General features: G+C 41.1%; 1 protein-coding gene and 1 long non-coding RNA gene across 8 annotated transcripts; both read left to right on the top strand.

Annotated features, from left to right (window-relative positions):
* The first annotated feature begins 19,141 nt into the window (after nucleotides 1–19,141).
* Nucleotides 19,142–23,850, top strand: LOC144990021 (uncharacterized). Its single transcript, XR_013653953.1, has 6 exons — nucleotides 19,142–19,345; nucleotides 20,064–20,254; nucleotides 20,330–20,433; nucleotides 20,609–20,694; nucleotides 21,089–23,499; nucleotides 23,581–23,850. It is a non-coding gene; the product is annotated as an uncharacterized LOC144990021 (long non-coding RNA).
* A 968-nt stretch (nucleotides 23,851–24,818) lies between these two features.
* Nucleotides 24,819–39,077, top strand: LOC144989550 (uncharacterized). Of its 7 annotated transcripts, none has more exons than XM_078942309.1 (14): nucleotides 24,819–25,097; nucleotides 27,568–27,667; nucleotides 27,802–27,905; nucleotides 27,975–28,250; nucleotides 28,359–28,452; nucleotides 28,532–28,599; nucleotides 28,706–28,924; nucleotides 29,113–29,178; nucleotides 29,257–29,379; nucleotides 29,470–29,535; nucleotides 29,639–29,719; nucleotides 29,815–29,880; nucleotides 30,096–30,129; nucleotides 38,602–39,077. In XM_078942309.1, exons 2-14 carry the CDS (start codon nucleotides 27,568–27,570, stop codon nucleotides 38,871–38,873), a joined length of 1,569 nt encoding a protein of 522 aa, XP_078798435.1. In that variant the 5' UTR covers nucleotides 24,819–25,097; the 3' UTR covers nucleotides 38,874–39,077. The 7 variants fall into 7 exon arrangements, with proteins under 7 accessions (XP_078798435.1, XP_078798451.1, XP_078798442.1 ...); XM_078942325.1 differs by having other exon boundaries at nucleotides 38,549–38,761; XM_078942316.1 differs by having other exon boundaries at nucleotides 30,096–30,147; nucleotides 38,549–38,744.
* Nucleotides 39,078–72,089: the final 33,012 nt, after the last annotated feature.

The following is a 72,089-nucleotide window of genomic DNA, read 5'->3' as shown; positions in this document are numbered from 1 at the left end:
TGTTTTGGTTTCGTAACTGTATTCCGAAATATTTTTTTTTGGCCCCATAAGCGATTTTCGGCCCATTCATTTTTTTTACGGGAACGCTCGCTGTGATGTCATCGACTTCGGGGGGGTGACGTTCTCTTTGTCGAAAATTAATTTTCAATTTATCCCAGATGTGTGCCAATTTTGGTGAGTTTTCGGGTATGTGGCGGGGGTCAAATTTGAGCTCAACGGATCCGTAAGAAAGAAGAAACGTAATAAAAAAAATAATAATAATGAAACAAAGCAGAAACAATATAGAAGTTTTTGCAGTCAGGTGGCCTATGTATTTCAATGCGGCCTGTCTTTTACTATAGGCTGGGCATGTCTTTTTGGCTTTAAACCTGTCTTTTGAGGGCTTTTTGGGGCTTTTTTGTGTTTTTGTCGTCATTTTTGCGACTACAATTTTGACGTTTGTGCGGGTGTGTTGTGCGTGTGTGTGTATATTTTTGTTGCGTTACACAATTGTCATGTCGTTGTGTGCTTTGGGTGACTTTTGACCCAATTTTTTGGCGTTTTGACGCGTTTTTTTGACGTTTTGGACTTTTTGAGTGTTCGACCCTCGTAGCAGTTACAATATGGTCCTTGCACTCTGTGAGTGCTGCGGGCCATAATAATTAAAGCCGCAAGCGGCGTTGTATGGCCCGCAGACGCAACCCGCCTTCCACGCCCAACTCTACGCACCACCGCTGCCCTCACAGCCCGCAAATTAAAAGCTAGTCAAGGCTGGATTTGCTAATTATGCTAACAATGCTAACTATGCTAAAGTGGCTAAAAGTGCTAGCATTGCGATCAGCATCATCAACTGACTCAGAAAAACACATTACCTAAAATGCTAATTATGCTAACTACGCTAGCTATGCTAATGTGGCTAAAAGTGCTAGCATAGCAATCAGCATCATCAACTGACTGAGAAAAACACATTATCTAAAATGCTAATTATGCTAACTATGCTAGCTATGCTAATGTGGCTGAAAGTGCTAGCATTGTCATCAGCATCATCAATTGACTCAGAAAATACATTACCTAAAATGCTAATTATGCTAACTATGCTAGCTATGCTAATGTGGCTAAAAGTGCTAGCATAGCAATCATTATCATCAATTGACTCAGAAAAACACATTAGCTAAAATGCTAATTATGCTAACTATGCTAGTTATGCTAACATAGCTAAAAGTGCTAGCATAGCGATCTGCATCATCAACTGACTCAGAAAAACACATTCCTCCATTGGTGAGAGCTATGTGTCATAAGTTGATAAAAAACCCACTTTTTCCAAAATGGCGGCTTTTCTGTTGATTTTATCTCCATAGCAACCATTTTATGTTTTGGTCCCCTCGGGAGGACGAACAGAATGACGTCAGTTTCGGACAAATCGGTAAAAGTAAACTTTTTGTCGTCCTTAGCAACAGTGGTTTTATGCTAACCACGCCCACATTCCTTATATGTCCATATCCAGTGTTTTTAAATGTAATCTGTTTCAGGCATGAATGCATGCATTCAATTTTCACTGTATTGTATTGAAATGCATGAGAGTTATTACAGTGCGCCACTTTGCTAGCTTGCCATGCACACGCCGTTCAAAATCTACAACTTCTAATTCCAGCATTCTTTCCACAGTAGCTTGCCATTGATGCCCAAAAAGTTTCGAGACGATTGATGAAAATTCCAACGACAAGTTTACGTTTGAATCCGGTGGTAAAGGTGTTTTTTATAGAAAATTCAAGATGGCCGCCTTTTCCCGAGGTCAAAGGTCGACGAAACTCCAAAGGTGATTGTACACTTACGCTAGGGACATGCGAGTCAAATTTCGTCAAAATCGCTCGAAAAAAAGTTAATTTTTCCATATTGTGTAAAATCGCGAAAAACGCAAAATGGCAGATTTTGGCACAAAATGGCCGCCAAACCTTAGGTCGTGTCGCCATCACGTAATGATTTTAAAACCTTGTTTGGATATACCCGACAAAGTTATCTGGGTTTCGTTAGCCGATTCTTAAAAATAAAATCCGAATTTTTTTTTTTTTGCCGAGTCAGCACTTTTTTTTGCGATCGTTTTTTGTTTACCACGGCCACATTCCTTTATCGATTTTGTCGTGCGTGACATCGTTTTGTTCAGTGTGGGCCAGGGTATCGCATATTTCAGTTTCAGGCTATTCCGATAAAATATGTGCGAGCTAGCTAAAATGGCGACGGTTGCGAATTCGCCACGCGCACGGGTTTCAAATTCTACAACTTCTAATTCCAACATTTTGTCCACAATAGCTTGCCATTGATGCCCGAGAAGTTTCAAAAAGATCGATAAAAATCCCTAGGACGAGTTTTCGTTTGTATCCGTTACTAAAGGTGCTTTTTTATGAAAATTCAAGATGGCCGCCCTTTGCCAAGGTCAAAGGTCAACGAAACTTCTTTCCTTATTGTAGAATCAAGGTTTTGGCATGTGTGTGCAATTTCGTGAAAATCGCTTAAACGAAAGTCTTGTTTTCCCATATTGTCAAAAAACACGAAAATCGCCATTTCTCTGAGTTCGCCACAAAATGGCCGCCAAGCCGTAGGTCGTGTGGCCATCCCATAATGATTTCATAACTTCTATGGGATATCTCCAACACGCGTGTTTTGGTTTTGTAACTATATTTCGAAATATTTTTTTTTGGCCCCATAAGCGATTTTCGGCCCATTCATTTTTTTGACGGGAACGCTCGCCGTGATGTCATCATTGTGGGGGGGGTGATGTTCTCTTTGCCGAAAATTCATTTTCAATTTATCCTAGGTTTGTGCCAATTTTGGTGAGTTTTCGGGTATGTGGCGGGGGTCAAATTTTGGCTCAAAGTGGAAGAAAGAAAGTAGAAGAAAAATAATAATAATTAAAGCCGCAAGCGGCGTTGTATGGCCCGCAGACGCAACCCGCCTTCCACGCCCAACTCTAAGCACCACCGCCTCCCTCACCGCCCTCACTGCCCAGTTTTGATAAAGGCTAGTCAAAACGGCATTTGCTAATTATGCTAACTATGCTAGCTATGCTAATGTGGCTAAAAGTGCTAGCATAGGGATAAGCATCATTAACTGACTCAGAAAAACACATTTCCTAAAATGCTAATTATGCTAACTATGCTAGCTATGCTAATGTGGCTAAAAGTGCCAGCATAGCGATCAGCATCATCAACTGACTCAGAAAAACACATTACCTAAAATGCTAATTATGCTAACTATGCTAGTTATGCTAACATAGCTAAAAGTGCTAGCATAGCGATCAGCATCATCAACTGACTCAGAAAAACACATTACCTAAAATGCTAATTATGCTAACTATGCTAGCTATGCTAATGTGGCTAAAAGTGCTAGCATAGCGATCAGCATCATCAACTGACTCAAAAAAACACATTTCCTAAAATGCTAATTATGCTAACTATGCTAGCTATGCTAATGTGGCTAAAATTGCTAGCATAGCGATCGGCATCATCAACTGACTCAGAAAAACACATTCCTCCATTGGTGAGAGCTATATGTCATAAGTTGATAAAAAAACCCACTTTTTCCAAAATGGCGGCTTTTCTGTTGATTTTATCTCCATAGCAACCATTTTATGTTTTGGTCCCCATGGGAGGACGAACAGATTGACGTCAGTTTCGGACAAATTGGTAAAAGTAAACTTTTTGTTGTCCTTAGCAACAGTGGTTTTATGCTAAAAACGCCCACATTCCTTATATGTCCATAACCAGTGTTTTTCAATGTATTCTGATTCAGGCATTAATGCATGCATTCAATTTTCACTGTATTGTATTGAAATGCATGGGAGTTATAACAGTGCGCCACTTTGCTAGCTTGCCACGCACACGCCGTTCAAAATCTACAACTTCTAATTCCAACATTTTTTCCACAGTAGCTTGCCATTGATGCCCAAAAGGTTTTGTGACGATCGATGAAAATTCCAACGACAAGTTTATGTTTGAATCCAGTGGTAAAGTTGTTTTTTATAGAAAATTCAAGATGGCCGCCTTTTCCCGAGGTCAAAGGTCGACGAAACTCCAGAGGTGATTGTAGACTTATGCTAGGGACATGCGCGTCAAATTTAATGAAAATCGCTCGAAAAAAAGTTCATTTTTCCATATTGTGTAAAAACGCGAAAAACGCAAAATGGCAGATTTTGGCACAAAATGGCCGCCAAACCGTAGGTCGTGTCGCCATCACATAATGATTTCAAAACTTTCTTTGGATATACCCGACAAAGTTATCTGGGTTTCGTTAGCCGATTCTTAAAAAGAAAATCCGAAAAAAACTTTTTTGCCGAGTCAGCACTTTTTTTTGCGATCGTTTTTTGTTTACCACGGCCACATTCCTTTATCGATTTTGTCGTATGTGACATCGTTTTGTTCAGTGTGGGCTAGGGTATCGCATATTTCAGTTTCAGGCTATTCCGATAAAATATGTGCAAGCTAGCTAAAATGGCGACGGTTGCGAATTCGCCACGCGCACGCGTTTCAAATTCTACAACTTCTAATTCCAACATTTTGTCCACAGTAGCTTGCCATTGATGCCCGAGAAGTTTCAAAAAGATCGATAAAAATCCCTAGGACGAGTTTTCGTTTGTATCTGTTACTAAAGGTGCTTTTTTTTGAAAATCCAAGATGGCCGCCCCTTGCCAAGGTCAAAGGTCAACGAAACTTCTTTGGTAGTTGTAGAATCGTGTTTTTGGCATGTGTATGCAATTTCGTGAAAATCGCTTGAACAAAAGTGTCGTTTTCCCATATTGTGAAAAAACACGAAAATCGCCATTTCTCTGAGTTCGCCACAAAATGGCCGCCAAGCCGTATGTCGTGTGGCCATCCCACAATGATTTCATAACTTCTTTAGGATATCTCCAACACGCGTGTTTTGGTTTCGTAACTGTATTTCAAAATATTTTTTTTTGGCCCCATAAGCGATTTTCGGCCCATTCATTTTTTTTACGGGAACGCTCGCCGTGATGTCATCATCGTGGGGGGGGGTGACGTTCTCTTTGCCGAAAATTCATTTTCAATTTATCCCAGGTGTGTGCCAATTTTGGTGAGTTTTCGGGTATGTGGCGGGGGTCAAATTTAAGCTCAAAGACGCCGTTAGAGGACAAGAAGAATAATAATAATTAAAGCCGCAAGCGGCGTTGTATGGCCCGCAGACGCAACCCGCCTCCACGCCCTACTTTACGCACCACCGCTGACCTCACCGCCCTCACAGCCCGCAAATTAAAAGCTAATCAAGGCTGGATTTGCTAATTATGCTAACAATGCTAACTATGCTAATGTGGCTAAAAGTGCTAGCATTGCGATCAGCATCATCAACTGACTCAGAAAAACACATTATCTAAAATGCTAATTATGCTAACTATGCTAGCTACGCTAATGTGGCTTAAAGTGCTAGCATAGCGATCAGCATCATCAACTGACTCAGAAAAACACATTACCTAAAATGCTAATTATGCTAACTATGCTAACTATGCTAATGTGGCTAAAAGTGCTAGCATAGCAATCAGCATCTTCAACTGACTCAGAAAAACACATTACCTAAAATGCTAATTATGCTAACTATGCTAGCTATGCTAACATAGCTAAAAGTGCTAGCATAGCGATCAGCATCATCAACTGACTCAGAAAAACACATTACCTAAAATGCTAATTATGCTAACTATGCTAACTATGCTAATGTGGCTAAAAGTGCTAGCATTGTCATCAGCATCATCAATTGACTCAGAAAATACATTACCTAAAATGCTAATTATGCAAACTATGCTAGCTATGCTAACATAGCTAAAAGTGCTAGCATAGCGATCAGCATCATCAACTGACTCAAAAAAACACATTTCCTAAAATGCTAATTATGCTAACTATGCTAGCTATGTTAATGTGGCTAAAATTGCTAGCATAGCGATCAGCATCATCAACTGACTCAGAAAAACACATTCCTCCATTGGTGAGAGCTACATGTCATAAGTTGATAAAAAACCCACTTTTTCCAAAATGGCGGCTTTTCTGTTGATTTTATCTCCATAGCGACTATTTTATGTTTTGGTCCCCTCGGGAGGATGAACAGATTGACGTCAGTTTCTGACAAATCGGTAAAAGTAAACTTTTTGTCGTCCTTAGCAACAGTGGTTTTATGCTAACCACGCCCACATTCCTTATATGTCCATGTCCAGTCTTTTTCAATGTATTCTGTTTCAGGCATGAATGCATGCATTCAATTTTCACTGTATTGTATTGAAATGCATGGGAGTTATAACAGTGCGCCACTTTGCTAGCTTGCCACGCACACGCCGCTCAAAATCTACAACTTCTAATTCCAACATTTTTTCCACAGTAGCTTGCCATTGATGCCCAAAAAGTTTCGAGACAATCGATGAAAATTCCAACGACAAGTTTACGTTTGAATCTGGTGGTAAAGGTTTTTTTTATAGAAAATTCAAGATGGCCGCCTTTTCCCGAGGTCAAAGGTCGACGAAACTCCAAAGGTGATTGTAGACTTACGCTAGGGACATGCGAGTCAAATTTCGTGAAAATCGCTCGAAAAAAAGTTCATTTTTCCATATTGTGTAAAAACGCGAAAAACGCAAAATGGTAGATTTTGGCACAAAATGGCCGCCAAACCGTAGGTCGTGTCGCCATCACGTAATGATTTCAAAACTTTCTTTGGATATACCCGACAAAGTTGTCTGAGTTTCGTTAGCCGATTCTTAAAAATAAAATCCGAAAAAATTTTTTTTTGCCGAGTCAGCACTTTTTTTTGCGATGGTTTTTTGTTTACCACGGCCACATTCCTTTATGGATTTTGTCGTATGTGACATCGTTTTGTTCAGTGTGGGCCAGGGTATCGCATATTTCAGTTTCAGGCTATTCCGACAAAATATGTGCGAGCTAGCTAAAATGGCGACGGTTGCGAATTCGCCACGGGCACGCGTTTCAAATTCTACAACTTCTAATTCCAACATTTTGTCCACAGTAGCTTGCCATTGATGCCCGAGAAGTTTCAAGAAGATTGATAAAAATCCCTAGGACGAGTTTTCGTTTGTATCCGTTACTAAAGGTGCTTTTTTTTGAAAATTCAAGATGGCCGCCCCTTCCCAAGGTCAAAGGTCAACAAAAATTCTTTGGTAGTTGTAGAATCGTGTTTGTGGCATGTGTATGAAATTTCGTGAAAATCGCTCAAACAAAAGTATCGTTTTCCCATATTGTCAAAAAACACGAAAATCGCCATTTCTCTGTGTTCGCCACAAAATGGCCGCCAAGCCGTAGGTCGTGTGGCCATCCCATAATGATTTCATAACTTCTTTGGGATATCTCCAACACACGTGTTTTGGTTTCGTAACTGTATTTCGAAATATTTTTTTTTGGCCCCATAAGCGATTTTCGGCCCATTCATTTTTTTTACGGGATCGCTCGCCGTGATGTCATCGACTTCGGGGGGGTGGCGTTCTCTTTGCCAAAAATTCATTTTCAATTTATCCCAGGTGTGTGCCAATTTTGGTGAGTTTTCGGGTATGTGGCGGGGGTCAAAATTAAGCTCAAAGACGCCGTTATAGGACAAGAATAATAATAATAATAATAATAATTAAAGCCGCAAGCGGCGTTGTATGGCCCGCAGACGCAACCCGCCTCCACGCCCAACTCTACGCACCACCGCTGACCTCACCGCCCTCACAGCCCGCAAATTAAAAGCTAGTCAAGGCTGGATTTGCTAATTATGCTAACAATGCTAACTATGCTAATGTGGCTAAAAGTGCTAGCATTGCGATCAGCATCATCAACTGACTCAGAAAAACACATTATCTAAAATGCTAATTATGCTAACTATGCTAGCTACGCTAATGTGGCTAAAAGTGCTAGCATAGCGATCAGCATCATCAACTGACTCAGAAAAACACATTACCTAAAATGCTAATTATGCTAACTATGCTAGCTATGCTAATGTGGCTAAAAGTGCTAGCATAGCGATCAGCATCATCAACTGACTCAGAAAAACACATTACCTAAAATGCTAATTATGCTAACTATGCTAGCTATGCTAATGTGGCTAAAAGTGCTAGCATAGCGATCAGCATCATCAACTGACTCAGAAAAACACATTACCTAAAATGCTAATTATGCTAACTATGCTAGCTATGCTAATGTGGCTAAAATTGCTAGCATAGCGATAAGCATCATTTACTGACTCAGAAAAACATATTCCTCCATTGGTGAAAGCTATATGTCATAAGTTGATAAAAAAACGACTTTTTCCAAAATGGCGGCTTTTCTGTTTATTTTATCTCCATAGCAACCATTTTATGTTTTGGTCCACTTCAGAAGACGAACAGATTGACGTCAATTTCGGATAAATCGGTAAAAGTAAACTTTTTGTCGTCCTTAGCAACAGTGGTTTTATGCTAACCACGCCCACATTCCTTATATGTCCATGTCCAGTCTTTTTCAATGTATTCTGTTTCAGGCATGAATGCATGCATTCAATTTTCACTGTATTGTATTGAAATGCATGGGAGTTATAACAGTGCGCCACTTTGCTAGCTTGCCACGCACACGCCGCTCAAAATCTACAACTTCTACTTCCAACATTTTTTCCACAGTAGCTTGCCATTGATGCCCAAAAAGTTTCGAGACAATCGATGAAAATTCCAACGACAAGTTTACGTTTGAATCTGGTGGTAAAGGTGTTTTTTATAGAAAATTCAAGATGGCCGCCTTTTCCCGAGGTCAAAGGTCGACGAAACTCCAAAGGTGATTGTAGACTTACGCTAGGGACATGCGAGTCAAATTTCGTGAAAATCGCTCAAAAAAAAGTTCATTTTTCCATATTGTGTAAAAACGCGAAAAACGCAAAATGGCAGATTTTGGCAAAAAATGGCCGCCAAACCGTAGGTCAAGTCGCCATCACGTAATGATTTCAAAACTTTCTTTGGATATACCCGACAAAGTTATCTGAGTTTCATTAGCCGATTCTTAAAAATAAAATCCAAAAAAAATTTTTTTTGCCGAGTCAGCACTTTTTTTTGCGACGGTTTTTTGTTTACCACGGCCACATTCCTTTATGGATTTTGTCGTATGTGACATCGTTTTGTTCAGTGTGGGACAGGGTATCGCATATTTCAGTTTCAGGCTATTCCGACAAAATATGTGCGAGCTAGCTAAAATGGCGATGGTTGCGAATTCTTCACGGGCACGCGTTTCAAATTCTACAACTTCTAATTCCAACATTTTGTCCACAGTAGCTTGCCATTGATGCCCGAGAAGTTTCAAAAAGATCGATAAAAATCCCTAGGACGAGTTTTCGTTTGTATCCGTCAATAAAGGTGCTTTTTTATGAAAATTCAAGATGGCCGCCCCTTGCCAAGGTCAAAGGTCAACAAAACTTCTTTGGTAGTTGTAGAATCGTGTTTGTGGCATGTGTATGAAATTTCGTGAAAATCGCTTGAACAAAAGTGTAGTTTTCCCATATTGTCAAAAAACACGAAAATCGCCATTTCTCTGAGTTCGCCACAAAATGGCCGCCAAGCCGTAGGTTGTGTGGCCATCCCATAATGATTTTATAACTTCTTTGGGATATCTCCAACACGTGTTTTTTGGTTTCGTTGTTCTAATTTGAAATATTTTTTTTTGGCCCCATAAGCGATTTTCGGCCCATTCATTTTTTTTACGGGAACGCTCGCCGTGATGTCATCAACTTCGGGGGGGTGACGTTTTCTTTGCCGAAAATTCATTTCACATTTATCCTAGGTGTGTGCCAATTTTGGTGAGTTTTCGGGTATGTGGCGGGGGTCAAATTTTCGCTCAAACTGTCCGTTAGAAACCAGAAGAATAATAATAATAATTAAAGCCGCAAGCGGCGTTGTATGGCCCGCAGACGCAACCCGCCTTCCACGCCCAATTCTACGCAACACCGCGGCCCTCTCCGCCCTCACCGCCCTCACCGCCCACAAATTAAAAGCTAGTCAAGGCTGGATTTGCTAATAATGCTAACTATGCTAACTATGCTAATGTGACTAAAAGTCCTAGCATAGCGATTAGCATAATCAACTCTCTCAGAAAAACACATTACCTGCAATGCTAACTATGCTAACTATGCTAGCTATGCTAATGTGGCTAAAAGTGCTAGCATTGCGATCAGCATCTTCAACTGACTCAGAAAAAAACATTACCTAAAATGCTAATTATGCTATGCTAGTTATGCTAACATAGCTAAAAGTGCTAGCATAGCGATCAGCATCATCAACTGACTCAGTAAAACACATTACTTAAAATGCTAATTATGCTAACTATGCTAGCTATGCTAACATAGCTAAAATTGCTAGCATAGCGATCAGCATCATCAACTGACTCAGAAAAACACATTTCCTGAAATGCTAATTATGCTAACTATGCTAGCCATGCTAATGTGGCTAAAAGTGCTAGCATAGCTATCAGCATCATCAACTGACTCAGAAAAACACATTACCTAAAATGCTAATTATGCTAACTATGCTAGCTATGCTAATGTGGCTAATAGTGCTAGCATAGCGATCAGCATCATCAACTGACTCAAAAAAACACATTACCTAAAATGCTAATTATGCTAATTATGCTAACTATGCTAATGTGGCTAAAAGTGCTAGCATAGCGATCAGCATCATCAACTGACTCAGAAAAACACATTACCTAAAATGCTAATTATGCTAACTATGCTAGCTATGCTTATGTGGCTAAAAGTGCTAGCATAGCGATCAGCATCATCAACTGACTCAAAAAAACACATTACCTAAAACGCTAACTATGCTAGCTATGCTAATGTGGCTAAAATTGCTAGCATAGCGATCAGCATCATCAACTGACTCAGAAAAACACATTCCTCCATTGGTGAGAGTTATATGTCATAAGTTGCTAAAAAGCCCACTTTTTCCAAAATGGCGGCTTTTCTGTTGATTTTATCTCCATAGCAACCATTTTATGTTTTGGTCCCCTCGGGAGGACGAACAGATTGACGTCAGTTTCGGACAAATCGGTAGAAGTAAACTTTTTGTCGTCCTTAGCAACAGTGGTTTTATGCTAACCACGCCCACATTCCTTATATGTCCATATCCAGTGTTTGTCAATGTATTCAGTTTCAGGCATTAATGCATGCATTCAATTTTCACTGTATTGTATTGAAATGCATGGGAGTTATAACAGTGCGCCACTTTGCTAGCTTGCCACGCGCACGCCGTTCAAAATCTACAACTTCTAATTCCAACATTTTTTACACAGTAGCTTGCCATTGATGCCCAAAAAGTTTTGAGACGATCGAAGAAAATTCCAACGACAAGTTTACGTTTGAATCCGGTGGTAAAGGTGTTTTTTATAGAAAATTCAAGATGGCCGCCTTTTCCCGAGGTCAAAGGTCGACGAAACTCCAGAGGTGAATGTAAACTTACGCTAGGGACATGCGAGTCAAATTTCGTGAAAATCGCTCGAAAAAAAGTTCATTTTTCCGTATTGTGTAAAAACGCGAAAAACTCAAAATGGCAGATTTTGGCACAAAATGGCCGCCAAACCGTAGGTCGTGTCGCCATCACGTAATGATTTCAAAACTTTCTTTGGATATACCCGACAAAGTTATCTGGGTTTCGTTAGCCGATTCTTAAAAATAAAATCCGAAAAAAAATTTTTTTGCCGAGTCAGCACTTTTTTTTGCGATCGTTTTTTGTTTACCACGGCCACATTCCTTTATCGATTTTGTCGTATGTGACATCGTTTTGTTCAGTGTGGACCAGGGTATCGCATATTTCAGTTTCAGGTTATTCCGATAAAATATGTGCGAGCTAGCTAAAATGGCGACGGTTGCGAATTCGCCACGCGCACGCGTTTCAAATTCTACAACTTCTAATTCCAACATTTTGTCCACAGTAGCTTGCCATTGATGCCCGAGAAGTTTCAAAAAGATCGATAAAAATCCCTAGGACGAGTTTTCGTTTGTATCCGTTACTAAAGGTGCTTTTTTATGAAAATTCAAGATGGCTGCCCCTTCCCAAGGTCAAAGGTCAACGAAACTTCATTGGTAGTTGTAAAATCATGGTCTTGGCATGTTTGTGCAATTTCGTGAAAATCGCTTAAACAAAAGTGTCGTTTTCCCATTTTGTCAAAAAACACGAAAATCGCCATTTCTCTGTGTTCGCCACAAAATGGCCGCCAAGCCGTAGGTCGTGTGGCCATCCCATAATGATTTCATAACTTCTCTGGGATATATCCAATACGCGTGTTTTGGTTTCGTAACTGTATTTCAAAATATTTTTTTTTGGCCCCATAAGCGATTTTCGGCCCATTCATTTTTTTTACGGGAACGCTCGCTGTGATGTCATCATCGTGGGGGGGGTGACGTTCTCTTTGCCGAAAATTCATTTTCAATTTATCCCAGCTGTGTGGCAATTTTGGTGAGTTTTCGGGTATGTGGCGGGGGTCAAATTTGCGATCAACGGATCCGTAAGAAAGAAGAAACGTAAAAATAATTAAAGCCGCAAGCGGCGTTGTATGGCCCGCAGACGCAACCCGCCTTCCACGCCCAACACTACGCACCACCGCCCTCACCGCCCAATTTTGATAATGGCTAGTCAAAACTGCATATGCTAATTATGCTAACTATGCTAGCTATGCTAATGTGGCTAAAAGTGCTAGCATAGCGATCAGCATCATCAACTGACTCAGAAAAACACATTACCTAAATTGCTAATTATGCTAACTATGCTAGTAATGCTAATATAGCTAAAATTGCTAGCATAGCGATCGGCATCATCAACTGACTCAGAAAAACACATTCCTCCATTGGTGAGAGCTATATGTCATAAGTTGATAAAAAAACCCACTTTTTCCAAAATGGCGGCTTTTTTGTTGATTTTATCTCCATAGCAACCATTTTATGTTTTGGTCCCCATGGGAGGACGAACAGATTGACGTCAGTTTCGGACAAATCGGTAAAAGTAAACTTTTTGTTGTCCTTAGCAACAGTGGTTTTATGCTAACCACGCCCACATTCCTTATATGTCCATATCCAGTGTTTTTCAATGTATTCTGATTCAGGCATTAATGCATGCATTCAATTTTCATTGTATTGTATTGAAATGCATGGGAGTTATAACAGTGCGCCACTTTGCTAGCTTGCCACGCACACGCCGTTCAAAATCTACAACTTCTAATTCCAACATTTTTTCCACAGTAGCTTGCCATTGATGCCCAAAAGGTTTTGTGACGATCAATGAAAATTATAACGACAAGTTTACGTTTGAATCCAGTGGTAAAGGTGTTTTTTATAGAAAATTCAAGATGGCCGCCTTTTCCCGAGGTCAAAGGTCGACGAAACTCCAGAGGTGATTGTAGACTTATGCTAGGGACATGCGCGTCAAATTTCATGAAAATCGCTCGAAAAAAAGTTCATTTTTACATATTGTGTAAAAACGCGAAAAACGCAAAATGGCAGATTTTGGCACAAAATGGCCGCCAAACCGTAGGTCGTGTCGCCATCACATAATGATTTCAAAACTTTCTTTGGATATACCCGACAAAGTTATCTGGGTTTCGTTAGCCGATTCTCTGAAAATAAAATCCGAAAAAAACTTTTTTTGCCGAGTCAGCACTTTTTTTTGCGATCGTTTTTTGTTTACCACGGCCACATTCCTTTATCGATTTTGTCGTATGTGACATCGTTTTGTTCAGTGTGGGCTAGGGTATCGCATATTTCAGTTTCAGGCTATTCCGATAAAATATGTGCAAGCTAGCTAAAATGGCGACGGTTGCGAATTCGCCACGCGCACGCGTTTCAAATTCTACAACTTCTAATTCCAACATTTTGTCCACAGTAGCTTGCCATTGATGCCCGAGAAGTTTCAAAAAGATCGATAAAAATCCCTAGGACGAGTTTTCGTTTGTATCCGTTACTAAAGGTGCTTTTTTTTGAAAATCCAAGATGGCCGCCCCTTGCCAAGGTCAAAGGTCAACGAAACTTCTTTGGTAGTTGTAGAATCGTGTTTTTGGCATGTGTATGCAATTTCGTGAAAATCGCTTGAACAAAAGTGTCGTTTTCCCATATTGTGAAAAAACATGAAAATCGCCATTTCTCTGAGTTCGCCACAAAATGGCCGCCAAGCCGTAGGTCGTGTGGCCATCCCATAATGATTTCATAACTTCTTTGGGATATCTCCAACACGCGTGTTTTGGTTTCGTAACTGTATTTCAAAATATTTTTTTTTGGCCCCATAAGCGATTTTCGGCCCATTCATTTTTTTTACGGGAACGCTCGCTGTGATGTCATCATCGTGGGGGGGGTGACGTTCTCTTTGCCGAAAATTCATTTTCAATTTATCCCAGGTGTGTGCCAATTTTGGTGAGTTTTCGGGTATGTGGCGGGGGTCAAATTTAAGCTCAAAGACGCCGTTAGAGGACAAGAAGAATAATAATAATTAAAGCCGCAAGCGGCGTTGGATGGCCCGCAGACGCAACCCGCCTTCCACGCCCAACTCTACGCACCACCGCCCTCACCGCCCACTTTTGATAATGGCTAGTCAAAACTGCATATGCTAATTATGCTAACTATGCTAGCTATGTTAATGTGGCTAAAAGTGCTAGCATTGCGATCAGCATCATCAACTGACTCAGAAAAACACATTACCTAAAATGCTAATTATGCTAACTATGCTAGCTTTGCTAATGTGGCTAAAAGTACTAGCATAGCGATCAGCATCATTAACTGACTCAGAAAAACACATTACCTAAAATGCTAATTATGCTAACTATGCTAGTTATGCTAACATAGCTAAAAGTGCTAGCATAGCGATCAGCATCATCAACTGACTCAGAAAAACACATTCCTCCATTGGTGAGAGCTATATGTCATAAGTTGATAAAAAACCCACTTTTTCCAAAATGGCGGCTTTTTTGTTTCTTTTATCTCCATAGCAACCATTTTATGTTTTGGTCCCCTTTAGAAGACGAACAGATTGACGTCAGTTTCGGACAAATCGGTAAAAGTAAACTTTTTGTCGTCCTTAGCAACAGTGGTTTTATGCTAACCACGCCCACATTCCTTATATGTCCATACCCAGTGTTTTTCAATATATTCAGTTTCAGGCATGAATGCATGCATTCAATTTTCACTGTATTGTATTGAAAGACATGGGAGTTATAACAGTGCGCCACTTTGCTAGCTCGCCACACGCACGCCGTTCAAAATCTACAACTTGTAATTCCAACATTTTTTCCACAGTAGCTTGCCATTGATGCCCAAAAAGTTTCGAGACGATCGATAAAAATTCCAACGACAAGTTTACGTTTGAATCCAATGGCAAAGGTGTTTTTTATAGAAAATTCAAGATGGCCGCCTTTTCCCGAGGTCAAAGGTCGACGAAACACCAGCGGTAATTGTAGACTTATGCTACGGACATGCGAGTCAAATTTCGTGAAAATCGCTCAAAAAAAAGTTCATTTTTCCATTTTGTGTAAAAACGCGAAAAACTCAAAATGGCATATTTTGGCACAAAATGGCAGCCACACCGTAGGTCGTGTCGCCATCACGTAATTATTTCAAAACTTTCTTTGGATATACCTGACAAAGTTATCTGGGTTTCGTTAGCCGATTCTTAAAAATAAAATCCGAAATTTTTTTTTTTGCCGAGTCAGCACTTTTTTTTTCGACCGTTTTTTGTTTACCACGGCCACATTCCTTTACCGATTTTGTCGTATGTGACATCGTTTTGTTCAGTGTGGGCCAGGGTATCGCATATTTCAGTTTCAGGCTATTCCGATAAAATATGTGCGAGCTAGCTAAAATGGCGACGGTTGCGAATTCGCCACGCGCACGCGTTTCAAATTCTACAACTTCTAATTCCAACATTTTGTCCACAGTAGCTTGCCATTGATGCCCGAGAAATTTCAAAAAGATCGATAAAAATCCCTAGGACGAGTTTTCGTTTGTATACGTTACTATAGGTGATTTTTTTTGAAATTTCAAGATGGCCACCCCTTGCCAAGGTCAAAGGTCAACGAAACTTCTTTCCTTATTGTAGAATCAAGGTTTTGGCATGTGTGTGCAATTTCGTGAAAATCGCTCATACAAAAGTGTCGTTTTCCTATATTGTCCAAAAACACGAAATTCGCCATTTCTCTGAGTTCGCCACAAAATGGCCGCCAAGCCGTAGGTCGTGTGGCCATCCCATAATGATTTCATAACTTCTTTGGGATATCTCCAACACGCGTGTTTTGGTTTCGTAACTGTATTTCGAAATATTTTTTTTTGGCCCCATAAGCGATTTTAGGCCCATTCATTTTTTTGACGGGAACGCTCGCTGTGATGTCATCATCGTGGGGGGCTGACGTTCTCTTTGCCGAAAATTCATTTCACATTTATCCCAGATGTGTGCCAATTTTGGTGAGTTTTCGGGTATGTGGCGGGGGTCAAATTTGAGCTCAAACTGTCCGTTAGAAACCAGAAGAATAATAATAATTAAAGCCGCAAGCGGCGTTGTATGGCCCGCAGGCGCTACGCGCCCCTTCCCTCACCGCCCACCTCTACCCACCAACCGCTGTCACCCCCGCTTATAGGCCTCACCCATCCTCGCTTCCCACGTCTACGCACCACCCGCACTCGCTCCCCGCCTCTACGCCCCACCCGTCCTTGCTGCCCTGGTGTAGGTACCACCGGTGCTCACACCACCCACCATTAACCAGACCCAATTTGCTAAGCAGCCACTTCATACTCCTGACCCCCCCTTCTCTTCCTGTAAGGCTGATCATAGATGCATTTGATTTGAGTGATGACCAGGATGTAGCCTTAGCCCAGTGCTTTTCAAATAGTGGGGCGGGGCGATGTCAAGGGGGGCGCGCAGTAGCAGCGGTCTTAGGCACAGGTGCGCAAATTTAACGGGGGTTGGCGGTGACAACGGCTCAGTGCTTGGAAAAAATCCGCCTCACTTTTGTTTTCTTATTATCTCTTATATGACAGAGTTTGTAACAGCCTGAAACCTGTGAACTGCCGTCCCAGCAGCTGCGCGTTCCTCTCTCCTGTCACATGCGGCTGGCATGTCTAAGAGCATGAAAGGAGAGGGGTGGTGGGCTCCAGCTGATGTTTGGAACGCGCACTTGGAGAGTTGCCCAGATTAGGATCATCTTGTGCCTTTAGATTCCTCAGCTCATTCTAATAATGTCATTCTTTATGAACTATTAAAGACATTTTGATGACGTGTCTTTATTTTTCATACATGTATTCTTTGTCCGCCTGTGGTTTAGTTGGTGTCAGTATTTGACATAAAGACAGCAGGTAATGCATGAAAACACCTGCACTTTATGAGATCAAAAATAAACAATCCATCGTTTAGAAAAAAAGTCAGCACAATGTTTTTGACCTATTTCTTCAGACTAAAAACATTAAATATATTGGTGCTGCTGTGTTAATGTTTTAAATCAATTTACATTAAATTGTATTTATTGATTGAATTATTTTTCTCAGCATCAAATGGTTCATTATGTCAAAATGTTTCTAGTTAAGTAAGGACTGACAGACTTTTTATTTTAAGGTTTTATTCTGTTTTAGACTAGAACAGGGTTTCTGTGTGGCAAAATAAATTTAATATTTGTTGGAAGTGGATTTATATTTCTTTTTTCCTATTTTATTGTTAAAAGATACAATTTCATGAATACTTACTCAATTTTTAGATACTAAACTAATGTATTGTCTCCGTGACGAGTGTGTGTGTGGGGGGAAGGGGGTTAGGGGGGGCCTGAAATATTTTTTTTCCTAGGGGGGGCCTTGCAAAAAATAATTGAGAAGTTCTGCCTTAGCCCAACAGTAGCCAGACTCTTGCAGCTCTGTGTCCCCAAAAAGGATCAAACTGGTGAAGAAAATGGATGGCTGGATAGAAACCTGACTTTCTAGGTTAAACATCCTCAGCAGGTCACATTTTTCTTGTGTTGTTGCCTCTTTTGACTGTAAACGTGGTAACTCCTTAGTATGAAAGTATTAAGAGTTTGTTTGAATTTATGAACCCATTTTTCATTATGTGTTACTGTCCAACAGCGAAAGTTTTCACATATTTGACAAGAATGTGTCTTTGAGTCAAAGCTTTTAAAATGAAGGGCCAGAACTTGAGTGAAAAGATGAATGCATGAATCTTCCATTCAGATAACAGTTCATTTGACTATGGCTCATAGAATCAATGTTATTTTAGGTCTTATGCTAATATGTGAAAACAGACATGAAAAACACCTGTTCATTTCTCCATTAAGAGACTTTTATTTCTGAAACAGTTATTTACAAGATTTTTACTTTCATGACTGACACAATCTGAAACTACTATGAACAAAAAAGCCTTCTAAACACAAACGTCAGTGTGAATGTAAGTGATTGTGATTGTGAATGTGTGATTTTGAGGATGTGCACACATCTGCCTTGCTGGTCCTTGGAGGAGCATGAAGAGTCCATCAGCGTCTTCATCACTGCAGCTTCTTTTTTTTCTGTGAAAAGTGCTTGACACGGCAAAATACACATCACATGAAGAAAAAAATAAACGCAAAAAAAAGTCGGGTTCGAGGCTCGATCCTATAACCTGTGGAAGCACGTGCCTCTGGTTATTCCGCTGAGCTACTGTCACTGACGACTAAGTGGTACGTCAGTGTAGCTTGATCCCAGTGATTTCTCAATATACAACGTCCTTAGTGTATTATTTAATTAGGAAGAACCGAATTGAAATGATCCTAAGCCAAAGAACGTTTTTTTTACTAGGAGACATGGTAAAATGCAATGAACTGACGCTGATTCCTAGGGATGCGAATAGAAGCCCCATGAAGACTCATTGGGGTTCATGTAATTGTGCCGGAAAAATGAACCACCCATTCACGACTTCGAAACCACACAGAACAGCGGCTTCTGGTGGCAGACTGGATATATATCGACGTATGTTTCAACAAAGCTCCTTGTGGAAATGATGAAAAAACGTAAAACAGAACAATGTTGTTGACGATGATTAAAAAAACATAAAACAACACAACTTGTGAGGTTTTCTCTGTGAGAAGTGCTTGACACAGCAAAATACACATCACATGGAATAAAAAAAATAAACGCAAAAAAAAACGATAAAGACTGGAGTCGAACACAGAACCTCATGATGTTCGTACCACTGTTTATCCCGTTGAGCTATTATTTTCCCAGACACACTATGTCGAAACACTCGCTTTTATCAAGGTGAATCACACGCCGAAACGCCGTGTCAAACTGCGTTCGGACCACAATGCAATGCGTGTGAACCACAATTCATTGCGTTTGAATTATTCGAAGATAGCTGCCGGTTGGGCAAGGAAAACAACCGAAACATGTAAGTATATTAAAAAGTATCTAGTATCTGTTGTAAAATATATGTGTAAATGCATAAGATGATGTGTTTAATATGTTATATTCCTCAATCGACAACCTAGATTGTTTTGAAGCTCATCAAGTTCGGTAATGCTAAATCTAACGCTAACGCGAATTAGCCCCGAAGGCTAAAAACAAACGCTAGTTATTACATCAAAAAGCAGTGACTTCTAAACGTAGTCATAAGTTATTAAAACATTTTTTAATGTGTTTATATATGAAGGGACAGACGAGGAAGAGGAAAATCTAATCCATCTATGGATGGAGAAAGATAGCTTATTTGTTTTCAGGCAAGCTCGTGCCGGATGGAGGGAAGAGAGACACTCGATCATGATTAGATTTGTCTTCATTTATTAATAAACGGTTAATCGTTGTCATAGTGGGGTAAAGTTTTTTGTTGAAAGAGCCAGAGGAAAGGACAAAGAGCAACACGATAGTCTGTTCAGCTTACTTGAGTTGAAAACATTGTTCAAAAATGTTATGTTGCCGTTGTTTTTCCTATTTGTTTAATAAATGCATGAACAAAAAATTGAATAATTTACATGTATTATTTAAATCTGAGCTATTTTTAACAATCCCAAAAGGATTTTCATACAAATATCAAATGTACATATTTACAATTTCGTTTTATATGTTAACATATATTTGTATACATGTTAACAATCATCGTGGTCCTCCAGAGTCATGTCGGACACAGTTGGAGTTGAAAGGAAAGCAGAGATTTGTCCTCGCAGATGGACGCCACTTTGCTCGTCCTGCTGGTTCCTGGTGTTGCCCTTTGTGGCTCAACATCTGTGGCTCCCAGCAGTCCCCTTCACAGATGCACAGATTGTGCAGGATGGTGCTGCAGGCAATGATTTTCATTGCAAAGGTTGGTTTTACTTCCAACGCCCCCAGAAATATTGCTCTCCTCCTTATCATGCCAAATGCTCTCTCTCCACCACAGAGCGTGCCCTGGTTGTAACGGGCCTCAATGGCATTCCTCATGTCAGCAGCATGATGGGATGTGCAATGCAGTGATACCCACCATCACCCAAAAGATTCCTTCAGGTGGGTATGTTTTATTTACATAAATTGGGCTTTTACGTAGAACCTGTGAATCATGGATTGATCCTGGATTTCCAACAAAAATATCTATAAATGTGGCACTAGAGTCACATACAGCCTGCATTTGAATGGAATAAAAAAGTTTCCTGTTAAAATAACAAACTGCATTTTCTTTTAGGCCCTTTATTCATATGTGGAAGCCATCGATGCTCCCTGTGACCTTTTGAAAGGTGGAAGACCCAGCGAGCTGCTAAAAAACCAGAGGTGACTAATGGCAGTTTAGCTGAACATTTCCTCATATTTACCTGACCTGAAATCTCTGGATGTGTCTGCTGAGCTCCTCATCAAACACACAAGTGAGTCTGAGCTGACTGTTCAGAAGATTCAGACTGAAGAAACTTTCTTTATAAAGTTGATAGATGTTACATTTGTTCCTAGGTTTAATTTTCTGATATAAAGCTAAGACTGATTGAACACATGATATAAAAAATAAGATTTTTCCTGAATAAAAAAAAATCCAACTTTACTTTCATTAGTTTTTATTGTTAAGTGGCTTCTTAAAAGGATCTAGATGTAAAAGGAGCAAGGTTCAAAGTACTTTTAGAGCTTGTTAAAAAATACCCAATGTCATTCTAACATTCTAACATACTCTAATCAGAGTCAGAGGACAGAGTCTGGTGTGGATGAACTGGACTGGCCTGCACAGAGTCCTGATGTCATCTGCCCTCAGCTGCTTCCCTGCTCTTCAGTGGCCTGGAGTGAGAAACCTGATCTGGTTTATTGCTGCATGAAGGTCTCTGTGGATGTTTTCTTTTCTAAAGTTCTGTCCTTGTTCTGAGCAGAACAAAGGAGCAGGATCTTCCAGAAATAATTTTAATAATTTTTATTTACAAGTATTTACAAATACATTTATATTAACAGATATATTTAAAGATTTACATATTTATTCGCTAATAAGTGAAATAGAAATAATTTATTTTGAGCCACAATTATAATTCACTATGTTCACTCTGAGTGTAGTACAATTTTTTTGTCCACTAGATCAGTGTTTTTCAACCAGTGTGCCGCGGCACACTAGTGTGCCGTGGGAGATGGTCAAGTGCGCCGTGGAGAAATTGCCCTCATTCACTGATCTAAAAACATTTTTCATCTCCAGGATTTCAGCTCTGTGTTCATCCAAACAGGCCCTGATAAAACACTGAGTAGTTAGGAATATGAAAGATCTTAAAATTACTTTTTATTTGTGTTTATTTAATTCTATTAAAGACATTTTGATAAGAATCACGGTACCGCGATTCAGCTGCAGCTATAACTGTGTAAGGAAAAGTCCCGCCCCTTTAACTGTCTCCGCCAATCATTCTTGAAGGCTTAATCACATGTCATCAGTCTGACCAATCAGAAGTGGTTAAAGTCTTCACTTCCTTGTTCTTAATTCTGCTGATAAAGTCGCTCAGTTCTAACAAAAATACCAGCTAAAGCTCGTCTTTAGCTGGTGGTTCATCTCTTAGAAAAAAACAGCCGCAACTTCTTGCTTTTTCTGCCACAATTATCACAAAAATCCACGTGAGATTGCGCGCGCGGGGGGGGGGGGGGGTCGATCAATACAGACCATGAATTTCTGCTTTTTTTTTTTTTTGGATGCTGGTGTGCCGCGGGATTTTTGTTAGGGTTAAAGTGTGCCGTGGCTCAAAAAAGGTTGAAAAACACTGCACTAGATGATGCCAAGAGTGGTGCACAAAATAGTTGGTACCCCTCAGTTAAAGAAAGAAAGTCCCCAATGTTCACTGAAATTACTTGAAACGTTCAAAAGTAACAATAAATAAAACATTTTTGAAAGTTAAATAATCACAATCAGCCATTACTTTTGAGTTGTTGATTAACAGAATTATTAAAAAAAAACTAATGAAATAGGGCTGGACAAAAATGATGGTACCTCCATAACTTATTATTTTGTTACACAACCTTTTGAAGCAATCACTGCAATTAAACAGTTTCTGTATTTGTCAATGAGCCTTCTGCACCTGTCCATAGGTATTTTGGCCCCCTCCTCATGAGCAAACTGCTCCAGTTGTCTCAGGTTTGACGGGTGTCTTCTCCAAATGGCGTGTTTCAGCTCCTTCCACTGATGTTCAATGGGATTCAGATCTGGGCTCATAGAACCCCACTTCAGAATAGTCCAACGCTTTTCTCTGAGCCATTCTTGGGGGTTATTGGCTCTGTGTTGTGGATCGTTGTCCTGTTGGAAGACCCATGACCTGCAACTGAGACCAAGCTTTCTGACACTAGGCAGCACATTTCTACCCGGAATGCCTTGATAATATTGAGATTTCATTTTACCTTGCACAACTTCCAGACTCCCTGTGCCAGATGCAGCAAAGCAGCCCCAAACAGAACTGAGCCTCCTCCATGTTTCACAGTAGGGACAGTGTTCTTTTCATTGTATGCTTCATTTTTGAGTCTACCAACATAGAGCTGATGTTTCTTACCAAAAAGCTCCAGTTTTGTCTCATCTGTCCAAAGGACATATTCCCAGAAGCTTTGTGGCTTGTCAACATGCATTTTTGCAAATTCCAGTCTGGCTTTTTGATGATTTCCTTTCAACAGTGGTGTCCTCCTTGATGCTCCCATGAAGTCCACTCTGGCTCAAATGAAATGGTGCGATCTGACACTGATGTACCTTGATCAAGGAGTTCACCTTTAATGTCTTTGGAGGTTGTTCTGGGCTCTTTGGATACAGTTCCAACTATCCGTCTCCTTAATTTGTCATCAATGTTCCTCTTCCATCGTCCAGTGAGGTTGGCTACTGTCCCGTGGGTCTTAAACTTCTGAATAATATGTGCCACTGTTGTCACAGGAACTTCAAGCTGCTTAGAGATGCGGAGCAGATGTGGTCTTTGACGTCTGCACTGGAAAAAACGACACGCCCTGAAGTCCTGTCTGACCAGCCTTTCTCCTTCCTGGGAGGAACACCTTCAGCCTCATTTGAAAGCAGCTGCATTGAAGAAACACAAGCTGGTGGGACCCTCCAAGAACCTGCAAGAGAACATCTGCTCCTCCAGTCATCATGAGGTGATGAGGATGTTCTGTCGCACTGATCACAATCTGTTCTCTCTGCTCTGTGGAAGAACATAACACTGTCTCATCTCACAGCTGCTTCAACAGCAGGTGGAGGAGAGTCGGGAGGTCTTCACTGAGATGATCCGTCTCATCCAGAAGAGAAGAGGTGAAGTGAAGAACAGGATCAGATTCCAACAGCTAACTGAAGTGAGGCGGGTCAAAGGTCTTCAGAAGGAGGTGGAGCAGGAGATGACTGAGCTGATGAGGAGATGCTGTGAGCGTCAGCAGAGTCGGGATGGCAAAGCAGTTATCTGTCACTGACACCTGTGTTCTTTATGATATGAATAAATCAAGTCAACGTGGTATTCTGTCATTTTCTCACTGAGTGAAGATGCTTGAATGCTTCCCATAACCTACAATGATTGACATGTAACACTCACAAAAGCTCATCTAGCTTACATACTGATGTGGTAGCAATTTTCACTTTTTGTAATAATTGAAACAACTTTCTGTGTGTGAACATGTTTAAAAAATCATGTTAGGCCAGAATTAAAGAAAACCATCAGTCTTTAAAGGAGAAATGGAGCAGTTCAAACCTCATTGAATGTGGACAGGTGGGTATTTCATTTTTCTGATGAGATAAAGATGCTTTGTACTTAAAAATAGGCTTCCAAATTTCAGGGGAAAAAATGTAAAAAAAAAAAATCTATAATGATCATTTTTAAATACAAAGGTGTTTTTTTATTTGAATTGAAAATAGTAATCAGGTTTTAAGGGGGGGGGGGGGGGGGCATTGATACATATAGGTTTTTTGTCTCATTTAAAATGTAAATACATTTTAACTGTTGTGCTACATGCTCATAAGTCATCACCAATAAAAAAAACTGCTCTCTGCTAACAAAGTATGATTTAAAAAAACATCTTGTCCATTCACAAAGGTGTATTTTATGTCAAATTAGTTTGTATTGCTTAGAAATGTCACAAAAGAGTCATTTATAAAAAATACATTATATATTAAACGTTTTTATTCCACCAGGGAGCCGCCATTTTGTGAAGCTGCTGTAGACAAATTTTGAAAGGAATTAAATAAATGCTGATACTATTTTATATAAAAGCATTGTCACTGATGTAATTCACAGATTCACTCTTTTTTTCTGCAAACAGTAAGTAATGCTGAGTCGGTTCTTAAAACGTTGTGAATAATAAAGTATTATGATTTTGTAGTTGCAAAATTCCTACAAATGGTTTTGCCCGTTTTCTATCCAATCACGTAAAAAATTGGGGTGTGGCTGTCTGTGATTGGTCCAAGGTGGTAGAACCTTCTAGAACGGTGGAGAATTCGTCCCTTTTCACACGGGACTTCTGAGTGATCGGACGTGTCTGTCAGAGCTCTGTGAGAAAAGGTTTTCCTTGGTTTCTGTATCCAGAGGATCGGCTGATTTTCGCCAGAGAAGCATCTCTACTGCCTGTTACTTCGACCAAGAGAGGATTTAACTCCATCTTTCCCCCCCCAGAGTTTTTAATTCTCCACCCATCCCCCCGTTTTTTCTTCTCCTCTGTCTCGGTAGGACTCCATTTTGTTGCCCCGGCCCACTTTTTACGTCGAGAAGGTAAGCGTTTTATAAATATCTCAGACGTATTTGAGAGTAAAATGCTTGTGCTTTATATTTCTGCTGTTGTAAAAAAAGAGTATTGCATTTTAGTAGTCACTTTGCTGTGTGTCGAAGTTTAGCCGAACTTCAAAGCATTGCCGTTTTAAGCTAGCAAACTAACTAGCGTTAGCAAGCCAGAACGTTGAAAGACGCAAATTTAAAAGTATTTGAGTAAAATGCTTGGTTTATTTTTCTGCTGTTGTGAAGATGAGTGTTGCATTTGTGTAATTTTATCGGTGATTTTGCCTCGTGTTGAAGTTAGCTTAACTTCAAAAGGATGACATTTTGAAGCTAGCGAGTTAGCTAGCTAGTCCAGACCCAAACTTGAAAGTATTTGAGAGTAAAATGCTTGATTTATTTTTCTGCTGTTGTGAACATAAGTGTTGCATTGTATGATTTTTATCAGCGACCTTGCCTCGTGTTGAAGTTATCTTAACATCAAGTGGACGTTTTTTCTGAAGCAAGCTAGTTTGTGTTAGCTTTGTCAGTATGGAATTACCCAAAGCTAAAGTGTTGAGAGCAAAATGCTCGTGTTTCATATTTTTGCTGTTGTGAGTGTTACATTTGTGTAATTTATTAGTGGCTTAGCTTCGACTTGGCTTTAGCTTTAACTTCAAAGTACAGTCGGTGTGTTTGATGTTGTCGGAATGGTGTGTGTGTGGGGGGGGGGGTGTCGGTCGGTGTTCACTCATCTGTTCATGCGGTTTGCTGCTTTATTGCTGTGGCATTGTCTAATTTTATTGTGTTATTGCTTGGTAATTTTATATATATTTTACTGTTATTCAATTCATTGCTGATTGTATTGCTTTCTTTCAGTTTAGAACTAAAAATGTCTTAAATTGCATTAAAAGTTGCATAAAAAAAAATCTCTTAACTGCACATGAAAAAATTCAGCTATGTTCTAAATCTTTTGTCAAAGAGGTAAAGCATTTATTAAATAAGTGTTCTTTTGTTAAGTCATTAAGAGTTTATTAAAACGTATGACATTTTTAAATTGGGGTATTTATTTTGTGTTTAAAATGTTCCAAGTTCACATGGATTTGTAAGATCATTACGAATAGAACCTGCTAGGATTTTTTTTTTTTTTTTTTTTGTTCATTTTACCTGAAATGTGACACACATTGGGTTACACTTGCATGTAGGTAGATGCTATTATGTATTAGTTACTGTCTTCGCAGTGACTGTTACTGTTGACTCCTGGATGTTGTGATTGATTCTATTTGGTAGATTTAATTTGAATGCTGTGATTTTTAGTGTGAATTTACCTATGGATGGTTTGGGCTTGCTGGTGCAGCTGGTTTCTTCTAAATGATCACTCATGGAGCTGCATGTTGTTTTGATGCAAGTTTGTGAGATTGTGTAACCTCAGCCAAATGATGAAGTTGAATTTAGTCAGATCTGTGGATTTATGGCTGAGGATCTCCTGAAACTGTAAAGTTTATCTGCTGACTTGATGCGAAATTAAAGGCCTGTTTGTGATCTGTGCATCCTCTGGAGGAAAATATTGGTAAAAAGGTAGATTTTCTTTAAGATCTGTTTGTTAAAACAAAAAAGATTTAAAGCACATTATTTCATTCTGTAGAAGTGTTTTGGAAAAGATTAATAGAAGTAATGAATAAAGAAATGATGGCTCACCAAAATAGACTTCATATATGTAGCAGAAGAAGCCATTTTGAACTAGTAATGTTACTTTTCAAAAGGTATCTTATTAAAAACAGGTGTGCTCTTCTCCAAAGGGAAAAAACCTCTTGGAAAAAAATGCTTTCTAGTATTTCAACTTTTTTTTTAAAAAAATGAAACAATAGTTCAGATAAAAATCTTAATTGTAATAAATGTAACTTGCATCTGCACAGTCAGAAGTCAGACGGGTTTTTCTGCTGCAAACATTTTGAACATGCTGGTTGCTGCACTAAATCAGTTTTCCTGACATGAAAGAGACCTGTTAATGCACCTGGCTGATTTTTGTTTTTATTTTATTTTTTTATTGTCGTTTTGGTCATTTCCTGCTGCTTGGCCAGATTTATCTTATTTCTGGGCTGACTGTCCATGTGAATTTTAGCATGTCCTGCTTCTGCTGCTGCAGTGCTCAGCAGAAGTTATATTTTCTTTAAGATCTGTTTTTTAAATCAAAAAAGATATATAGCACACTGTTTCATTCTGTGTTTTTTTTGTAATAGATTAATAGAAATACTGAATAAAAGATTGACTGCTCACAAACAGTGGCAACTATTTTTGCTTGCTGTAAATCTTTTTCTAAAGTTTATTCTGAAAGAAACATACAATGCTTTTTAAACGTACTGCTATTATTTATATTGTCAAGGAAAATTAGTTTTAATGTATATTGGACAAAATGATCTTATATTATAAAAGTACTGGTTGTGCTAAAAGTGTTTTTGTGTGTTTTTGTGTGTTTATGTTCTTTGTGTAGATGCCACGGGGCAAGGACCACCGCAGAGCCCGTGCCAGGAACTTCGCGCCCATGGACCTGGGACCGACTGGCCATCCAAGCCCGAGTGCTCCGAGTTCACGTAAGTAACTGAGATTTTTTTTCTCTCCATTATTGCATCAGTTTTATTCTGCTCCCTAATCTTTGATGAATTGATGCATGTGTATGTGCTGTTGGCTAAAAAGAGAACACACCCTAACGTGTTGTATTTCCCAGGCTCCGGCACTGGGTTTAGGCACCCCGTGCGAAGATGGCCCGTGTCTTCTGCCACCGGGAAGAGCCACAAGTGCCTTGTGCCGCCAGAGTCTCCCGGGGAGAAGGTAACGTACCTGTGACTGACGGTTACCCAGTGTAAGTTATGGCTATGACAACAACTGCATGTGTTCCAGTTCGTCCTGGTGGTAGGAGACTCCCACCTTCGCGCCCTGGTGGACGGGATCGTCCGGATGCCTGGGGGTGGGGGCATGACCTTCGGGTTCATGTCCACCCCTGGCGCCAGTGCAGCCGAGCTGTACAAAGAGGTAAGGCACGCAAACATTCCACGTACCCCCGATCTTGTGTGTCTTCTCGCCCCCAGCAACAACCTGACGGCCAGCCGGACGCTCCCAGAGGCAGCTGTGGACTTCAGGCGGCTCCTGACTCTGCTCCAGTCCAAGTGGTCCAAGGTAAGTGTGTTTTAATCGTTGCACGTTGAAGAGAAGCAGAGGGGGATGCAGCAGCAGAAAGTGTAATTACTGAAGCTGGTTTGTGTGTTTGTGGGATTGTTTTACCAGCTCTTCGTCCTGGACTTCCCGCCTCGCCTGACTGTGGCCCCGGACCTGCAGACGTTCCTCCGCCAGGACTTCAACCGAGTGGCGGCGCAGATGGGTATAACATCATGTCCTTGTTGGTTGTCATGTAGATGATTGTCTGGGGGAACAGTTCACTAACTTTCATTCCTGTGCAGGCATTAAGTACCTGTCTGTTGCTGAGCACTTCAGCTTGGACCACTTGGCGCTGTGGGCCCGCGATGGGGTAGGTTGATGGTTCTGGTTGTTTTTGATGCAGACAGCTTTTCTCAGTACAATAAGTCTCAAATCAAATCTCGTGGGGTTTTCTTGTTTTTTTTTGTGTCTCTCAGGTCCACCTGAGTGACGATGGAGGGATGGTCCTTCTGGCTTCCCTGCTGTGGAACTACTCTGCTCTGCAGCTGGTGGAGCCAGAGGTCCAGGCGCCTCCTCCTGCGTCGCCCCGGCCTGCCGTGCGGCGAGTCACTCCTAAGGTGGTTGTGAGGGAGCACCCTGTGTCCCCTCCTCCAACCAACCCTTTTGAGTGGGCTTGCAAGGTAGGGAAGGCAAAGGTAAGCGTCAGCTCATTTCATACAAATGAAATGATTTTTCCTGTTTTAAACTTGTCCATGTGTTCAAGGTGAATCCAGCTTCCTGAAAGCCAGACCAGAAGTGGCGTGTGCAGAGCAGGTCTGTGGTCCATGGAAGAGGCTAGTTCAAGTGTCTAAATAGTTTTCTCTTTCTTTCTCACTCTCTACAGAAAGCCAGTCCTTCGGGTGCAGACCGCTCTCCTCTGGCATCCTGGCACGGGCGGGGATTGGAGCAGGTGAGTTGCAGGAAAAATAAAACTGCAGTGTGTTTGTCGTGTCCACATAATAACATTTCTGTGTTTTCTATTCCACAGGCTGCTCCTCTCCCGGTGTCGCCCGTGCGCTTCAGCCCTGCTATTCTGGATCTGATGGACAAATTTTACCCGTCAGATCTGGACTGTGCTGGAGCTGCTGCGCCTGTTCCTGCTGGGAACAAGGTAACTGTTTTTTCTTGATGCTCAGAGTTCAGAATAGCTTTATAACTGCTCCTAAATACCTTTTTTCTGGTGTTTGTCATTATTCCTCAGACGTCTCGTGCTAGACGTGGCCGGAGGGCTGTGGCTGCATCCCAGAGGGCTGCCCCCAGGCCCCAGGTAAGAAGAGGACACATTAATGTGTGTTGTAGAGGTCAAAATAGATTTTTAAAGTGAGATATTTAATGGTGTGTATTTCTGTGTTCTTTTGTTTTTCACTAAGGCGGAGGTCCCCGAGCACGTGGAGGTGAAACCCCGGCCTTCACCTGCCAGGCGTGCCAGGAAGGAGAGGGTTCCGGCCCAGGTATAATGACTTTGTAGTTTCATTTAGTCAGAATGCTGCAGCACCTAGTTCATGGTAAAAGTGTGACATTAAATACATTTCATGTTTGTATGCAGGACCGTGTGGGGGTGACACCTAGGTCACCTACCAAGGATGTGACGGTGGAGCGGCCTGTGGACCAGGTGAGAGAAGAACAGAAAAAAGCTCAATATTGATAATGGTTTTTATTTATTTATAGTCATTTTAAGTTTGACATGTTTGTTTGTGTTCCTACTTAAGCTTTTGTTGTGTGCTCTTTTAGTAGCAGACATGATTCTTGGGCAAGTATGATCAAAATGCTTCCTAAGCCTTGTATCCTTTTAAAGTAATGTCTTTCTTTTCTCCTCTTTTCCTAAAGGACCAGCAGCAGCGTGGACGGCCTGCTGCAGGAGGTAAGAAGAGCAGCAAAGGTAAGAGCTGTTCTCCTTCTTGCATCTGCTGTGTGGTTCAGCCATGTTCAGATCCCATCATCTCGTTTGGTCCCTCTGAATGTAACAGTGAGGTGGTTCCTGCTCCTGCCAGTTGTAGTGTTGAGGCTGTGTCAGACTCTAGTTCAGTTGACATGGAGGTTGGTGTGACGTTTGGCTCCTCGGATGATGAGCTGGTAACCTCTGAGGTCCAGGAGCCTGGTCCTGTTCCTGCTGCTGGTACGTTAAAGTTCCCCAGCATCAGAGGATCGTTCCACCAGGGCAGTGAGCTGTTTGGGAGCAACAGTGGGCGGCAGTGCATGGCCATCTCTTTGGTGGCTGCTGCCAAGCACACTGTTAAAAGTGTGTTTCAGTGGGACAGTTGTGAGTTGGATTCTGTGCTGCTTGCTGGAGATCAGGTTTACTCGGACCTGCAGAGACAGAACAAAATCACTGACTCTGCAGGTTTTCTGAGAGCGACTGATCTTCCAAGTCAAGTAGTGGTAGATGGGGTTGAACTGTCCTGCTTTTTTGGGGAAATTGTTAGTGGGGATGCTAAAATCAATTCGGGTGAGTTTGTTGATGTGGGTGTGTTGGTTCCCCTGAAGGAGGGGTTGGCTAGGATGACGGCAAAGTACAACACATGTCTGCTGACACTGTGTGAGAACACGTGTGCCGTCATTGCTGAGAATGGACGCTGGGCTATTGTAGACTCCCATTCTCGCAGTCCTGAAGGGATGAGGGTCCCTGATGGATCCAGTGTAGTTTTGTTTTTTGACTCTGTGGGTGAAGTTCACGACTACCTGCAGAGGTCAGTCGAGGGCATTGTCCTCACAGAGTTTGAAATGGTTGGTGTTGTTTTTTCTGCTTCCAATACATTTGACCCTTTCTTAGGAAGTCCTGCAGAAAGTAACTCCCTGAACCTCTGCAAAGAGAGCCTCTTCCATGACACTTCGTTAGATGTCAATGTAGAACCCCAAAAGACAGCAACAAAACGTAAAATGGATTCAAAAATTGATTTTGCAGGCCCTTCAAGTGAAAACTTAAAGAAAGTGAAATTAGATGATGTTGCTGTGGAGGAACAGGAAGTAATTTTTAGTGAGCCTGAGCAGGAAATTTTCTATTTTAACCCTTTAAATCGGGATGTCTGCCAGGCTCTGTGCTCAATGTTAAATATTGAGTTCCAAAATTTTAATGCCCCACCTGCTCCTCCCATTGGTTTGTTAGGGCCCCCCTGCACCAACGAAAGAATCATAGGAGATGGAAATTGTTACTTTAGGGCCATCTCTCAGGCTGTGAGCGGATCCCAAAACAGCCACAGAAAAATTCGGCTAGCCGTTGTTAAACAATTAGAAACAAATCCACATCTGTATAGCTGGGTAATTGGGCGGGAGTACTCCTCTGTGGCTGAGTACATAACCAAATCTAGGATGCGTTTTGTTAGTGTTTGGGCCACAGACATAGAAATTCAAGCCACGGCTGATTTATTAGGAATAAATGTTTTTGTATTGTTTGATGGCAGGTGGCTTCGGCACCAGAGCAGCGGTCAACAATTATGTGAACACGCCATTTATATAGAAAATTGTGGTGGAACACATTTTGAGACTGTTGTCTGCGTTAAAGATCCACAACAGGACCGCTGTGCTGGTTGTTGTCCCTCTGCCAACAAACAACCAAAAACATATTGCATGCGTTCAAATAAAAAAACAGATAATTCTACAGACATGAAGACAAATTCAATAATTGATGAGAGCAAATGTTTAAAAATTACTTCTAAATACTTGTTATACCAAAAGAGAAAACAAAGAGCGAAAAAGTTTAAAGGAAAAATCCAAAGAGAAATTGAGATGGACCGGTTAAAGCACATCATCAAAATAAAATACTTGAAAGATGCAAGTTATCGACGGAAAGTCAAGTCAGTATATACGACACGACGGCAAATGAGATGCATGGAAAATGAGGATTACAGAGAAATGCTAAAGTTAAAAGAGAAAACGAAATATGGTAATGTAACTGAGAAAATTAAAATCCAAAGGAAAACAAAATATAGAGAAGATTCCGCTCACAGGACCATGAAGAAAACTCTAAGCATCCAAAAATATAGAGATGATGCCGCACATAGGACCATGGTGAAGTCTCTGAGCATTCAGAAATATAGGAGGGATTCGGCACACAGGACCATGGTGAAAGCTCTGAGCATTCAGAAATATAGGAGAGATTCGGCACACAGGACCATGGTGAAAGCTCTGAGCATTCAGAAATATAGGAGAGATTCGGCACACAGGACCATGGTGAAAGCCCTGAGCATTCAGAAATATAGGAGAGATTCGGCACACAGGACCATGGTGAAAGCTCTGAGCATTCAGAAATATAGGAGAGATTCGGCACACAGGACCAGGGTGAAAGCTCAGAGCACTGGCAAATATAAAAAAGATCAAACACAAAAAATTAAATTAAAGAGTATAAATAAAAAGCGATATACAGAAAACCCTGCGTTCAGGAAAAGTGTCATAAGTAATGTTCAACGGAAGAGGCAGTTGAATAAAAAGAAGGCAGAGAGTTTTCAGGAAGTCATGCAGGACTTCCTAAAAAAGGTTGAAAAAGGTCCAGAGTTTGTTTGCTGTGTGTGCAACAGACTTCTGTTTCATCACCAGGTTTTGCTGTGTGTCAGGGAGACGTACAGCAAATCTGTGAAGATGGCAGAGATTGCAGATGTGTGCATTAGTGAGGACTACCTGCACCGCTGCAACATGGACTGTGAGAGCCCATGTTTGTTTTTAGGGACGGCGAGGAGCGCTCTGTGGATTTGCCACTGCTGTGACTCCAAGTTAAAGAGAGGTCTGACCCCGCCTGAGTGGGCCGGTAATAATCTGGAGGTGTGTCCTGTCCCACCTGAGTTGGCTTGTTTAAATAGTTTAGAGCAGCATCTGATTGCACTGCATATACCTTTCATGAAGATGCTTGCTCTGCCTAAAGGTGGGCAGAATGGTGTTCACGGCCCAATCACGTGTGTTCCTGCCAACTTGGTGCAAACGACCAATGTGCTGCCTCGGTCTGACATGGAAGGGTCTCTGCTGCGCGTCAAATTAAAGCGTAAACTGACTTACAAAGGTCATTATGAGTATCAGTTTGTGGATACCATGCACATTAGGCGAGCCTTGCAATATTTGAAACGTAACAATAAATATTACAAAGACATAGAGTTTAATGAAGCTTGGCTCAATGACTTTTGTAAAGAAGATTTGGAAGAAGAAAATCGCAACGAACCAGAAAATCAGGCGGACAAAAAAGATGAAAAAGAGGATGAGGCCGATGATGGAGAAGATGAGCTTCTCCATGACAGACAGAATCACTGCATGTTCCAAGATTCTGCTCTGTTCCCAGTGGACATCGGCCAAGAAGTCCTGGACCAGTATTTTGAGGATATTTTGAATTTGGCCCCGGCGGAAGGAAATAATCCGGTCCGACTATTGACTAATCGAGAAAATGAAGCTAAATGTTTTCCTGTCATCTTTCCCGATGGTAAAAACGTTTACCATGAAAACAGAAGGTTCAAATTAACTCTATCGCGTTACTTCAACAACAGGATCCTCCATGCTGACGGTAGGTTTGCACAGAACGTCGAGTACATCTTTTTTGCACAGTACATGTCGGAGGTGGAGAAGGTTGTTTCAAGTGTGTCTGTGGCTCTCAGAAAAGAAAAATCAGGAAGTGCATCTGAAGGTGTAAGTGCCGATGCACCTACTGAGAAAACCCTGAAGAAGCTGCTGGAAGCAGATCAGGGCTTTTGTTTCCTCCGGCCTATTCGAGGCACTCCGGCATTCTGGCAGGCAACACAGAAGGACCTGTTGGCCTGTGTTCGTCAGCTGGGTATTCCAACGTGGTTCTGTTCGTTCTCTGCTGCCGACATGCGTTGGAAAAATCTCCTCGACACTGTGTTAAGACAGGAGGGGAGAACCCAGACTGCTGACCAGTTGGATTGGGCTGAGAGGTGTGAATTGTTACGCAGGAACAGCGTCACCGCGGCACGCATGTTTGACTTCCGCTGGCACTGTTTCCTGAGGGTGGTCCTGATGTCTCCGGCTAATCCTATAGGGAAAATTGTGGATTTCTTTTATAGGATTGAGTTCCAGCAGCGTGGGTCCCCTCACGTGCACGTTTTGTTTTGGATTGAGGGGGCTCCACGGATAGGGAAAGAGTCGGAAGAGGAGGTTGCAGCGTTCATAGATAGATACGTCACCTGCGAGATTCCTGAGGATGATGAAGTGTTGAAGGAAATTGTTTTGGCTGTCCAGCAGCACTCTAGGAACCACACCAAGTCCTGTAAGAAGGGCGGGACCAAATGTCGCTTCAACTTTCCAAAAACAGCATCCGGCCGCACATTTGTTATTGAAGATGAAAAGATTGTGAAATGCCCCAAATGTACCGACCCGAACGTCAAAGTCGGCGAAGTATCCAAATTAGAATGCATCTGCTGGAAGATTGACATGAAGAAGCAGATTGCTGCGGAGGCATTTGACTTTTTGACTGAAATTAATCGCGTTGTTAATGACGACAAATCAGAATTCGAAACCCTGGAGCAGATCTTTGAGTATTTCCAAATTGACCAGGAAATATACGAGAAACTGTTCAGGGCCTGCCATCGGAGAAGCCAGGTCGTCCTAAAAAGAAACAAAAATGAAATCTGGATCAACCCCTACAACAAGTCCCTGTTAAAATGTTGGAATGCAAACATGGACATTCAGTACATCGTTGATGCGTTCGCTTGCGTCGTGTACATCATCTCGTACATTTCAAAAGAAGAGCGTGAAATTGGCCTGTTGTTACGAAACACCCAAAAAGAAGCGGAAAAGGGAAACACCAGTGCAAAAGAGACACTGAAGAAATTAGGCACCGTATATTTACATAATCGGCATGTGTCGGCTCAAGAAGCAGTGTATAGATTGGCTAATATGCACCTAAAAGAATGCTCCAGAAAAGTTGTGTTCATTCCAACCGGGGACAACATCATTAGGATGAGCAAACCGCTTGCTGTTCTGCAGCAGCAAGATGAGTCCGGGTCCCAGTGGATGCTAAACATCGTGGACCGGTACAAAAATAGGCCACACGATCAGGAATTTGACGACCTGTGCATTGCTACTTTCGCGTCCGAATATCGGCTATTGTCAAAAAATGAAAGCTCCAAAAATGCGATAGAGCTCCAAAATAATTGTGGTGTGGTCGTAAAACGCACACGCACCAAACCTGCAGTCGTCCGTTATGCGCGCTTCTCCGAGCACAAAAATCCGGAGCGGTTTCATTTGAGTATTCTCCAATTATTCCTCCCGTATCGCACGGACGACGACCTGAAACCGCAGGATTTCAAATTCTATCAGGATTATTATAAGAACGGTACAGTGCGTCTTCGTAGCGGTGAACACACTGTTGAAAGTGTTGTCGATCGTAACCGGGAGAAGTTCGAGCGTGAGGCTGATGCGTTAGAGCTGGCCCAGGCTGAGCTGTCGGATGCAGAGTTTTTGGAGGCTGCATGGGACATTTTGGTCCCCGGGGCCCAGTTGGAGCAGCGGGAGAGTGAGATGGAGCAGCGAGAGCAGCTGGTAGAGAGAGGGACAGAGGGTGAACATCAGGAGGACATTCCAGATCTGGATGTCCTCCGTGGAGAAGCTGCTCGACTGGAGAAGAGTCCCGGTCTCAGTAGGGAGGAGGGGCTGTTGCTCATCAGCTCTCTGAATGAGCTGCAGCTCTCCACCTTCCTACATGTCAGAGAGTGGTGTTTACAGAAGGTCTCAGGTCAGAATCCAGATCCTCTGCACATGTTTGTTACAGGCGGTGCAGGGACTGGAAAGAGCCACCTGATCAGAGCGATCCAGTACGAGGCTACGAGGTTGCTGTCACCTCTGTGTCTCCAGCCGGACGCCGTGTCGGTTCTGCTGACCGCCCCCACAGGGATTGCTGCCTACAGTCTGAAGGCAGCAACCATTCACACTACATTTGGAATCGGTACAGAATTCCGTCTGCCGTACTCTCCTTTGGGCGAGGAGAAACTTAATTCTATGCGCGTTAAGTACCACGATTTGCAGATTTTGATCATTGATGAGATTTCCATGGTGGACCACAGACTATTGATCTACATCCACGGCAGACTGCGACAAATTAAACAAACAGGTGACTTTTCCCCATTTGGAAAAGTGTCAATTATCGCTGTTGGAGATTTCTATCAGTTGCCTCCCGTTAAAGGGAAACCACTTTATGCAGAAAAATCTGAGCTAAATTTGTGGTCCATGTGCTTCAAAGTGGTTGAACTGACAGAGATCGTCCGACAGAAAGACCAAGCATTTGCACAGATGTTAAACAGGCTTAGGACGCGTACAAAAGACACCAAATTGTTGCCCAGTGACGTGCAAATGCTGAAGCAGTGTGAAACGGGCGAGGACAGCACGGCTTTGCACATTTTCCCCACCAATGCCCAAGTGTTTCAACACAACTTGGAGAAGCTCAAAATTACTTGTGAAGATTTCTGTGAAATTGTTGCAGAAGACTTTATCCCGAGTAAAGAGACGGGTAAACTGCAACTGATGAGTGGGCATCACAAAAAAGTGAAGAACAGCTGTTTGGAAGAGAGGCTGTTATTGGGAGTCAACGCTCGAGTGATGCTATGCAAAAATTTAGACATCACAGATGGATTGGTAAATGGGGCATGCGGCATAGTCACCCACATTGAATCATACACAGGGGGGGGGTTTCCAAAATATGTTTATGTGAAATTTGATGATGAGGAAATTGGGAAAATAGCTCGGAGAACGTGTGGCAAAGCCGACTTGCCTGGTTCCACTGCTATAGGGCCCGAGGAAGAGCGGGTGAGCCAAAAGGGGGGGATGAGAAGACAGTTCCCACTCAAGCTGGCATGGGCTTGTACCGTCCACAAAGTACAAGGCCTGACCGTGGACAAGGCTGTGGTCTCCTTCAATAAGATCTTTGCTGCTGGACAGGTTTACGTTGCTGTGAGTCGGGTCAGGACCATCGAGGGTTTGATAATTAGGGACTTTAAGGAAAAGGTGATTTACTGCAATAAACATGCGAAGGCTGCTCTGGAGAAGATGCCCCCCCTCCTGAGTGATGAAAGAAGATGTAACCCATCTTCTTTCAGAGTTTTTCTGCTGAATGTTCAGGGATTATGCAGACATGTCTCTTATCTGGCCCACTGTACACAGCAGCTGCAGCCTAACTGCATTGCTGTGACAGAAACATGGCTGACCCCTAGCTCTGCCTTAGAAGCTGTCCAAATGGACGGTTTCAGTTTCCACAGCCGTCCGAGAGGGCTTTCCTACAGTGGATCCAACCCAGCATTAGTTGGCCTGAAGAGCCAGCAACATGGTGGCGTTGGGATCTACTGTACGGACGGAGGAGACTACCAAATTCTGGAGAAGCCAGACCTTAATTTGGAGTGTGTTGTTTACAGGAGTCTGGCTCTAAATTTAGTGTTAGCTGTAGTGTATCGGCCCCCCTCCTATCCTGTAGTGCTGTTTAGGTCCCACCTACAGGATTTAGTACTTTGGTTAGAAACTCAAAGTGAATCAGTAGTAGTGATGGGAGATTTCAATGAAGACCTCCTGAAGTCCTCTTCCATTTTTAATCTGATGACGGACAGAGGCTTCAGGCAGCATGTCACTTCTCCCACAACAGAGAGGGGGGAAACCATCATAGATCATGTCTATGTCAAAACTTCCAAATTTACTGTCAAGGCCGTGGTCAGTCAAATTTACTTCAGTGACCACGAGGGGATCCTCTGTTCATTTAGTGCATCCTAGAGGGGGGAGTTTTCTGCTGGAGACAGCCTGGTGGTTATTGTACGGTGGGGAATTGTCGTTGGATTTGTTTTATAGTGAAAACATGGAGTAAATTTCCTTTGAAACAATCTTTTATAGCTTTATTTTATAACAAATGGCGTATGTATTTTAAAAGGTAAGTTATTGTTTTCTGTTCTCTTTGAATGCATGTGTTCATGTTCATTTGTTCTGAAATGTTCGGTTTCTTTTACTGTATTTCAACAAGCATGTGACACAAAAACATGTAATTTGTGCTAGTTTTTCTAAAGTAATTAGATTATCATTTACTTAGTGTGTTTGATCATTTGGAGTCGCATGCTAGTTGGGATACAGGTTTTGCTTCCATGTTCAGTCAAAAAAAGCAAAAGGCACTGGTAGTTGGTACTCTGGCTTCAGCCAGACGGGGTTCAACTCCCTGCAGTGTCCTTGAAAATTCTTTGACTATGACATGAAACATCAATATCATTAATCTTCCAAAAATAGTATTCTACATTTGTAATGATTATTACATGTTGATAAAGAATTCTTTCAGATTTGATAAATATAGCAATACTAAATGTATATCACCTCTTCATCAGGTTTGCGGTTGACACATAGGTGGTTGTTGATGGGACCCACCACTGCATCTTAGAGACCCCCTACAGAGGTGAGGTGAGCAGGCTGGCTCTGTGGCGCAAAGACAACAATCTCCACCTGAATGTGGAGAAGACAAAGGAGATGGTTGTGGACTTCAGGAGAACTCAAACCAAGTACACTATACTGATTATCAATGGTGCTGCTGTGGAAATGGTGAGCTACACAAAGTTCCTGGGGTGCACATCTCCATCGACCTGTCTTGGAACCACAAAACTGCATCACTGGCCAAGAAAGCCCAACAACACCTGTACTTCCTCTGCAAACTAAAGATGGCCAGAGCTCCTCCCCCCATCATGCAGACCTTCTACAGGGGCACCATCGAGAGCATTCTGATCAGCTGCATCACCGTTTTATAAACTGCTTGCACTGTAGGGCGAGAGGGAAGTAATTTCATCTGTACTGTATGTCATGTGTATGCAGCATATTTGACAATAAAGCTGACTTTGAATAAATGTGTAATTTTTTAATCAATTGGTTGCATTGATTTGTATTTTATTGTCATCACCCTGACACTTTTTTGTCCCTTAAGATTCAGAAATGAGGAGTTAGCTGCTGCAGCTCTTCTGGAGTTCTCTTTTCATGTGAAACGAGACTATTCAGCAGTTAAAAATTGTTTTAACTTCTTATATTCCAGAAAGGTTTAACCTGTCCTCTGCTAATCCCTGGGTCATTGCACATGCATGTTGAAGACTGAATAAAAGATCAATTGAACACTGAATTCATGATCCACCAAGGAAGGTAAAAGAGAGGGGAAACGTGTGGCATATTTCACAGAGGCGACATTGGAGGTCTTAATGAATGCTTCTGAAGAATTCAAAACTGTCTTTATTAATAAAAGCAACATAGCTGCATCACTAAGGGAAAGCGGGTCAGCTTGGCAAAAAATAACTGACAGAGTAATTACATGAGTTCCTAACAATCATTCACACTTTAATTCTGTAATAATAATGAACAGGCATTCAGGGCATTTAAAATGTCTGTTTAGTTGTCCTTTTATTGTAAAGCTGAACAAATGTGAATTATTTCCTGGCACCAATTTCCCATGTTATAAATTGACTTAACCCTTGTGCTATCCTAGGCACTTTAATATTGGGAGTTGGGTCATGTAGACCCACTAGACAGTGCGCTGAACCTTTTTTCTTCAATGATTTGTGATCTTCACTGGTGTCCATGGATTACATGAACTCTTTCCACCTTTGTCATGGTAGGGAGAACACGTCAATGTAAGGGTGGGGTCATATAAGATAGCACAAGAGTTAAAAAATGTTATGTTGTAGTTGAGATAAAATCCTTCTGGAACCTGAAGAACTGAGTCAATTGAACATTGAACATGAAAAAATGTTATAAAGAGGTCATAGTGAAATAAGTTTATCAGTGGACTCTTAAAGGGCTTTTAGGTAATTAAGTCAATGTGCCTGTCTGTAGCCAACAAGAGAAAGGTGAAGGCATGTCTGACTGGTGGGTTTACCATCATTTCCACTCAATCCTATAGGTATCTAATTGCAGGGTATTGCTCATATACAATGGGAATAAAATTGATTACAATCAATATTGTGAACTGACTCAGTAAAACACATGACCTAAAATGCTAATTATGCTAACTATGCTAGCTATGCTAATGTGGCTAAAAGTGCTAGCATAGCGATCAGCAACATTAACTGACTCAGAAAAACACATCACCTAAAATGCTAATTATGCTAACTATGCTAGCTATGCTAATGTGGCTAAAAGTGCCAGCATTGCGATCAGCATCATTAACTGACTCAGAAAAACCCATTATCTAAAATGCTAATTGTGCTAACTATGCTAGCTATGCTAATGTGGCTAAAAGTGCTAGCATAGCGATCAGCATCATCAACTGACTCAGAAAAACACATTACCTAAAATGCTAATTATGCTAACTATGCTAGCTATGCTAATGTGGCTAAAAGTGCTAGCATAGCGATCAGCATCATAAACTGACTCAAAAAAAACCATTCCTCCATGGTGAAAGCTATATGTCATGAGTTGATAAAAAAACGACTTTTTCCAAAATGGCGGCTTTTCTGTTGATTTTATCTCCATAGCAACCATTTTATGTTTTGGTCCCCTCGGGAGGACGAACAGATTGACGTCAGTTTCGGACAAATCGGTAAAAGTAAACTTTTTGTCGTCCTTAGCAACAGTCGTTTCATGCTAACCACGCCCACATGCCTTATATGTCCATATCCAGTGTTTTTCAATGTATTCACTTTCAGGCATTAATGCATGCATTCAATTTTCACAGTGGTCCATTAAAAAACATAGGAGTTATAACAGTGCGCCAATTGGCTAGCTCGCCACGTGCACGCCGTTCAAAATCTACAACTTCTAATTCCAACATTTTTTCCACAGTAGCTTGCCATTGATGCCCAAAAGGTTTCGTGACGATCGATGAAAATTCCAACGACAAGTTTACGTTTGAATCCAGTGGTAAAGGTGTTTTTTATAGAAAATTCAAGATGGCCGCCTTTTTCCGAGGTCAAAGGTCGACGAAACTCCAGAGGTAATTGTAGACTTACGCTAGGGATATGCGAGTCAAATTTCGTGAAAATCGCTCAAAAAAAGTTCCTTTTTCCATATTGTGTAAAAACGCGAAAAACTCAAAATGGCTGATTTTGGCACAAAATGGCCGCCAAACCGTAGGTCGTGTCGCCATCACGTAATGATTTCAAAACTTTGTTTGGATATACCCGACAAAGTTATCTGGGTTTCGCTAGCCGATTCATAAAAAAAAAATCCGAAATTTTTTTTTTTAGCCGAGTCAGCACTTTTTTTTGCGATCGTTTTTTGTTTACCACGGCCACATTCCTTTATCGATTTTGTCGTATCTGACATTGTTTTGTTCAGTGTGGGCCAGGGAATCGTATATTTCATTTTCACGACATTCCGATAAAATATGTGCAAGCTAGCTAAAATGGCGACGGTTGCGAATTCGCCACGCGCACGCGTTTCAAAATCTACAACTTCTAATTCCAACATTTTGTCCACAATTGATTGCCATTGATGCCCAAGAAGTTTCAAAAAGATCGATGAAAATTCCTAGGACGAGTTTTCGTTTGAATACCTTACTAAAGGTGCTTTTTTTTGAAAATTCAAGATGGCCGCCCCTTCCCAAGGTCAAAGGTCAACAAAACTTCTTTGGTTATTGTAGAATCGTGTTTGTGGCATGTAAGTCCGATTTCGTGAAAATCGCTTGAACAAAAGTGTTGTTTTACTATATTGTCAAAAAACACGAAAATCGCCACTTCTCTGAATTCGCCACAAAATGGCCGCCAAGCCGTAGGCCGTTTGGCCATCCCATAATGATTTCATAACTTCTTTGGGATATTTCCAACACGCGTGTTTTTGTTTCGTAGCTGTATTTCGAAATATTTTTTTTTGGCCCCATAAGCGATTTTCGGCCCATTCATTTTTTTGACGGGAACGCTCGCCGTGATGTCATCATCGTGGGGGGGGTGATGTTCTCTTTGCCGAAAATTCATTTTCAATTTATCCTAGGTGTGTGCCAATTTTGGTGAGTTTTCGGGTATGTGGCGGGGGTCAAATTTGCGATCTACGGATCCGTTAGAAACGGGAAGAATAATAATAATAATAATTAAAGCCGCAAGCGGCGTTGTATGGCCCGCAGACGCAACCCGCCTTCCACGCCCAACTCTACGCAACACCGCGGCCCTCTCCGCCCTCACCGCCCAAAAATTAAAAGCTAGTCAAGGCTGGATTTGCTAATAATGCTAACTATGCTAACTATGCTAATGTGACTAAAAGTCCTAGCATAGCGATTAGCATAATCAACTCTCTCAGAAAAACACATTACCTAAAATGCTAATTATGCTAACTATGCTAGCTATGCTAATGTGGCTAAAAGTGCTAGCATAGCGATCAGCATCATCAACTGACTCAGAAAAACACATTACCTAAATGCTAATTATGCTAACTTTGCTAGTAATGCTAACATAGCTAAAATTGCTAGCATAGCGATCTGCATCATCAACTGACTCAGAAAAACACATTACCTAAAATGCTAATTATGCTAACTATGCTAGTAATGCTAACATAGCTAAAATTGCTAGCATAGCGATCTGCATCATCAACTGACTCAGAAAAACACATTCCTCCATTGGTGAGAGCTACATGTCATAAGTTGATAAAAAACCCACTTTTTCCAAAATGGCCGCTTTTCTGTTGATTTTATCTCCATAGCAACCATTTTATGTTTTGGTCCCCTTGAGAAGACGAACAGATTGACGTCAGTTTCGGACAAATCGGTAAAAGTAAACTTTTTGTCGTCCCTAGCAACAGTGGTTTTATGCTAACCACGCCCACATTCCTTATATGTCCATATCCAGTGTTTTTCAATGTATGCAGTTTAAGGCATTATTGCATGCATTCAAATTTCACAGTGGTCCATTGAAAAACATAGGAGTTATAACAGTGCGCCACTTTGCTAGCTCGCCACGCGCACGCCGTTTAAAATCTACAACTTCTAATTCCAACATTTTTTCCACAGTAGCTTGCCATTGATACCCAAAAAGTTTCGAGACGATCGCTGAAAATTCCAACGACAAGTTTACGTTTGAATTTGGTGGTAAAGGTGTTTTTTATAGAAAATTCAAGATGGCCGCCTTTTCCCGAGGTCAAAGGTCGACGAAACTCCAGAGGTGATTGTAGACTTACGCTAGGGACATGCGCGTCAAATTTTGTGAAAATCGCTCGAAAAAAAGTTCATTTTTCCATATTGTGTAAAAACGCGAAAAACTCAAAATGGTAGATTTTGGCACAAAATGGCCGCCAAACCGTAGGTCGTGTCGCCATCACGTAATGATTTCAAAACTTTCTTTGGATATACCCGACAAAGTTATCTGGGTTTCGTTAGCCGATTCTTAAAAATAAAATCCGAAAAAACATTTTTTTGCCGAGTCAGCACTTTTTTTTGCGATGGTTTTTTGTTTACCACGGCCACATTCCTTTATCGATTTTGTCGTATGTGACATCATTTTGTTCAGTGTGGGCCAGGGTATCGCATATTTCAGTTTCAGGCTATTCCGATAAAATATGTGCGAGCTAGCTAAAATGGCGACGGTTGCGAATTCGCCACGCGCACGCGTTTCAAATTCTACAACTTCTAATTCCAACATTTTGTCCACAGTAGCTTGCCATTGATGCCCGAGAAGTTTCAAAAAGATTGATAAAAATCCCTAGGACGAGTTTTCGTTTGTATCCGTTACTAAAGGTGCTTTTTTATGAAAATTCAAGATGGCCGTCCCTTGCCAAGGTCAAAGGTCAACAAAACTTCTTTGGTAGTTGTAGAATCGTGTTTGTGGCATGTGTGTGCAATTTCGTGAAAATCGCTTGAACAAAAGTGTCGTTTTCCCATATTGTGAAAAAACACGAAAATCGCCATTTCTCTGAGTTCGCCACAAAATGGCCGCCAAGCCGTAGGTCGTGTGGCCATCCCATTATGATTTCATAAGTTCTTTGGGATATCTCCAACACGCGTGTTTTGGTTTCGTTGCTCTAATTTGAAATATTTTTTTTTGGCCCCATAAGCGATTTTCGGCCCATTCATTTTTTTTACGGGAACGCTCGCCGTGATGTCATCGTCATGGGGTGGGTGACGTTCTCTTTGCCGAAAATTCATTTTCAATTTATCCCAGCTGTGTGGCAATTTTGGTGAGTTTTCGGGTATGTGGCGGGGGTCAAATTTGCGATCAACGGATCCGTAAGAAAGAAGAAACGTAATTAAAGCCGCAAGCGGCGTTGTATGGCCCGCAGACGCAACCCGCCTTCCACGCCCAACTCTACGCACCACCGCCCTCACCGCCCTCACTGCCCACTTTTGATAATGGCTAGTCAAAACTGCATATGCTAATTATGCTAACTATGCAAGCTATGCTAATGTGGCTAAAAGTGCTAGCATAGCGATCAGCATCATCAACTGACTCAGAAAATCACATTACCTAAAATGCTAATTATGCTAACTATGCTAGCTATGCTAATGTGGCTAAAAGTGCTAGCATTGTGATCAGCACCATCAACTGACTCAGAAAAACACATTACCTAAAATGCTAATTATGCTAACTATGCTAGCTATGCTAATGTGGCTAAAATTGCTAGCATAGCGATCAGCATCACCAACTCTCTCAGAAAAACACATTCCTCCATTGGCGAGAGCTATATGTCATAAGTTGATAAAAAAAAAAAAACACTTTTTCCAAAATGGCGGCTTTTCTGTTGATTTTATCACCATAGCAACCATTTTATAGTTTGGTCCCCTCGGGAGGACGAACAGATTGACGTCAGTTTCGGACAAATCGGTAAAAGTAAACTTTTTGTTGTCCTTAGCAACAGGGGTTTTATGCTAACCACGCCCACATTCCTTATATGTCCATTTCCAGTGTTTTTCAATGTATGCAGTTTCAGGCATTATTGCATGCATTCAAATTTCACAGTAGTCCATTGAAAAACATAGGAGTTATAACAGTGCGCCACTTTGCTAGCTCGCCACACGCACGCCGTTTAAAATCTACAACTTCTAATTCCAACATTTTCTCCACAGTAGCTTGCCATTGATGCCCAAAAAGTTTCGAGACGATCGCTGAAAATTCCAACGACAAGTTTACGTTTGAATCTGGTGGTAAAGGTGTTTTTTATAAAAAATTCAAGATGGCCGCCTTTTCCCGAGGTCAAAGGTCGACGAAACTCCAGAGGTGATTGTAGACTTACGCTAGGGACATGCGCGTCAAATTTCGTGAAAATCGGTCGAAAAAAAGTTCATTTTTCCATATTGTGTAAAAACGCGAAAAACTCAAAATGGCAGATTTTGGCACAAAATGGCCGCCAAACCGTAGGTCATGTCGCCATCATGTAATGATTTCAAAACTTTGTTTGGATATACCCGACAAAGTTATCTGGGTTACGCTAGCCGATTCTTAAAAAAAAAATCCGAATTTTTTTTTTTCAGCCGAGTCAGCACTTTTTTTTGCGATTGTTTTTTGTTTACCACGGCCACATTCCTTTATCGATTTTGTCGTATGTGACATCATTTTGTTCAGTCTGGGCCAGGGTATCGCATATTTCAGTTTCAGGCTATTCCGATAAAATATGTGCGAGCTAGCTAAAATGGCGACGGTTGCGAATTCGCCACGCGCACGCGTTTCAAATTCTACAACTTCTAATTCCAACATTTTGTCCACAGTAGCTTGCCATTGATGCCCGAGAAGTTTCAAAAAGATTGATAAAAATCCCTAGGACGAGTTTTCGTTTGTATCCGTTACTAAAGGTGCTTTTTTATGAAAATTCAAGATGGCCGCCCCTTGCCAAGGTCAAAGGTCAACAAAACTTCTTTGGTAGTTGTAGAATCGTGTTTGTGGCATGTGTGTGCAATTTCGTGAAAATCGCTTGAACAAAAGTGTCGTTTTCCCATATTGTGAAAAAACACGAAAATCGCCATTTCTCTGAATTCGCCACAAAATGGCCGCCAAGCCGTAGGTCGTGTGGCCATCCCATAATGATTTCAGAACTTCTTTGGGATATCTCCAACACGCGTGTTTTGGTTTCGTTGCTCTAATTTGAAATATTTTTTTTTGGCCCCATAAGCGATTTTCGGCCCATTCATTTTTTTTACGGGAACGCTCGCTGTGATGTCATCGACTTCGGGGGGGTGACGTTCTCTTTGCCGAAAATTCATTTTCAATTTATCCCAGATGTGTGCCAATTTTGGTGAGTTTTCGGGTATGTGGCGGGGGTCAAAATTAAGCTCAAAGACGCCGTTAGTGTGCAAGAAGAATAATAATAATTAAAGCCGCAAGCGGCGTTGTATGGCCCGCAGACGCAACCCGCCTTCCACGCCCAACTCTACGCACTACCGCGGCCCTCTCCGCCCTCACCGCCCACAAATTAAAAGCTAATCAAGGCTGGATTTGCTCATAATGCTAACTATGCTAACTATGCTAATGTGACTAAAAGTCCTAGCATAGCGATCAGCATAATCAACTCTCTCAGAAAAACACATTTCCTAAAATGCTAATTATGCTAACTATGCTAGCTATGCTAATGTGCCTAAATGAGCTAGCATTGCGATTAGCATCATCAACTGACTCCAAAAAACACATTTCCTAAAATGCTTATTATGCTAACTATGCTAGCTATGCTAATGTGGCTAAAAGTGCTAGCATAGCGATCAGCATCATCAACTGACTCAGAAAAACACATTACCTAAAATGCTAATTATGCTAACTATCCTAGCTATGCTAACATAGCTAAAAGTGCTAGCATAGCGATCAGCATCATCAACTGACTCAAAAAAACACATTTCCTAAAATGCTAATTATGCTAACTATGCTAGCTATGCTAATGTGGCTAAAATTGCTAGCATAGCGATCAGCATCATCAACTGACTCAGAAAAACACATTCCTCCATTGGTGAGAGTTATATGTCATAAGTTGCTAAAAAGCCCACTTTTTCCAAAATGGCGGCTTTTCTGTTGATTTTATCTCCATAGCAACCATTTTATGTTTTGGTCCCCTCGGGAGGACGAACAGATTGACGTCAGTTTCGGACAAATCGGTAAAAGTAAACTTTTTGTCGTCCTTAGCAACAGTGGTTTTATGCTAACCACGCCCACATTCCTTATATGTCCATATCCAGTGTTTTTCAATGTATTCAGTTTCAGGCATGAATGCATGCATTCAATTTTCACTGTATTGTATTGAAATGCATGGGAGTTATAACAGTGCGCCACTTTGCTAGCTTGCCACGCGCACGCCGTTCAAAATCTACAACTTCTAATTCCAACATTTTTTACACAGTAGCTTGCCATTGATGCCCAAAAAGTTTTGAGACGATCGAAGAAAATTCCAACGACAAGTTTACGTTTGAATCTGGTGGTTAAGGTGTTTTTTATAGAAAATTGAAGATGGCCGCCTTTTCCCGAGGTCAAAGGTCGACGAAACTCCAAAGGTGATTGTAGACTTACGCTAGGGACATGCGAGTCAAATTTCGTGAAAATCGCTCAAAAAAAAGTTCATTTTTCCATATCGTGTAAAAACGCGAAAAACTCAAAATGGCAGATTTTGGCACAAAATGGCCGCCAAACCGTAGGTCGTGTGGCCATCACGTAATGATTTCAAAACGTTGTTTGGATATACCCGACAAAGTTATCTGGGTTTCGTTAGCCGATTCTTAAAAATAAAATCCGAAAAAATTTTTTTTTGCCGAGTCAGCACTTTTTTTTGCGACGGTTTTTTGCTTACCACGGCCACATTCCTTTATCGATTTTGTCGTATGTGACATCGTTTTGTTCAGTGTGGGCCAGGGTATCGCATATTTCAGTTTCAGGCTATTCCGATAAAATATGTGCGAGCTAGCTAAAATAGCGACGGTTGCGAATTCGCCACGCGCACGCCGTTCAAAATCTACAACTTCTAATTCCAACATTTTGTCCACAGTAGCTTGCCATTGATGCCCGAGAAGTTTCAAAAAGATCGATAAAAATCCCTAGGACGAGTTTTCGTTTGTATCCATTACTAAAGGTGCTTTTTTTTGAAAATCCAAGATGGCCGCCCCTTGCCAAGGTCAAAGGTCAACAAAACTTCTTTGGTAGTTGTAGAATCGTGTTTGTGGCATGTGTGTGCAATTTCGTGAAAATCGCTTGAACAAAAGTGTCGTTTTCCCATATTGTGAAAAAACACGAAAATCGCCATTTCTCTGAGTTTGCCACAAAATGGCCGCCAAGCTGTAAGTCGTGTGGCCATCCCATAATAATTTCAGAACTTCTTTGGGATATCTCCAACACAAGTGTTTGGGTTTCGTAACTGTATTTCAAAAAAAATTTTTTTGGCCCCATAAGCGATTTTCGGCCCATTCATTTTTTTTACGGGAACGCTCGCTGTGATGTCATCGACTTCGGGGGGGTGACGTTCTCTTTGCCGAAAATTCATTTTCAATTTATCCCAGGTGTGTGCCAATTTTGGTGAGTTTTCGGGTATGTGGCGGGGGTCAAATTTGAGCTCAACGGATCCGTTAGAAACAAGAATAATAATTAAAGCCGCAAGCGGCGTTGTATGGCCCGCAGACGCAACCCGCCTTCCACGCCCAACTCTACGCACTACCGCGGCCCTCTCCGCCCTCACCGCCCACAAATTAAAAGCTAATCAAGGCTGGATTTGCTCATAATGCTAACTATGCTAACTATGCTAATGTGACTAAAAGTCCTAGCATAGCGATCAGCATAATCAACTCTCTCAGAAAAACACATTTCCTAAAATGCTAATTATGCTAACTATGCTAGCTATGCTAATGTGCCTAAATGAGCTAGCATTGCGATTAGCATCATCAACTGACTCAAAAAAACACATTTCCTAAAATGCTAATTATGCTAACTATGCTAGTTATGCTAACATAGCTAAAAGTGCTAGCATAGCGATCAGCATCATCAACTGACTCAGAAAAACACATTACCTAAAATGCTAATTATGCTAACTATGCTAACTATGCTAATGTGGCTAAAAGTGCTAGCATAGCAATCAGCATCTTCAACTGACTCAGAAAAACACATTACCTAAAATGCTAATTATGCTAACTATGCTAGCTATGCTAACATAGCTAAAAGTGCTAGCATAGCGATCAGCATCATCAACTGACTCAAAAAAACACATTTCCTAAAATGCTAATTATGCTAACTATGCTAGCTATGCTAATGTGGCTAAAATTGCTAGCATAGCGATCAGCATCATCAACTGACTGAGAAAAACACATTCCTCCATTGGTGAGAGTTATATGTCATAAGTTGCTAAAAAGCCCACTTTTTCCAAAATGGCGGCTTTTCTGTTGATTTTATCTCCATAGCAACCATTTTATGTTTTGGTCCCCTCGGGAGGACGAACAGATTGACGTCAGTTTCGGACAAATCGGTAAAAGTAAACTTTTTGTCGTCCTTAGCAACAGTGGTTTTATGCTAACCACGCCCACATTCCTTATATGTCCATATCCAGTGTTTTTCAATGTATTCAGTTTCAGGCATTAATGCATGCATTCAATTTTCACTGTATTGTATTGAAATGCATGGGAGTTATAACAGTGCGCCACTTTGCTAGCTTGCCACGCGCACGCCGTTCAAAATCTACAACTTCTAATTCCAACATTTTTTACACAGTAGCTTGCCATTGATGCCCAAAAAGTTTTGAGACGTTCGAAGAAAATTCCAACGACAAGTTTACGTTTGAATCTGGTGGTTAAGGTGTTTTTTATAGAAAATTAAAGATGGCCGCCTTTTCCCGAGGTCAAAGGACGACGAAACTCCAAAGGTGATTGTAGACTTATGCTAGGGACATGCGAGTCAAATTTCGTGAAAATCGCTCGAAAAAAAGTTCATTTTTCCATATCGTGTAAAAACGCGAAAAACTCAAAATGGCAGATTTTGGCACAAAATGGCCGCCAAACCGTAGTTCGTATCGCCATCACGTAATGATTTCAAAACTTTCTTTGGATATACCCGACAAAGGTATCTGGGTTTCGTTAGTCGATTCTTTAAAAAAAAATCCGATTTTTTTTTTTTTAGCCGAGTCAGCACTTTTTTTTGCGATGGTTTTTTGTTTACCACGGCCACATTCCTTTATCGATTTTGTCGTATGTGACATCATTTTGTTCAGTGTGGGTCAGGCAATTGCATATTTCAGTTTCAGGCTATTCCGATGAAATATGTGCGAGCTAGCTAAAATGGCGACGGTTGCGAATTCGCCACGCGCACGCGTTTCAAATTCTACAACTTCTAATTCCAACATTTTGTCCACAGTAGCTTGCCATTGATGCCCGAGAAGTTTCAAAAAGATCGGAAAAAAACCCTAGGACGAGTTTTCGTTTTTATCCGTTACTAAAAGTGCTTTTTTATGAAAATTCAAGATGGCCGCCCCTTGCCAAGGTCAAAGGTCAACGAAACTTCTTTGGTTATTGTAGAATCAAGGTATTGGCATGTGTGTGCGATTTTGTGAAAATCGCTCAAACAAAAGTGTCGTTTTCCCATATTGTCAAAAAACACGAAAATCGCCATTTCTCTGAGTTCGCCTCAAAATGGCCGCCAAGCCGTAAGTCGTGTGGCCATCCCATAATGCTTTCATAACTTCTTTGGGATATCTCCAACACGCGTGTTTTGGTTTTGTAACTGTATTTCAAAATATTTTTTTTTGGCCCCATAAGCGATTTTCGGCCCATTAATTTTTTTTACGGGAACGCTCGCCGTGATGTCATCGTCGTGGGGGGGGTGATGTTCTCTTTGCCGAAAATTCATTTTCAATTTATCCTAGATGTGTGCCAATTTTGATGAGTTTTCGGGTATGTGGCGGGGGTCAAATTTGACCTCAACGGATCCGTTAGAAAGAAGAAAAATAATAAAAAAACGAAGCAGAAACAATATAGAAGTTTTTGCAGTCAGGTGGCCTATGTATTTTAATGCGGCCTGTCTGTTTCTATAGGCTGGGCATGTCTTTTTGGCTTTAAACCCGTTCTTTGACGGCTTTTTGGGGCTTTTTTGTGTTTTTGTCGTCATTTTTGCGACTACAATTTTGTCGTTTGTGCGGGGGTGTTGTGCGTGTGTGTGTCTATTTTTGTTGCGTTACACAATTGTCGTGTCGTTGTGTGCTTTGGGCGACTTTTTACCCCATTTTTTGGCGTTTTGACGCGTTTTTTTTGACGTTTTGGACCTTTTTGAGTGTTCGACCCTCGTAGCAGTTACAATATGGTCCTTGCAGTCTATGACTGCTGCGGGCCATAATTAAAGCCGCAAGCGGCGTTGTATGGCCCGCAGACGCAACCCGCCTTCCACGCCCAACTCTACGCACTACCGCGGCCCTCTCCGCCCTCACCGCCCACAAATTAAAAGCTAATCAAGGCTGGATTTGCTCATAATGCTAACTATGCTAACTATGCTAATGTGACTAAAAGTCCTAGCATAGCGATCAGCATAATCAACTCTCTCAGAAAAACACATTTCCTAAAATGCTAATTATGCTAACTATGCTAGCTATGCTAATGTGCCTAAATGAGCTAGCATTGCGATTAGCATCATCAACTGACTCAAAAAAACACATTTCCTAAAATGCTAATTATGCTAACTATGCTAGTTATGCTAACATAGCTAAAAGTGCTAGCATAGCGATCAGCATCATCAACTGACTCAGAAAAACACATTACCTAAAATGCTAATTATGCTAACTATGCTAACTATGCTAATGTGGCTAAAAGTGCTAGCATAGCAATCAGCATCTTCAACTGACTCAGAAAAACACATTACCTAAAATGCTAATTATGCTAACTATGCTAGCTATGCTAACATAGCTAAAAGTGCTAGCATAGCGATCAGCATCATCAACTGACTCAAAAAAACACATTTCCTAAAATGCTAATTATGCTAACTATGCTAGCTATGCTAATGTGGCTAAAATTGCTAGCATAGCGATCAGCATCATCAACTGACTGAGAAAAACACATTCCTCCATTGGTGAGAGTTATATGTCATAAGTTGCTAAAAAGCCCACTTTTTCCAAAATGGCGGCTTTTCTGTTGATTTTATCTCCATAGCAACCATTTTATGTTTTGGTCCCCTCGGGAGGACGAACAGATTGACGTCAGTTTCGGACAAATCGGTAAAAGTAAACTTTTTGTCGTCCTTAGCAACAGTGGTTTTATGCTAACCACGCCCACATTCCTTATATGTCCATATCCAGTGTTTTTCAATGTATTCAGTTTCAGGCATTAATGCATGCATTCAATTTTCACTGTATTGTATTGAAATGCATGGGAGTTATAACAGTGCGCCACTTTGCTAGCTTGCCACGCGCACGCCGTTCAAAATCTACAACTTCTAATTCCAACATTTTTTACACAGTAGCTTGCCATTGATGCCCAAAAAGTTTTGAGACGTTCGAAGAAAATTCCAACGACAAGTTTACGTTTGAATCTGGTGGTTAAGGTGTTTTTTATAGAAAATTAAAGATGGCCGCCTTTTCCCGAGGTCAAAGGACGACGAAACTCCAAAGGTGATTGTAGACTTATGCTAGGGACATGCGAGTCAAATTTCGTGAAAATCGCTCGAAAAAAAGTTCATTTTTCCATATCGTGTAAAAACGCGAAAAACTCAAAATGGCAGATTTTGGCACAAAATGGCCGCCAAACCGTAGTTCGTATCGCCATCACGTAATGATTTCAAAACTTTCTTTGGATATACCCGACAAAGGTATCTGGGTTTCGTTAGTCGATTCTTTAAAAAAAAATCCGATTTTTTTTTTTTTAGCCGAGTCAGCACTTTTTTTTGCGATGGTTTTTTGTTTACCACGGCCACATTCCTTTATCGATTTTGTCGTATGTGACATCATTTTGTTCAGTGTGGGTCAGGCAATTGCATATTTCAGTTTCAGGCTATTCCGATGAAATATGTGCGAGCTAGCTAAAATGGCGACGGTTGCGAATTCGCCACGCGCACGCGTTTCAAATTCTACAACTTCTAATTCCAACATTTTGTCCACAGTAGCTTGCCATTGATGCCCGAGAAGTTTCAAAAAGATCGGAAAAAAACCCTAGGACGAGTTTTCGTTTTTATCCGTTACTAAAAGTGCTTTTTTATGAAAATTCAAGATGGCCGCCCCTTGCCAAGGTCAAAGGTCAACGAAACTTCTTTGGTTATTGTAGAATCAAGGTATTGGCATGTGTGTGCGATTTTGTGAAAATCGCTCAAACAAAAGTGTCGTTTTCCCATATTGTCAAAAAACACGAAAATCGCCATTTCTCTGAGTTCGCCTCAAAATGGCCGCCAAGCCGTAAGTCGTGTGGCCATCCCATAATGCTTTCATAACTTCTTTGGGATATCTCCAACACGCGTGTTTTGGTTTTGTAACTGTATTTCAAAATATTTTTTTTTGGCCCCATAAGCGATTTTCGGCCCATTAATTTTTTTTACGGGAACGCTCGCCGTGATGTCATCGTCGTGGGGGGGGTGATGTTCTCTTTGCCGAAAATTCATTTTCAATTTATCCTAGATGTGTGCCAATTTTGATGAGTTTTCGGGTATGTGGCGGGGGTCAAATTTGACCTCAACGGATCCGTTAGAAAGAAGAAAAATAATAAAAAAACGAAGCAGAAACAATATAGAAGTTTTTGCAGTCAGGTGGCCTATGTATTTTAATGCGGCCTGTCTGTTTCTATAGGCTGGGCATGTCTTTTTGGCTTTAAACCCGTTCTTTGACGGCTTTTTGGGGCTTTTTTGTGTTTTTGTCGTCATTTTTGTGACTACAATTTTGTCGTTTGTGCGGGGGTGTTGTGCGTGTGTGTGTCTATTTTTGTTGCGTTACACAATTGTCGTGTCGTTGTGTGCTTTGGGCGACTTTTTACCCCATTTTTTGGCGTTTTGACGCGTTTTTTTTGACGTTTTGGACCTTTTTGAGTGTTCGACCCTCGTAGCAGTTACAATATGGTCCTTGCAGTCTATGACTGCTGCGGGCCATAATAATAAAAATGAAACGAAGCAGAAACAATATAGAAGTTTTTGCAGTCAGGTGGCCTATGTATTTCAATGCGGCCTGTCTTTTACTATAGGCTGGGCATGTCTTTTTGGCTTTAAACCCGTTCTTTGAGGGCTTTTTGGGGCTTTTTTGTGTCTTTGTCGTCATTTTTGCGACTACAAATTTGTCGTTTGTGTGGGGGTGTTGTGCGTGTGTGTGTGTATTTTTGTTGCGTTACACAATTGTCGTCTCGTTGTGTGCTTTGGGCGACTTTTGACCCCATTTTTTGGCGTTTTGACGCGTTTTTTTGACGTTTTGGACTTTTTGAGTGTTCGACCCTCGTACCAGTTACAATATGGTCCTTGCAGTCTATGACTGCTGCGGGCCATAATAAAGCCGCAAGCGGCGTTGTATGGCCCGCAGACGCAACCCGCCTTCCACGCCCAACTCTACGCACCACCGCTGACCTCACCGCCCTCACAGACAGCAAATTAAAAGCTAGTCAAGGCTGGATTTGCTAATTATGCTAGCAATGCTAACTATGCTAATGTGGCTAAAAGTGCTAGCATTGCGATCAGCATCATCAACTGACTCAGAAAAACACATTATCTAAAATGCTAATTATGCTAACTATGCTAGCTACGCTAATGTGGCTAAAAGTGCTAGCATTGCGATCAGCATCATCAACTGACTCAGAAAAACACATGACCTAAAAAGCTAATTATGCTAACTATGCTAGCTATGCTAATGTGGCTAAAAGTGGTAGCATAGCGATCAGCATCATCAATTGACTCAGAAAAGCACATTACCTAAAATGCTAATTATGCTAACTATGCTAGCTATGCTAACGTCGCTAAAATTGCTAGCATAGCGATCAGCATCATCAACTGACTCAAACACATTACCTGATATGCTAATTATGCTAACTATGCTAGTAATGCTAACATAGCTAAAATTGCTAGCAAAGCGATCTGCATCATCAACTGACTCAGAAAAACACATTCCTCCATTGGTGAGAGCTACATGTCATAAGTTGATAAAAAAACCACTTTTTCCAAAATGGCCGCTTTTCTGTTGATTTTATCTCCATAGCAACCATTTTATGTTTTGGTCCCCTCGGGAGGACGAACAGATTGACGTCAGTTTCGGACAAATCGGTAAAAGTAAACTTTTTGTTGTCCTTAGCAACAGGGGTTTTATGCTAACCACGCCCACATTCCTTATATGTCCATATCCAGTGTTTTTCAATGTATTCTGTTTCAGGCATTAATGCATGCATTCAATTTTCACTGTATTGTATTGAAATGCATGGGAGTTATAACACTGCGCCACTTTGCTAGCTTGCCACGCGCACGCCGTTCAAAATCTACAACTTCTAATTCCAACATTTTTTCCACAGTAGCTTGCCATTGATGCCCAAAAAATTTTGAGACGATTGATGAAAATTCCAACGACAAGTTTACGTTTGAATCCGGTGGTAAAGGTGTTTTTTATAGAAAATTCAAGATGGCCGCCTTTTCCCGAGGTCAAAGGTCGACGAAACTCCAGAGGTGAATGTAAACTTACGCTAGGGACATGCGAGTCAAATTTCGTGAAAATCGCTCGAAAAAAAGTTCATTTTTCCATATTGTGTAAAAACGCGAAAAACTCAAAATGGCAGATTTTGGCACAAAATGGCCGCCAAACCGTAGGTCGTGTCGCCATCACGTAATGATTTCAAAACTTTCTTTGGATATACCCGACAAAGTTATCTGGGTTTCGTTAGCCGATTCTTAAAAATAAAATCCGAAAAAATTTTTTTTTGCCGAGTCAGCACTTTTTTTTGCGATCGTTTTTTGTTTACCACGGCCACATTCCTTTATCGATTTTGTCGTATGTGACATCGTTTTGTTCAGTGTGGGCCAGGGTATCGCATATTTCAGTTTCAGGCTATTCCGATAAAATATGTGCGAGCTAGCTAAAATGGCGACGGTTGCGAATTCGCCACGCGCACGTGTTTCAAATTCTACAACTTCTAATTCCAACATTTTGTCCACAGTAGCTTGCCATTGATGCCCGAGAAGTTTCAAAAAGATCGATAAAAATCCCTAGGACGAGTTTTCGTTTGTATCCGTTACTAAAGGTGCTTTTTTGCGAAAATTCAAGATGGCCGCCCCTTGCCAAGGTCAAAGGTCAACGAAACTTCTTTAGTTATTGTAGAATCAGGGTCTTGGCATATGTGTGCAATTTCGTGAAAATCGCTTAAACAAAAGGGTCGTTTTCCCATTTTGTCAAAAAACATGAAAATCGCCATTTCTCTGTGTTCGCCACAAAATGGCCGCCAAGCCGTAGGTCGTGTGGCCATCCCATAATGATTTCATAACTTCTCTGGGATATATCCAACACGCGTGTTTTGGTTTCGTAACTGTATTTCAAAATATTTTTTTTTGGCCCCATAAGCGATTTTCGGCCCATTCATTTTTTTTACGGGAACGCTCGCTGTGATGTCATCGACTTCGGGGGGGTGACGTTCTCTTTGTCGAAAATTCATTTTCAATTTATCCCAGATGTGTGCCAATTTTGGTGAGTTTTCGGGTATGTGGCGGGGGTCAAAATTAAGCTCAAAGACGCCGTTAGTGTGCAAGAAGAATAATAATTAAAGCCGCAAGCGGCGTTGTATGGCCCGCAGACGCAACCCGCCTCCACGCCCAACTCTACGCACCACCGCTGACCTCACCGCCCTCACAGCCTGCAAATTAAAAGCTAGTCAAGGCTGGATTTGCTAATTATGCTAACAATGCTAACTATGCTAATGTGGCTAAAAGTGCTAGCATTGCGATCAGCATCATCAACTGACTCAGAAAAACACATTATCTAAAATGCTAATTATGCTAACTATGCTAGCTACGCTAATGTGGCTTAAAGTGCTAGCATTGCGATCAGCATCATCAATGGACTCAGAAAAATACATTACCTAAAATGTTAATTATGCTAACTATGCTAGCTATGCTAATGTGGCTAAAAGTATTAGCATAGCGATCAGCATCATCAACTGACTCAGAAAAACACAAATTCATCCATAGGTGAGAGCTATATGTCATAAGTTGATAAAAAAACCCACTTTTTCCAAAATGGCGGCTTTTCTGTTGAGTTTATCTCCATAGCAACCATTTTATGTTTTGGTCCCCTCGGGAGGACAAACAGATTGACGTCAGTTTCGGACAAATCGGTAAAAGTAAACTTTTTGTTGTCCTTAGCAACAGTGGTTTTATGCTAACCACGCCCACATTCCTTATATGTCCATATCCAGTGTTTTTCAATGTATGCAGTTTCAGGTATTATTGCAGGCATTCAAATTTCACAGTAGTCCTTTGAAAAACATAGGAGTTATAAGAGTGCGCCACTTTGCTAGCTCGCCACGCGCACGCCGTTTAAAATCTACAACTTCCAATTCCAACATTTTTTCCACAGTAGCTTGCCATTGATGCCCAAAAAGTTTCGAGACAATCGATGAAAATTCCAACGACAAGTTTACGTTTGAATCTGGTGGTAAAGGTGTTTTTTATAGAAAATTCAAGATGGCCGCCTTTTCCCGAGGTCAAAGGTCGACGAAACTCCAGAGGTGATTGTAGACTTACGCTAGGGACATGTGCGTCAAATTTCGTGAAAATCGCTCGAAAAAAAGTTCATTTTTCCATATTGTGGAAAAACGCGTAAAACTCAAAATGGCAGATTTTGGCACAAAATGGCCGCCAATCCGTAGGTCGTGTCGCCATCACGTAATGATTTCAAAACTTTGTTTGGATATACCCGACAAAGTTATCTGGGTTTCGTTAGCCGATTCTTAAAAATAAAATCCGAAAAATTTATTTTTAGCTGAGTCAGCACTTTTTTTTGCGACGGTTTTTTGTTTACCACGGCCACATTCCTTTCTCGATTTTGTCGTATGTGACATCGTTTTGTTCAGTGTTGGCTAGGGTATCGCATATTTCAGTTTCAGGCTATTCCGATAAAATATGTGCGAGCTAGCTAAAATGGCGACGGTTGCGAATTCGCCACGCGCACGCGTTTCAAATTCTACAACTTCTAATTCCAACATTTTGTCCAGAGTAGCTTGCCATTGATGCCCGAGAAGTTTCAAAAAGATCGATAAAAATCCCTAGGACGAGTTTTCGTTTGTATCCGTTACTAAAGGTGCTTTTTTGTGAAAATTCAAGATGGCCGCCCCTTCCCAAGGTCAAAGGTCAACGAAACTTCTTTGGTTATTGTAGAATCCTGGTCTTGGCATGTGTGTGCAATTTCGTGAAAATCGCTTAAACAAAAGTGTCGTTTTCCCATATTGTGAAAAAACACGAAAATCGCCATTTCTCTGAGTTCGCCACAAAATGGCCGCCAAGCCGTAGGTCGTGTGGCCATCCAATAATGATTTCATAACTTCTTTGGGATATCTCCAACACACGTGTTTTGGTTTCGTAACTGTATTTCAAAATATTTTTTTTTGGCCCCATAAGCAATTTTCGGCCCATTCATTTTTTTTACGGGAACGCTCGCCGTGATGTCATCCACCTCGGGGGTGTGACGTTCTCTTTGCCGAAAATTCATTTTTAATTTATCCTAGGTGTGTGCCAATTTTGGTGAGTTTTCGGGTATGTGGCGGGGGTCAAATTTTGGCTCAAAGTGGAAGAAAGAAAGTAGAAGAAAAATAATAATAATAATGAAACAAAGCAGAAACAATATAGAAGTTTTTGCAGTCAGGTGGCCTATGTATTTCAATGTGGCCTGTCTTTTACTATAGGCTGGGCATGTCTTTTTGGCTTTAAACCCGTCTTTTGAGGGCTTTTTTGGGCTTTTTTGTGCTTTTGTCGTCATTTTTGCGACTACAATTTTTACGTTTGTGCGTTGGTGTTGTGCGTGTGTGTGTGTATTTTTGTTGTGTTACACAATTGTCGTGTCATTTTGTGCTTTGGGCGACTTTTGACCCCATTTTTTGGCGTTTTGACGCGTTTTTTTGACGTTTTGGACTTTTTGAGTGTTCGACCCTCGTACCAGTTACAATATGGTCCTTGCAGTCTATGACTGCTGCGGGCCATAATAATGAAACGAAGCAGAAACAATATAGAAGTTTTTGCGGTTAGGATTTCCCATGTATTTCAATGCGGCCTGTCTTTTACTATAGGCTGGGCATGTCTTTTTGGCTTTAAACCCGTCTTTTGAGGGCTTTTTTGGGCATTTTTGTGTTTTTGTCGTCATTTTTGCGACTACAATTTTGTCGTTTTTGCGTTGGTGTTGTGCGTGTGTGTGTGTATTTTTGTTGCGTTACACAATTGTCGTGTCGTTGTGTGCTTTGGGCGACTTTTGACCCCATTTTTTGGCGTTTTGACGCGTTTTTTTGACGTTTTGGACCTTTTTGAGTGTTCGACCCTCGTACCAGTTACAATATGGTCCTTGCAGTCTATGACTGCTGCGGGCCATAATAATAAACATTCGAAAAACAATATAGAAGTTTTTGCAGTCAGGTGGCCTATGTATTTCAATGCGGCCTATCTTTTACTATAGGCTGGGCATGTCTTTTTGGCTTTAAACCCGTTCTTTGAGGGCTTTTTGGGGCTTTTTTTGGCTTTTTCGTGTTTTTGTCGTCATTTTTGCGACTACAATTTTGTCGTTTTTGCGTTGGTGTTGTGCGTGTGTGTGTCTATTTTTGTTGCGTTACATAATTGTTGTGTCGTTGTGTTCTTTGGGCGACTTTTGACCCCATTTTTTGGCGTTTTAACGCGTTTTTTTGACGTTTTGGACCTTTTTGGGGGTCGACCCTCGTAGCAGTTACAATATGGTCCTTGCACTCTGTGAGTGCTGCGGGCCATAATAATAATAATAATAATAATGAAACGAAGCAGAAACAATATAGAAGTTTTTGCAGTCAGGTGGCCTATGTATTTCAATGCGGCCTGTCTTTTACTATAGGCTGGGCATGTCTTTTTGGCTTTAAACCTGTCTTTTGAGGGCTTTTTGGGGCTTTTTTGTGTTTTTGTCGTCATTTTTGCGACTACAGTTTTTACGTTTTTGCGTTGGTGTTGTGCGTGTGTGTGTGTATTTTTGTTGCGTTACACAATTGTCGTGTTGTTTTGTGCTTTGGTCGACTTTTGACCCCATTTTTTGGCGTTTTGACGCATTTTTTTGACGTTTTGGACTTTTTGAGTGTTCGACCCTCGTACCAGTTACAATATGGTCCTTGCACTCTGTGAGTGCTGCGGGCCATAATAATAATAATGAAACGAAGCAGAAACAATATAGAAGTTTTTGCAGTCAGGTGGCCTATGTATTTCAATGCGGCCTGTCTTTTACTATAGGCTGGGCATGTCTTTTGGGCTTTATACCTGTCTTTTGAGGGCTTTTTGGGGCTTTTTTGTGCTTTTGTCGTCATTTTTGCGACTACAATTTTTACGTTTTTGCGTTGGTGTTGTGCGTGTGTGTGTGTATTTTTGTTGCGTTACACAATTGTCGTGTCGTTGTGTGCTTTGGGCGACTTTTGACCCCATTTTTTGGCGTTTTGACGCGTTTTTTTGACGTTTTGGACCTTTTTGAGTGTTCGACCCTTGTACCAGTTACAATATGGTCCTTGCAGTCTATGACTGCTGCGGGCCATAATAATGAAACGAAGCAGAAACAATATAGAAGTTTTTGCGGTTAGGATTTCCTATGTATTTCAATGCGGCCTGTCTTTTACTATAGGCTGGGCATGTCTTTTTGGCTTTAAACCCGTTCTTTGAGGGCTTTTTGGGGCTTTTTTGGTTTTTTGTCGTCATTTTTGCGACTACAATTTTGACGTTTGTGCGTTGGTGTTGTGCGTGTGTGTGTGTATTTTTGTTGTGTTACACAATTGTCGTGTCGTTTTGTGCTTTGGGCGACTTTTGACCCCATTTTTTGGCGTTTTGACGCGTTTTTTTGACGTTTTGGACTTTTTGAGTGTTCGACCCTCGTACCAGTTACAATATGGTCCTTGCAGTCTATGACTGCTGCGGGCCATAATTAAAGCCGCAAGCGGCGTTGTATGGCCCGCAGACGCAACCCGCCTTCCACGCCCAATTCGACGCAACATCGCGGCCCTCTCCGCCCTCACCGCCCACAAATTAAAAGCTAGTTAAGGCTGGATTTGCTAATACTGCTAACTATGCTAACTATGCTAATGTGACTAAAAGTCCTAGCATAGGGATTAGCATAATCAACTGACTCAGAAAAACACATTACCTAAAATGCTAATTTATGCTAACTATGCTAGCTATCCTAACATTGCTAAAATTGCTAGCATTGCGATCAGCATCTTCAACTTACTCAGAAAAAAACATTACCTAAAATGCTTATTATGCTAACTATGCTAGTTATGCTAACATAGCTAAAAGTGCTAGCATAGCGATCAGCATGATCGACTGACTCAGAAAAACACATTACCTAAAATGCTAATTATGCTAACAATGCTAGCTATGCTAACGTGGCTAAAATTGCTAGCATAGCGATCAGCATCATCAACTGACTCAGAAAAACACATTTCCTAAAATGCTAATTATGCTAACTATGCTAGCTATGCTAATGTGGCTGAAAGTGCTAGCATAGCGATCAGCATCATCAATTGACTCAGAAAAACACATTCCTCCATTGCTGAGATCTATATGTCATAAGTTGATAAAAAACCCACTTTTTCCAAAATGGCGGCTTTTCTGTTGATTTTATCTCCATAGCAACCATTTTGTGTTTTGGTTCCCTTGAGAGGACGAACAGATTGACGTCAGTTTCGGACAAATCGGTAAAAGTAAAATTTTTGTTGTCCTTAGCAACAGGGGTTTTATGCTAACCACGCCCACATTCCTTATATGTCCATATCCAGTGTTTTTCAATGTATTCAGTTTCAGGCATTTATGCATGCATTCAATTTTCACTGTATTGTATTGAAATGCATGGGAGTTATAACAGTGCGCCACTTTGCTAGCTCGCCACGCGCACGCCGTTCAAAATCTACAACTTCTAATTCCAACATTTTTTCCACAGTAGCTTGCCATTGATGCCCAAAAAGTTTCGAGACGATCGATGAAAATTCCAACGACAAGTTTACGTTTGAATCTGGTGGTAAAGGTGTTTTTTATAGAAAATTCAAGATGGCCGCCTTTTCCCGAGGTCAAAGGTCGACAAAACTCCAGAGGTGATTGTAGACTTACGCTACGGACATGCGCGTCAAATTTCGTGAAAATCGCTCGAAAAAAAGTTCATTTTTCCATATTGTGTAAAAACGCGAAAAACTCAAAACGGCAGATTTTGGCACAAAATGGCCGCCAAACCGTAGGTCGGGTCGCCATCACGTAATGATTTCAAAACTTTATTTGGATATACCCGACAGAGTTATCTGGGTTTCGTTAGCCGATTCTTAAAAATAAAATCCGAAAAATTTTTTTTTTGCCGAGTCAGCACTTTTTTTTGCGACGGTTTTTTGTTTACCACGGCCACATTCCTTTCTCGATTTTGTCGTATGTGACATCGTTTTGTTCAGTGTGGGCCAGGGTATCGCATATTTCAGTTTCAGGCTATTCCGATAAAATATGTGCGAGCTAGCTAAAATGGCGACGGTTGCGAATTCGCCACGCGCACGCCTTTCAAATTCTACAACTTCTAATTCCAACATTTTGTCCACAGTAGCTTGCCATTGATGCCCGAGAAGTTTCAAAAAGATCGATAAAAATCCCTAGGACGAGTTTTCGTTTGTATACGTTACTAAAGGTGCTTTTTTAAGAAAATTCAAGATGGCCGCCCCTTCCCAAGGTCAAAGGTCAACGAAACTTCTTTGGTTATTGTAGAATCAGGGTCTTGGCATATGTGTGCAATTTCGTGAAAATCGCTTAAACAAAAGTGTCGTTTTCCCATATTGTCAAAAAACACGAAAATCGCCATTTCTCTGAGTTCGCCACAAAATGGCCGCCAAGCCGTAGGTCGTGTGGCCATCCCATAATGATTTAAAAACTTCTTTGGGATATCTCCAACACGCGTGTTTTGGTTTCATAGCTCTATTTCGAAATATTTTTTTTTGGCCCCATAAAGAGATTTCGGCCCATTCATTTTTTTTACGGGAACGCTCGCTGTGATGTCATCGATTTCGGGGGGGTGACGTTCTCTTTGCCGAAAATTCATTTTCAATTTATCCCAGGTGTATGCCAATTTTGGTGAGTTTTCGGGTATGTGGCGGGGGTCAAATTTGAGCTCAACGGATCCGTTAGAAACGGGAATAATAATAATAATTAAAGCCGCAAGCGGCGTTGTATGGCCCGCAGACGCAACCCGCCTTCCACGCCCAACTCTACGCACTACCGCGGCCCTCTCCGCCCACAAATTAAAAGCTAATCAAGGCTGGATTTGCTCATAATGCTTACTATGCTAACTATGCTAATGTGACTAAAAGTCCTAGCATAGCGATCAGCATAATCAACTCTCTCAGAAAAACACATTTCCTAAAATGCTAATTATGCTAACTATGCTAGCTATGCTAATGTGCCTAAATGAGCTAGCATTGCGATTAGCATCATCAACTGACTCAAAATAACACATTTCCTAAAATGCTAATTATGCTAACTATGCTAGCTATGCTAATGTGGCTAAAAGTGCTAGCATAGCGATCAGCATCATCAACTGACTCAGAAAAACACATTACCTAAAATGCTAATTATGCTAACTATGCTAACTATGCTAATGTGGCTAAAAGTGCTAGCATAGCAATCAGCATCTTCAACTGACTCAGAAAAACACATTACCTAAAATGCTAATTATGCTAACTATGCTAGCTATGCTAACATAGCTAAAAGTGCTAGCATAGCGATCAGCATCATCAACTGACTCAAAAAAACACATTTCCTAAAATGCTAATTATGCTAACTATGCTAGCTATGCTAATGTGGCTAAAATTGCTAGCATAGCGATCAGCATCATCAACTGACTCAGAAAAACACATTCCTCCATTGGTGAGAGTTATATGTCATAAGTTGTTAAAAAGCCCACTTTTTCCAAAATGGCGGCTTTTCTGTTGATTTTATCTCCATAGCAACCATTTTATGTTTTGGTCCCCTCGGGAGGACGAACAGATTGACGTCAGTTTCGGACAAATCGGTAAAAGTAAACTTTTTGTCGTCCTTAGCAACAGTGGTTTTATGCTAACCACGCCCACATTCCTTATATGTCCATATCCAGTGTTTTTCAATGTATTCAGTTTCAGGCATTAATGCATGCATTCAATTTTCACTGTATTGTATTGAAATGCATGGGAGTTATAACAGTGCGCCACTTTGCTAGCTTGCCACGCGCACGCCGTTCAAAATCTACAACTTCTAATTCCAACATTTTTTACACAGTAGCTTGCCATTGATCCCCAAAAACTTTTGAGACGATCGAAGAAAATTCCAACGACAAGTTTACGTTTGAATCTGGTGGTTAAGGTGTTTTTTATAGAAAATTCAAGATGGCCGCCTTTTCCCGAGGTCAAAGGTCGACGAAACTCCAAAGGTGATTGTAGACTTACGCTAGGGACATGCGAGTCAAATTTCGTGAAAATCGCTCGAAAAAAAGTTCATTTTTCCATATCGTGTAAAAACGCGAAAAACTCAAAATGGCAGATTTTGGCACAAAATGGCCGCCAAACCGTAGGTCGTGTCGCCATCACGTAATGATTTCAAAACTTTCTTTGGATATACCCGACAAAGTTATCTGGGTTTCGTTAGCCGATTCTTAAAAATAAAATCCGAAAAAAAAATTTTTTTTGCCGAGTCAGCACTTTTTTTTGCGACGGTTTTTTGTTTACCACGGCCACATTCCTTTATCGATTTTGTCGTATCTGACATCGTTTTGTTCAGTGTGGGCCAGGGTATCGCATATTTCAGTTTCAGGCTATTCCGATAAAATATGTGCGAGCTAGCTAAAATGGCGACGGTTGCGAATTCGCCACGCGCACGCGTTTCAAATTCTACAACTTCTAATTCCAACATTTTGTCCACAGTAGCTTGCCATTGATGCCTGAGAAGTTTCAAAAAGATCGATAAAAATCCCTAGGACGAGTTTTCGTTTGTATACGTTACTAAAGGTGCTTTTTTATGAAAATTCAAGATGGCCGCCCCTTCCCAAGGTCAAAGGTCAACGAAACTTCTTTGGTTATTGTAGAATCAGGGTCTTGGCATGTGTGTGCAATTTCGTGACAATCGCATAAACAAAAGTGTCGTTTTCCCATATTGTCAAAAAACACGAAAATCGCCATTTCTCTGAGTTCGCCACAAAATGGCCGCCAAGCTGTAGGTCGTGTGGCCATCCCATAATGATTTCAAATCTTCTTTGGGATATCTCCAACACGCGTGTTTTGGGTTCGTAACTGTATTCCAAAATATTTTTTTTTGGCCCCATAAGCGATTTTCGGCCCATTCATTTTTTTTACGAGAACGCTCGCCGTGATGTCATCGTCGTGGGGGGGTTGACGTTTTCTTTGCCGAAAATTCATTTTCAATTTATCCCAGATGTGTGCCAATTTTGGTGAGTTTTCGGGTATGTGGCGGGGGTCAAAATTAAGCTCAAAGACGCCGTTAGTGTGCAAGAAGAATAATAATTAAAGCCGCAAGCGGCGTTGTATGGCCCGCAGACGCAACCCGCCTTCCATGCCCAACTCTACGCACTACCGCGGCCCTCTCCGCCCTCACCGCCCACAAATTAAAAGCTAATCAAGGCTGGATTTGCTCATAATGCTAACTATGCTAACTATGCCAATGTGACTAAAAGTCCTAGCATAGCGATCAGCATAATCAACTCTCTCAGAAAAACACATTTCCTAAAATGCTAATTATGCTAACCTTGCTAGCTATGCTAATGTGCCTAAATGAGCTAGCATTGCGATTAGCATCATCAACTCTCTCAGAAAAACACATTACCTAAAATGCTAATTATGCTAACTATGCTAGCTATGCTAATGTGGCTAAAAGTGCTAGCATAGCGATCAGCATCATCAACTGACTCAGAAAAACACATTACCTAAAATGCTAATTATGCTAACTATGCTAACTATGCAAATGTGGCTAAAAGTGCTAGCATAGCAATCAGCATCTTCAACTGACTCAGAAAAACACATTACCTAAAATGCTAATTATGCTAACTATGCTAGCTATGCTAACATAGCTAAAAGTGCTAGCATAGCGATCAGCATCATCAACTGACTCAAAAAAACACATTTCCTAAAATGCTAATTATGCTAACTATGCTAGCTATGCTAATGTGGCTAAAATTGCTAGCATAGCGATCAGCATCATCAACTGACTCAGAAAAACACATTCCTCCATTGGTGAGAGTTATATGTCATAAGTTGCTAAAAAGCCCACTTTTTCCAAAATGGCGGCTTTTCTGTTGATTTTATCTCCATAGCAACCATTTTATGTTTTGGTCCCCTCGGGAGGACGAACAGATTGACGTCAGTTTCGGACAAATCGGTAAAAGTAAACTTTTTGTCGTCCTTAGCAACAGTGGTTTTATGCTAACCACGCCCACATTCCTTATATGTCCATATCCAGTGTTTTTCAATGTATTCTGTTTCAGGCATGAATGCATGCATTCAATTTTCACTGTATTGTATTGAAATGCATGGGAGTTATAACAGTGCGCCACTTTGCTAGCTTGCCACGCGCACGCCGTTCAAAATCTACAACTTCTAATTCCAACACTTTTTACACAGTAGCTTGCCATTGATGCCCAAAAAGTTTTGAGACGATCGAAGAAAATTCCAACGACAAGTTTACGTTTGAATCTGGTGGTTAAGGTGTTTTTTATAGAAAATTCAAGATGGCCGCCTTTTCCCGAGGTCAAAGGTCGACGAAACTCCAGAGGTGATGGTAGACTTACGCTAGGGACACGCGCGTCAAATTTCGTGAAAATCGCTCGAAAAAAAGTTTATTTTTCCATATTGTGTAAAAACGCGAAAAACGCAAAATGGCAGATTTTGGCACAAAATGGCAGCCAAACCGTAGGTCGTGTCGCCATCACGTAATGATTTCAAAACTTTCTTTGGATATACCCGACAAAGTTATCTGGGTTTCGTTAGCCGATTCTTAAAAATAAAATCCGAAAAATTTTTTTTTTGCCGAATCAGCACTTTTTTTTGCGACGGTTTTTTGTTTACCACGGCCACATTCCTTTCTCGATTTTGTCGTATGTGACATTGTTTTGTTCAGTCTGGGCCAGGGTATCGCATATTTCAGTTTCAGGCTATTCCGATAAAATATGTGCGAGCTAGCTAAAATGGCGACGGTTGCGAATTCGCCACGCGCACGCCTTTCAAATTCTACAACTTCTAATTCCAACATTTTGTCCACAGTAGCTTGCCATTGATGCCCGAGAAGTTTCAAAAAGATCGATAAAAATCCCTAGGACGAGTTTTCGTTTGTATACGTTACTAAAGGTGCTTTTTTAAGAAAATTCAAGATGGCCGCCCCTTCCCAAGGTCAAAGGTCAACGAAACTTCTTTGGTTATTGTAGAATCAGGGTCTTGGCATATGTGTGCAATTTCGTGAAAATCGCTTAAACAAAAGTGTCGTTTTCCCATATTGTCAAAAAACATGAAAATCGCCATTTCTCTGAGTTCGCCACAAAATGGCCGCCAAGCCGTAGGTCGTGTGGCCATCCCATAATGATTTCATAACTTCTTTGGGATATCTCCAACACGCGTGTTTTGGTTTCATAGCTCTATTTCGAAATATTTTTTTTTGGCCCCATAAAGAGATTTCGGCCCATTCATTTTTTTTACGGGAACGCTCGCTGTGATGTCATCGATTTCGGGGGGGTGACGTTCTCTTTGCCGAAAATTCATTTTCAATTTATCCCAGGTGTGTGCCAATTTTGGTGAGTTTTCGGGTATGTGGCGGGGGTCAAATTTGAGCTCAACGGATCCGTTAGAAACGGGAATAATAATAATTAAAGCCGCAAGCGGCGTTGTATGGCCCGCAGACGCAACCCGCCTTCCACGCCCAACTCTACGCACTACCGCGGCCCTCTCCGCCCTCACCGCCCACAAATTAAAAGCTAATCAAGGCTGGATTTGCTCATAATGCTAACTATGCTAACTATGCTAATGTGACTAAAAGTCCTAGCATAGCGATCAGCATAATCAACTCTCTCAGAAAAACACATTTCCTAAAATGCTAATTATGCTAACTATGCTAGCTATGCTAATGTGCCTAAATGAGCTAGCATTGCGATTAGCATCATCAACTGACTCCAAAAAACACATTTCCTAAAATGCTTATTATGCTAACTATGCTAGCTATGCTAATGTGGCTAAAAGTGCTAGCATAGCGATCAGCATCATCAACTGACTCAGAAAAACACATTACCTAAAATGCTAATTATGCTAACTATCCTAGCTATGCTAACATAGCTAAAAGTGCTAGCATAGCGATCAGCATCATCAACTGACTCAAAAAAACACATTTCCTAAAATGCTAATTATGCTAACTATGCTAGCTATGCTAATGTGGCTAAAATTGCTAGCATAGCGATCAGCATCATCAACTGACTCAGAAAAACACATTCCTCCATTGGTGAGAGTTATATGTCATAAGTTGCTAAAAAGCCCACTTTTTCCAAAATGGCGGCTTTTCTGTTGATTTTATCTCCATAGCAACCATTTTATGTTTTGGTCCCCTCGGGAGGACGAACAGATTGACGTCAGTTTCGGACAAATCGGTAAAAGTAAACTTTTTGTCGTCCTTAGCAACAGTGGTTTTATGCTAACCACGCCCACATTCCTTATATGTCCATATCCAGTGTTTTTCAATGTATTCAGTTTCAGGCATGAATGCATGCATTCAATTTTCACTGTATTGTATTGAAATGCATGGGAGTTATAACAGTGCGCCACTTTGCTAGCTTGCCACGCGCACGCCGTTCAAAATCTACAACTTCTAATTCCAACATTTTTTACACAGTAGCTTGCCATTGATGCCCAAAAAGTTTTGAGACGATCGAAGAAAATTCCAACGACAAGTTTACGTTTGAATCTGGTGGTTAAGGTGTTTTTTATAGAAAATTGAAGATGGCCGCCTTTTCCCGAGGTCAAAGGTCGACGAAACTCCAAAGGTGATTGTAGACTTACGCTAGGGACATGCGAGTCAAATTTCGTGAAAATCGCTCAAAAAAAAGTTCATTTTTCCATATCGTGTAAAAACGCGAAAAACTCAAAATGGCAGATTTTGGCACAAAATGGCCGCCAAACCGTAGGTCGTGTGGCCATCACGTAATGATTTCAAAACGTTGTTTGGATATACCCGACAAAGTTATCTGGGTTTCGTTAGCCGATTCTTAAAAATAAAATCCGAAAAAATTTTTTTTTGCCGAGTCAGCACTTTTTTTTGCGACGGTTTTTTGCTTACCACGGCCACATTCCTTTATCGATTTTGTCGTATGTGACATCGTTTTGTTCAGTGTGGGCCAGGGTATCGCATATTTCAGTTTCAGGCTATTCCGATAAAATATGTGCGAGCTAGCTAAAATAGCGACGGTTGCGAATTCGCCACGCGCACGCCGTTCAAAATCTACAACTTCTAATTCCAACATTTTGTCCACAGTAGCTTGCCATTGATGCCCGAGAAGTTTCAAAAAGATCGATAAAAATCCCTAGGACGAGTTTTCGTTTGTATCCATTACTAAAGGTGCTTTTTTTTGAAAATCCAAGATGGCCGCCCCTTGCCAAGGTCAAAGGTCAACAAAACTTCTTTGGTAGTTGTAGAATCGTGTTTGTGGCATGTGTGTGCAATTTCGTGAAAATCGCTTGAACAAAAGTGTCGTTTTCCCATATTGTGAAAAAACACGAAAATCGCCATTTCTCTGAGTTTGCCACAAAATGGCCGCCAAGCTGTAAGTCGTGTGGCCATCCCATAATAATTTCAGAACTTCTTTGGGATATCTCCAACACAAGTGTTTGGGTTTCGTAACTGTATTTCAAAAAAAATTTTTTTGGCCCCATAAGCGATTTTCGGCCCATTCATTTTTTTTACGGGAACGCTCGCTGTGATGTCATCGACTTCGGGGGGGTGACGTTCTCTTTGCCGAAAATTCATTTTCAATTTATCCCAGGTGTGTGCCAATTTTGGTGAGTTTTCGGGTATGTGGCGGGGGTCAAATTTGAGCTCAACGGATCCGTTAGAAACAAGAATAATAATTAAAGCCGCAAGCGGCGTTGTATGGCCCGCAGACGCAACCCGCCTTCCACGCCCAACTCTACGCACTACCGCGGCCCTCTCCGCCCTCACCGCCCACAAATTAAAAGCTAATCAAGGCTGGATTTGCTCATAATGCTAACTATGCTAACTATGCTAATGTGACTAAAAGTCCTAGCATAGCGATCAGCATAATCAACTCTCTCAGAAAAACACATTTCCTAAAATGCTAATTATGCTAACTATGCTAGCTATGCTAATGTGCCTAAATGAGCTAGCATTGCGATTAGCATCATCAACTGACTCAAAAAAACACATTTCCTAAAATGCTAATTATGCTAACTATGCTAGTTATGCTAACATAGCTAAAAGTGCTAGCATAGCGATCAGCATCATCAACTGACTCAGAAAAACACATTACCTAAAATGCTAATTATGCTAACTATGCTAACTATGCTAATGTGGCTAAAAGTGCTAGCATAGCAATCAGCATCTTCAACTGACTCAGAAAAACACATTACCTAAAATGCTAATTATGCTAACTATGCTAGCTATGCTAACATAGCTAAAAGTGCTAGCATAGCGATCAGCATCATCAACTGACTCAAAAAAACACATTTCCTAAAATGCTAATTATGCTAACTATGCTAGCTATGCTAATGTGGCTAAAATTGCTAGCATAGCGATCAGCATCATCAACTGACTGAGAAAAACACATTCCTCCATTGGTGAGAGTTATATGTCATAAGTTGCTAAAAAGCCCACTTTTTCCAAAATGGCGGCTTTTCTGTTGATTTTATCTCCATAGCAACCATTTTATGTTTTGGTCCCCTCGGGAGGACGAACAGATTGACGTCAGTTTCGGACAAATCGGTAAAAGTAAACTTTTTGTCGTCCTTAGCAACAGTGGTTTTATGCTAACCACGCCCACATTCCTTATATGTCCATATCCAGTGTTTTTCAATGTATTCAGTTTCAGGCATTAATGCATGCATTCAATTTTCACTGTATTGTATTGAAATGCATGGGAGTTATAACAGTGCGCCACTTTGCTAGCTTGCCACGCGCACGCCGTTCAAAATCTACAACTTCTAATTCCAACATTTTTTACACAGTAGCTTGCCATTGATGCCCAAAAAGTTTTGAGACGTTCGAAGAAAATTCCAACGACAAGTTTACGTTTGAATCTGGTGGTTAAGGTGTTTTTTATAGAAAATTAAAGATGGCCGCCTTTTCCCGAGGTCAAAGGACGACGAAACTCCAAAGGTGATTGTAGACTTATGCTAGGGACATGCGAGTCAAATTTCGTGAAAATCGCTCGAAAAAAAGTTCATTTTTCCATATCGTGTAAAAACGCGAAAAACTCAAAATGGCAGATTTTGGCACAAAATGGCCGCCAAACCGTAGTTCGTATCGCCATCACGTAATGATTTCAAAACTTTCTTTGGATATACCCGACAAAGGTATCTGGGTTTCGTTAGTCGATTCTTTAAAAAAAAATCCGATTTTTTTTTTTTTAGCCGAGTCAGCACTTTTTTTTGCGATGGTTTTTTGTTTACCACGGCCACATTCCTTTATCGATTTTGTCGTATGTGACATCATTTTGTTCAGTGTGGGTCAGGCAATTGCATATTTCAGTTTCAGGCTATTCCGATGAAATATGTGCGAGCTAGCTAAAATGGCGACGGTTGCGAATTCGCCACGCGCACGCGTTTCAAATTCTACAACTTCTAATTCCAACATTTTGTCCACAGTAGCTTGCCATTGATGCCCGAGAAGTTTC

This window comes from Oryzias latipes, chromosome 1 (genome assembly GCF_053564925.1).
Source record: "Oryzias latipes strain Hd-rR chromosome 1, Olatipes_Hd-rR_3.1".
In the NCBI taxonomy this organism is placed as follows: Eukaryota; Metazoa; Chordata; class Actinopteri; order Beloniformes; family Adrianichthyidae; genus Oryzias; species Oryzias latipes.
This window is presented reverse-complemented; position numbering and strand designations above follow the sequence as displayed.

What these genes read in the sequence shown, in the direction of transcription:
- LOC144989550 (XM_078942209.1), top strand. Translation starts at nt 27,568, where the DNA reads ATGCCACGGGGCAAGGACCACCGCAGAGCCCGTGCCAGGAACTTCGCG. An exon ending in CGCTGTGGGCCCGCGATGGG is followed by an intron (nt 28,600 to 28,705) that starts GTAGGTTGATGG and finishes TGTGTCTCTCAG; the next exon opens with GTCCACCTGAGTGACGATGG. An exon ending in GGGCTGCCCCCAGGCCCCAG is followed by an intron (nt 29,536 to 29,638) that starts GTAAGAAGAGGA and finishes TTTTTCACTAAG; the next exon opens with GCGGAGGTCCCCGAGCACGT.